Below are 72,089 nucleotides of genomic sequence, written 5' to 3'. Positions count from 1 at the left end.
TCCTGTTTGACCACTTCCAATTTCCCTTCATTCCTGGACCTAACATTCCAGGTTCCTATGCAATATTGCTCTTTATAGCATCGGACCTTGCTTCTATCAGCAGTCACATTCACAACTGGGTGTTGTTTTTGCTTTGGCTCTATCCCTTCATTCTTTCTGGAGTTATTTCTCCACTGATCTCCAGTAGTATACTGGGCACCTACTGACCTGGAGAGTTCAAGCTGGATTTAGAAAAGGCAGAGAACCAGAAATCAAATTGCCAACATCTGCTGAATCACTGAAAAAACAAGAGAGTTCCAGAAATAAATCTATTTCTGCTTTATTGACTATGCCAAATCCTTTGACTATATGGATCACAATAAACTGTGGAAAATTCTGAAAGAGATGGAGATACCAGACCACCTGACCTGCCTCTTGAGAAATCTGTATACAGGTCAGGAAGCAACAGTTAGAATTGAAAATGAAACAATAGACTGGTTCCAAATAGGAAAAGGAGTACATCAAGGCTGTATATTGTCACCTTGCTTATTTAACTTCTATGTAGAGCACATTATGAGACATGCTTTCTGGATGAAACAGAAGCTAGAATCAAGATTGCCAGCAGAAATATCAATAACCTCAGATATTCAGATAACACCACCCTTATGGCAGAAACTGAAGAACTAAAGAAGGGCCTCTTGATGAAAGGAAATGAGAAGAGTGGAAAAGTTGGCTTAAACCTCAACTTTCAGAAAACTAAGATCATGGCATCTGGTCCCACCATTTCATGGCAAATAGATGGGGAAATAGTGGAAACAGTGGCTGACTTTATTTTTTTGGTGGGGAGGGCTCCAAAATCACTGCAGATGGTGATTGCAGCCACGAAATTAAAAGATGCCTACTCTTTGGAAGAAAAGCTATGACCAACCTAGACAGCATATTAAAAAGCAGAGACATTACTTTGCTAGCAAAGGCCCATCTCATCAAGGCTATGGTTTTCCCAGTAGTCATGGATGGATATGAGAGTTGGACTGTAAAGAAAGCTGAGTGCTGAAGAATTGATGCTTTTGAACTGTGGTGTTGGAGAAGATTCTTGAGAGTCCGTTGGACAGCAAGAGATCCAACCAGTCCATCCAAAAGGAGATCAGTCCTGAGTGTTCATTCAAAGGACTGAACTCCAATACTTTGGCCACCTGATGTGAAGAGCTGACTCATTGGAAAATACCCTGATGCTGGAAAAGATTTAAGGCAGAAGGAGAAGGGGACGACAGAGGATGAGATGATTGGATGGCATCACTGACTCAAGGGAGATGAGTTTGAGTAGACTCCAGGAGTTGGTGATGGACAGGGAGGCCTGGCATGCTGTGATCCATGCAGTCATGAAGAGTCGGACATGACTGAGCAAATGAACTGAGCTGAACATTAAGTATTAAATTTACTCTAATTTAAGTGAATAGAATCATGTTTTACATACTTAATAATAAAGATGATAATAATAGTATTTGCCACTTACTGATTGCTTCTTAAATGTGAAAACCTTTTCTAAGCTTTGTCCATTAATCATTTTTACCTATATTTCAAGTAAAGAAAGCAAGGTTCTGAGAAGTGAATTTATTAAGGTGACACTGTGAGTTATGCTTCAGAACTAGGATACAACTGATCTATCTGCTCCAAAACTTAAGTTAATAAAAACTAGATGATATGGTTACCTTAATTATTCTTTTGGATTTAAAAAAACCCTGCTTTTTATAATAATACCTTTTGTTAAATGGTAGAATTATGCATCTAGTTGATCCTATGCGTTTTGTTAGCTAGCATGCCTTGTCTCCATGTACGTAGAACAGTCTCCAAAAGATGTCTCGTTAGTAATGACTGAATGACTGAAATGTTGCAATAATATTGATTCATTTTGCATTGTGCAAAACTGTGACTCATCTTTTACCTATCTTTACCCTTAGTGTTAAACAGAAAATCGCTTACATTTTTGAAAAGTATTTCTGGACTTTTGTCTGATTTTGACTGATTTGTCTACTTTCACTGATTTCAGAAAATGTTACTCCTACTCATTATCTTCTCCAATGTTAGAGTATGTTTTCACTGTTAGTGTTAGATTTTTAAAAAGAAAAAAATCTATTGTACATTATTTCAACAATTTTTGTATACATTCTAAAATGACTTTGGTCTTCATTTAGTGAGGCCATTTAACCTAATGTTTTTACTTTTCCAAAGTATTTCACATACTTTCATTCCATTGACAAATATATATGTTGTCAACTTCAATCACTTATTTGGTGACATTTTAATTTTAAGCTCTCCCTATTTTCAGTAACTAAAAGAGAATTCTAAGGAAAAATTTTTAGCTTAATCAGCCAACATTTATGAAAAGAAGAAAAACATACTTTGTATAATTTATTTGAAAGCTGAGCAGGCAATGTCATGGTAAATTTAGGCAATTGTTATGTTCAACAAAATGCATTTTTCACTTATAGGATAAGGCTGGCTCACCAATTGAATATTCGTGGTAAATGTCATTAATTCTTTTTAAATCATATAAAGATGGTTTGATGTCTTTAAGCAACTGCCTGCAATATAGGAGACTTGGGTTCAATCCCTCAGTTGGGAAGATCCCCTGGAGAAGGAAACGGCATCCCACTCCAGTACTCACCTGGAAAATTCCATGGAAGGAGTGGCCTTGTAGGCTATAGTCCATGGGGTCGCAGAGTCAGACACGACAGAGTGACTTCACTTGATGTCTTTTATTGAGAGAGTCAGGATAAAAATTGGAACACTTACTTTAGTTTAAAACAGTGGAGCACTGCATTGATAGGGAGCAGTATAACTAATCATTTTAAATTAACATGTATTTCAAGAAATTTTAGTGAGAAATTATGGCCTTCTGATTGCATCCTTTTTTTGTTTTTCTTGCCACATTAGTATTTAAAATTTTTCTCATTGCACTTTCACTTAGAATAACATTTCTAAGACAGAGCCTCTATGATGTATCTGAGTGAGTAATGAGGGTTGATGCCACATAGTTTCAAACAGCTATTTGCTTTTGGAAGTTGTAAAATCCTGGAAGAAGAGATTATCTGACCTCATAGAATATTCTTCTTTTCTCCTATTAACCGACTTGTTAAAGTGAGTCAAAAATATCATATGTATGTATAGAAGATAGAAGGAAAGGAATATTCTATTTTAATTCTGGCTATCTCATTGGCTAAAATAATTTATTTTTATTTTGCATATCATAATTCATCTTATAGTTTAATAAACATTTGGTAATATTTATTTTAAAACATTAATGATTTTTATGACTCAATACTTTATTCCTTGTAACCTGAAGAAATTTCTTAAATTATGTTAGACCTTAATAAGAATCTGTTCTCTTTGCTTCTATTGCAAATGTAACTGAAGATTCCTTTAAATTAAAGTTTAACTTTTAACACCATTAAAATTACTGTGGCACAGCTCACCATGTGAGAACTGGTTGCATGTCAGGGTCAAGAAAAAATAGAGTGGGAGATAAAGTGTCAATGGTTTAGCAAAACTAATGATTAAAGACTAAGACCTTGTTTTTATTTTTTAAATTAATTTGTTTGAATTGGAGGCTAATTACTTTACAATATTGTGATGGTTTTGGCCATACATCTACATGAATCAGACAAGGGTATACATGTGTGCCCCCATTCTAAACCCCCTTCCAACCTCCTTCCTCACCCTATCCCCCTGGATTATCCCAGAGCACCGGCTTTGAGTGATCTGCTTCATGCATTGAATTTACACTGGTCATCTATTTTACATATGGTAATATACATGTTTCAATGCTATTCTCTCAAATCATCCTACCCATGCCTTCTCCTACATAGTCCAAAAGTCTGTTCTTTACATCTATATTTCTTTTGCTGTCTTGCATATAAGGTCTGCATATAGGGTCGCCATTACTGTGTTTCTAAATTCCATATATATTTCTTAATACACAGTATTTGTGTTTCTCTTTCTGATTTACTTCTCTCTCTGTAATAGATTCCAGTTTCATCTATCTCATTAGAACTGATTCAGATGTGTTCTTTTCTTTTATTTTTTTTAATAGCTGAGTAATAGTTCATTGTGCGATATACCACTCTTCCTTATCCATTCATGTGCCAGTGGACCTCTAGGTCACTTCCATGTCCTAGAAGCTACAACATAGCTAGTTCAGGCTACAAAGCTAGGTCAGGCTACAAAATGGGTTCACTCCACAGCAGTAAACAGTGCTGCAATGAACATCAGGGTATGCGTGTCTCTTTCAATTCTGGTTCCCTTGGTGTGTATGCCCAGGAGTGGGATTGTTGGGTTGTATGGCAGTTCTGTTTCCAGTTTTTTAAGGAATCTCCAAGTTGTTCTCCTTAGTGTCTGTACTAGTTTGCATTCCCATCAACAGTGTAAGAGGGTTCCCTTTTCTCTGCACCGTCTCCAGCATTTATTGTTTTTAGACTTTTTGATGGCAGCCATTCTGACCTGTGTGAGACTGTGGTTTTGATTTGCATTTCTCTGATACTGAGTGATGTTGAGCATGTGTTAGCCATCTTCATGTCTTCTTTGGAGAAATGTCTGTTTAGTTCTTTAGCCCATTATTTTCCTGGTATTGAGCTGCATGAGCTGCTTGTATATTTTGGAGATTAATTCTTTGTCAGTTGTTTCATTTGTCATTGTTTTCTCCCATTCTGAAGGCTGCATTTTCACCTTTCCTTCGTTGTACAAAAGCATTTAAGTTTAATTAGATCTCATTTGTTTATTTTTTGCTTTTATTTACATTACTCTGGGAGGTGTGTCATATGTCAGAGTGTGTTCTGCCTATCTTTTCCTCTAAGGGTTGTATAGTTTCCGGTCCTATATTTAGATCTTCAATCCATTTTGGGTTTATTTTTGTGTATGGTGTTAGAAAGTGTTCTAGTTTCATTCTTTACAAGTGGTGGACCAGTTTTCCCAGCGCTACTTGTTAAAGAGATTGCCTTTTCTATATTGTATATTTTTGTTTCCTTTGTCAAAGATAAGGTGTCCTTAGGTGCATGGATTCATCTCTGGACTTTCTATTTTGTTCCTTTGACCTATATTTCTGTCTTTGTGCCAGTACCATACTGTCTTGATGGCTGTAGCTTTGTAGTATAGTCTGAGTTCAAGCAGGTTGATTCCTCCAATTACATTCTTCTTTCTCAAGATTTCTTTGGCTATTCAAGGTTTTGGGGTTTCCATACAGATTGTGAAATTACTCGTTCTAGTTCTGTGAAAAATTCTGTTGGTAACTTGATAGGGATTGCATTGAATCTACAGATTGCTTTGGGTAGTATACTCATTTTCACTATATTGATTCTTCCAATCCACAAACATGGTATATTTTTCCATCTATTTTTGTCATCTTTGATTTCTTTCATCAGTGTTTTAGTGTTTTCTGTATATAGGTCTTTTGTTTCTTGAGATAAATTTATTCCTAAGTATTTTATCATTTCCATTGCAATGGTATATGGGATTGTTTCCTTAATTTCTCTTTCTGTTTTTTCATGGTTAGTGTATAGGAATGCAAGGGATTCTATGTATTAATTTTATATCCTGAAACTTTACTATATTCATTGATTAGCTCTAGTGATTTTCTGGTGATGTCTTTAGGGTTTTCTATGTAGAGGATCATGTCATCTGCAAACAATGAGAGTTTTACTTCTTTTCTAATATGTATTCCTTTTATTTCCTTTTCTTCTCTGATTGCTGTGGCTAGGACTCCCAAAATTATGTTGAATAGTAGTGGTGAGAGTAGGCACCCTTGTCTTGCTCCTGATCTTAGAGGAAGTGCTTTCAATTTTCTGCCATTAAGGATAGTGCTTGCTGTGGGTTTGTCATATATGGCTTTTATTATGTTGAGATATGTTCCCTCTATGACTGCTTTCTGGAGTTTTGATCATAAATGGGTCTCAACTTTTGTCAAAGGCTTTCTCTGCAGCTATTGAAATAATTATATGGTTTTTACCTTTCAATTTGTGAATATTGTGTATCATATTGATTGATTTGTGAATATTGAAGAATCTTTGAATTCCTGGGATAAAGCCCACTTGTTTATGATGTACGATCTTTTTAATATGTTGTTGGATTCTGTTTGCAAGAATTTTGTTGAAGATTTTTGCATCAATTTTCAGCAGTGATATTGGCCTGTGGTTTTCTTTTTTTGTGGCATCTTTGTCTGGTTTTGGTATTAGGGTGATGCTGGCCTCATAGAATGACTTTGGGAGCTTAGCTTCCTCAGCAATTTTCTGGAAGAGTTGAATAGGATAGGTGTTAGCCCCTCTCTTAATTTTTGTTAGAACTCACCTGAAGTCATTTGTTCCTGGGCTTTTGTTTGTTGGAAGATTTTTTTATTACAGTTTTGATTTCTGTGCTTGTGATGGGTAAGACCTTGTTTTTAAAAGACCAAAGACTGATGAAGAACCATAGTTCAGGCTACAAAAATGGGGTGACTCCATAGCTTTTGGCAAAGCTGAACATTCACCACCACCATCCCCCCCCCCGCCCAAATGGAGCATCTGTAAATGGATTTAACAGGGTTCTAAATGGATTATAAAGCAATCTAGCTGCTAAGGACATTTTGCGGTCTGATCTTCTGCTAAGTATTCATTCATTTCATCAGACCAGTATTAAAGATCAAAATGCATTGTTACTTTCCATCCAGTTGGATTGCTTAAAATCTCTTTGTCCTTTAGTGGCTAGATTTTAATGGCACTTTTCATGTAATTTAGAAATTCTCTTTGTGTTTTCAATTACCCTCAAAGTCCAATTTTTAAAAAGGTTTTTAAAAAGCTATTTGCTTCCTAAAACATTCTTAGGTTAAGATGACTGGAAGTTGGTAATATATTTTTCATCTAATAGATGGCCAAGAAGAGAATAAATACTAGTACACAGACTTCCTAACACCTTTGGACAACACTTGAAGAATTTAGCCAACAGGCACGCACACTGGTTAGGTTCTACCCTCTGGTCTTTGTCTCCACTTGTTCCCCTATGTAATTGGGTAATCTCTGCCCGTGGGACTAGAGATCAGTATGCAAATGAGAGTAGAACTGCAAGGACTGATTTTACCATAAACTTTGAAGCTGAGTAGACATATTTTATGGTTTGAGGCCAAGGAGGGGGTTTAGAGAGAGATGAAGCAATGTGTAGGCAAAACTGAAGAAAATTTTTTGCTAAACTGAAACAGCAACTAGAAATTTACACTAACTTGGGGAACGTTTCCTCTGTAAAATTCCCATGCTCACTGAATTTAGGGTATACTTAAGTTGTTACTAATGGGGTGATACTATATTGAATAGATAAGGTTTCATTTACCATATTCTTTACTATCAGAGCTCTATCTTTCGTCCTAGGTTTATTTTCCTTGATTCCTATTGAAGTGAAGTGAAGTGTAAGTTGCTCAGTCGTGTCCAATTCTTTGACCCCATGGATCATATAGTTCATTTAATTCTCCAGGCCAGAATACTGGTGTGGGTAGCCTTTCCCTTCTCTGGGGTAACTTCCCAAGCCAGGGATCAAATTCAGGTCTCCAGCAACGCAGGTGGATTCTTTACCAGTTGAGCCACAAGGGAAGCCCAAGAATACTAGAGGGGGTAGCCTATCTTTTCTCCAGTGGATCTTCCCGACCTAGGAATCCAAACGGGTTCTCCTGCATTGCAGGCAGATTCTTTACCAACTGAATTATTACTGTGTTTATATTTCTTGAATTAAGATACGTGGCTTTTTTTTTTGCCAACCTCAAGATCTTCTTTTATCTCAAAATTATGCATGTAGCAAGAGAACTATCCCCTTTGTACTTTTTAAACCAGGAGAATTTGAACACATCAGGAAGTCTTTACATTTCTTTTTCAAAATAACATGTATTTCTTCATGATATTTTATTTCATGTAGGAAGATAGTCTCAAGATCAGAAAAGAAATAGCACATAGTTTTGAATGAACATGGACTTCATGGAGTATCAGTCTTCCTGTTTCCTCCTGAGAATTTGCAAGGCATTTACTTGTAGTTGTTTATTAAGCACTAATGAAATATATAAGTAGACATATTGGGTTGGCCAAAAACTTTGGGTTTTTCCGTAACATCTTATGGGAAAAGGCAATAGCCATATCATTATAGTCTTTATTGTTATGGCCCTTATACTTCTGGAGGAAAATTAATGCATACATGTGATAGTTATACATATGTATATGAATGTATACATGCATATATATATATGTATATATGCTGAATATTCTATTATTCCTAAAAGCTAATGGTTAGAAAGAAAAATAATTTTTATGAAATTATATACTTTGTGATGTGGTGTGAGCATGAAGGTCAAGGATGAACATGTTGGAAATAATTATTAAGAAATTATTAAACTTTAAACTCATTTGCTTATTTTTTTCTGATTGTTTTGTAATTAATATTGTACTACAACTAGTACTAAAATTATCAAAATATCACTGGTATTTCTGGTAATGCAGAGAAATACTGAAAAACACATTTGGTAATAATAATTAATTATAATTTTTTAAAAAACTTATAATTTTTTGTGGTTTCAGGCTTTTGTCTATCCTCCTTTCCTTTCAAGGAAAGGCCTTTCCTTTCCAAGCAAGAAAACCACTACTAGACAACAGACAACAGAGTTGGGAGTGTAAAATTAACTCAGTTTACAGCATTGCATGATTTTTATTTTAAGTTTTGACCACACCCCATGGCATGTGGGATTATAGCTCCCTGATCAGGGATCAAACCCATGTCCCCTACATTGGAAGGCAGAGTCTTAACCACAAGATCACTGGGGAAGTCCCAATTTATTTTATTAGAAAAAAATGTGTTGTATCAACAGTTACGATATTACATGTTTTTAGTTGTTTTATAATTTAGAGGAAGGTTGGGATTACTCAAGGAATTAGAAAAGTCAATAAAAGGACGAGTTGAAAAAGTCATGACTAATTTGAGATCTCGACATCACAACATATTAAAAACTGGATCAGTGAGCTTCTTTAAAGAGTTTAAAGAACATATATTTTTAAGTAATCAAAAAGGTAAAATGCTATATAATAACATTGTTTGTATTGGTAATATAATTTTAATTTAACATATTTAATGCCTCATAATCTACATTTGAATTTTGTAGTAATTTATTGTAAATCACTTCAGACCTTCAATATGATATATACCTACAGAGAACAAAGTAAACATTTAAAGATAAAAAGAAAATTAAATCACACCAAACATATCAAATTATCAAGGTAAATATAAAAGGTATACTTTCATTAGAAATAAATTGATGTGAAACTAAATTCTTGAAGCTAAAATTATATTGCTTCGTGAGAGATATTATTAATGTATTCTAACAGAGTTCTTCTGAACTCACAAAAAGATGAAAAATTATGAGTTTTACAGTTGTTTTTTGTTTTTACCTAGTTTTTTTCCAATTTTATAATATCTACACTTTTTCTGCTATGAAAAATGAGCAAATAAGCAACATACTTTTGCTTTACTTCGATCTCCCCACTTTTCTGCCAAATTTTATTTATATTTTTCATTTTACATTTTACATGTTTATAATTATGGTATACATTAGGGATGTTCATAAATATTTCTGGTTCTCTGCTTTCCAAGCATATGGTATAAGTGTATTTTTTATTGCTATCTTAGTCTGTTAGGGCTGCCATAACAAAATAACTTAAACCAGTGGTTTAAACAGCAGAAATTTATTTTCTCACAATTCTGGAGAATAGAAGTTTTGGATCAGGGGGACAGTCTTGTCAGGTTCTCTGAGAGCACTTTTTCTGGCTTGCACACATCTCCCCTCTGACTATGTCTTTACATAGCCATTCCTTGATATTGCACTGTTGAGAGACAGATACTCTTTCTTCTTCTTATGGTAAAGCCACCAGTCCTAATCCTCATGACCTCATTTAGTCTTAATCTCTAAAAGCTCCAGCTCCAAACACATCACATTAGGAGTTAAGATTTCAACATATGAATTTAGTTATTGTTGTGTAGTTGCTAAATCGTGTCTGACTCTTCTGAGACTCTATGCACTGTAGCCCACCACACTTCTCTGTCCATGGGATTTCCCAGACAAGTATACTGGAGTGGGTGGGTTGCCATATCCTTCTCCAGGGGATCTTCCTGACCCAGCAATTGAACCTGTGTCTCCTGCGTTGGCAGGTGGAGTCTTTACTGCTGAGCCAACAGGAAAGCCCATGTGAATTTGGGGGGTATATAATTCAGTCTGTAGAAATCTCCATTCAAAGTTAATGGAGGCTATAACATCTTTAGCTGAAAATATGTGAGTGGAAATTTAAAACAAACAAACAACAACAACAAAAATAAAACCCTGTATAATTTGCCAGGTTTCACTTTCACTGCTATAGTGAGGGTTGAAGTTTTCTTTGAGATAAAGCCTTTCCTCAGTCTGGTTATCTGAGGGACTGCCATTGACAGAGTCCCATTTCCAACCTGTATCTGTTATGGTATATGGTAGAATTCAAGATATTTGTTGTGCTAAGCCACTGAGATACTGAAGTGTATATTACTGCAGTATTCAGTTCAGTTCAGTTCAGTGGCTCAGTCGTGTCCGTCTCTTTGTGACCCCATGAATCGCAGCACGCCAGGCCTCCCTGTCCATCATCATCTCCCGGAGTTCACTCAGACTCACGTTCATTGAGTCCGTGATGCCATCCAGCCATCTCATCGTCTGTAGTCCCCTTCTCCTCCTGCCCCCAATTCCTCCCAGCATCAGAGTCTTTTCCAATGAGTCAACTCTTCTCATGAGGTGGCCAAAGTACTGGAGCTTCAGCTTTAGCATCATTCCTTCCAAAGAAATCCCAGGGTTGATCTCCTTCAGAATGGACTGGTTCGATCTCCTTGCAGTCCAAGGGACTGTCAAGTCTTCTCCAACACCACAGTTTAAAAGCATCAATTCTTTGGCGCTCAGCCTTCTTCACAGTCCAACTCTCACATCCATAGACGACCAATGGAAAAACCATACCTTGACTAGACGGACCTTAGTCGGCAAAGTAATGTCTCTGCTTTTGAATATACTATCTAGGTTGGTCATAACTTTTCTTCCAAGGAGTAAGCATCCTTTAATTTCATGGCTGCAGTCACCATCTGCAGTGATTTTGGAGCCCCAAAAAATAAAGTTTGACACTGTTTCTACTGTTTCCCCATCTATTTGCCATGAAGTGATGGAACCAGATGCCATGATCTCTGTTTTCTGAATGTTGAGCTTTAAGCCAACTTTTTCACTCTCCTCTTTCACTTTCATCAGGAGGCTTTTTAGCTCCTCTTCACTTTCTGCCATAAGGGTGGTGCCATCTGCATATCTGAGGTTATTGAGATTTCTCCCGGCAATCTTGATTCCAGCTTGTGTTTCTTCCGGCCCAGCGTTTCTCATGATATACTCTGCATATAAGTTAAATAAACAAAGTGACAATATACAGCCTTGACGTACTCCTTTTCCTATTTGGAACCAGTCTATTGTTCCATTTTCAATTCTAACTGTTGCTTACTGACCTTCATACAGATTTCTCAAGAGGCAGGTCAGGTGTTCTGGTATTCTCATCTCTTTCAGAATTTTCCACAGTTTATTGTGATCCACACAGTCAAAGGCTTTGGCATAGTCAATAATAGATGTTTCTCTGGAACTGTCTTGCTTTTTCCATGATCCAGCGAATGTTGGCAATTTGATCTCTGGTTCCTCTGCCTTTTCTAAAACCAGCTTGAACATCAGGAAGTTCACGGTTCACATATTGCTGAAGTCTGGCTTGGAGAATTTTGAGCATTATTTTACTAGCATGTGAGATGAGTGCAATTATAAGGTAGTTTGAGCATTCTTTTGCATTGCCTTTCTTTGGGATTGGAATGAAAACTGACCTTTTCCAGTCCTGTGGCCACTGCTGAGTTTTCCAAATTTGCTGGCATATTGAGTGCAGCACTTTCACAGCATCATCTTTCAGGATTTGAAACAGCTCAAGTGGAATTCCATCACCTCCACTAGCTTTGTTCATAGTTATGTGTTACTTAGCTCATTTGAATGCATATTATGAAGTGTACAATTTAATCTATACCTGCAGTTCCCTTAACTTTTCATTTTACAACTGCATTTATTTAACTTTTATTATCAATTTTTCAGTCACTTCAGTTCAGTTCAGTCGCTCAGTCATATCTGACACTGGAACCCCATGGACAGCAGCATACCAGGCTTCCCTGGCCATCACAAACTCCTGGAGCTTCCTCAGACTCATGTCCATTGAGTCAGTAATTCCATCCAACCATCTCATCCTCTGTCATGCCCATCTCTTCCTACCTGCAATCTTTCCCAGTATCAACATTTTTTCCAATGAAAAATGGAATTTTTAATATACTCTCTAACACCACAGATTAAAAGCCTCAGTTCTTTGGTGTTCAGCTATCTTTATAGTACAATTTTTCTAATGAGTCAGCTCTTCAAGTCAGGTGGCCAAAATATTGGAGTTTCAGCTTCAACATCAGTCCTTCCAGTGAACACCCAGGACTGATCTCCTTTAAGATGGACTGGTTGGATCTCCTTGAAGTCCGAGAGACTCTGAAGAGTCTTCCCTAACACCACAGATCAAAAGCATCAATTCTTTGGTGCTCAGATTTCTTTATAGTACAACTTGCACATTCATACATGACTACTGGAAAAACAGTTTTGACCGATGGACCTTTGTCAGCAAAGTAACGGCTCTGCTTTTTAATATACTCTCTAGGTTGGCCATAGCTTTTCTTCCAGGGAACAAGTGTATTTTAATTCCAAGGCTGCAATCACCATCTGCAGTGATTTTGGAGGCTAAGAAAATTAAGTTGCTCCATTTCCAATGTTTCCCCATCTACTTACCATGAAGTAATGAGACTGGATGCCATGATCTTCGTCTTTTGAATGTTGAGTTTTAAGCCAGCTTTTCCACTCTCCTCTTTCACTTTCATCAAGAGGCTCTTTAGTTGCTGTTTGGTTTATGCCATAATGGTGGTGTCATCTGCATATCTGAGGCTATTGATATTTCTCCCAGATATCTTGATTTCAGCTTGTGTTTCTTCCAGCCAAGTGTTTCTCATGATGTACTCTGCATCATTTCAGTTCAGTTCAGTCGCTCAGTCGTGTCCGACTCTTTGAGACCCCATGAATTGCAGCACACCAGGCTTCCCTGTCCATCACCAACTCCCGGAGTTCACTCAGACTCATGTCCATTGAGTCAGTGATGCCATGCAGCCATCTCATCCTCGGTCGTCCCCTTCTCCTCCTGCCCGCAATCCCTCCTAGCATCAGAGTCTTTTCCAGTGAGTGAATTCTTCACATGAGGTGGCCAAAGTACTGGAGTTTCAGCTTTAGCATCATTTCTTTCAAGGAACACCCAGGACTGATCTCCTTTAGAATGGATTGGTTGGATCTCCTTGCAGTCCAAGGGACTCTCAAGAGTCTTCTCCAATACCACAGTTCAAAAGCATCAATTCTTCAGTGCTAAGCTTTCTTCACAGTCCAACTCTCACATCCATACATGACTATTGGAAAACCATAGCCTTGACTAGATGGATCTTTGTTGGCAAAGTAATGTCTCTGCTTTTGAATATATTATCTAGGTTGGTCATAACTTTCCTTCCAAGGAGTAAGTGCGTTTTAATCTCATGGCTGCCATCACCATCTGCAGTGATTTTGGAGCCCCCAAAAATAAAGTCTGACACTGTTTCTTCATCTATTTCACATGAACTGATGGGACCAGATGCCATGATTTTAGTTTTCATAAAGTTGAGCTTTAAGCCTACTTTTTCACTCTTCTCTTTCACTTTCATCAAGAGGCTTTTTAGTTCCTCTTCACTTTCTGCCATATAAGCAGGGTGACAACATACAGCCTTGATATACTCCTTTCCCATTTTGGAACAAGTCTGTTGTTCCATACCATTTTTTAATTGTTGCTTTTTGACCTGCATACAGATTTCTCAGGAGGCAGGTAAAGCAGTCTGGTATTCTCACCTTTTAAAGAATTTTCCAGTTTGCTGTGATCCACAAAGTCAAGGCTTTGGTGTAGTCAATGAAGAAGAAGTAGATGTTTTTCTGGAATTCTCTTGGTTTTCTATGACTGAAAGGTATGTTGGCAGACTGATATCTGGTTCCACTGCCTTTTATAAATCCATCTTGAACAATGGAAGTTCTTGGTTCACGTACTTGGAATCCTAGCTTGGAGAATTTTGAGCATTACTTTGCTAGTGTGTGAAATGCGTGCTATCGTGTGGTAGTTTGAACATACTTTGGCATTGCCCTTATTTAGGATTGGCATAAAAACTGATCTTTAGTCACTTAAATTTATTCAATTTATGATCAAATCATATTGTTTAAAAATGTATTCAATGTATTTTTTCTTAGACATAGTTATTTTAAAAATAAATGTAGTAAATATAGTCATTAGGTTCATTTTATTTTTCTAAACTCTGAAAGTATCTCCAGTCTTTTTCATATTTGGGCTTTGCTGTAGAGAAGCCTGAGAAAACAGTCTGATGTTTTGCCTTTATATTATACATATTTATATACATGTAAGTATTTTGAAAAAAAATAATTTTATAGCTTTCAGCTACTCTATAACACCATGTGATGAGTTTCCCTGGTGACTCAGACAGTAAAGAATATGCTTGCAGATTCTTGGATTTTGGATCCAAGATCCTTGGTTCAAGAAGATGCCCTGGGAATGGGAATGGCAATGCAGTCCAGTATTCTTGCCTGGAGAATTCCATGGATGGAGGAGCCTGATGGGCTATAGTCTATGATATCCCTAAGATATTCCCTCATAGCTCAGTTGTTAAAGAATCTGCCTGCAATGCAGGAGATGCTTCTTCAATTTCTGCGTGAGGAGGATCCACTATAGAAGGGATAGGCTACCTACTCCAGTATTCTTAGGTTTCCCTTGTGGCTCAGCTGGTAAAGAATCCACTTGCAATGGAGGAGATCTGGGTTTGATCCCTGGATTGGGAAGATCCCCTGGAGAAGGGAAAGGCTACCACTCCAACATTCTGGGTGGAGAATTTCATGAACTGTATAGTCCATGGGGTTACAAAGAGTCGGACACGACTAAGCGACTCTCACTTTTAAGAGTTGAGTACAACTGAGTGACTAATAGTTTCATTTATTTTTCAAAGCACCTTGTACGCCATACTCTATATATCTTATATTCTATAATCTTATGGCAATATTTCACTCATTGTCATTGTCATATACTATTTCATTAGATTGCTATAGTATAACTTATGTTGTTTACTGCAAGTAAACATTTCAGTTGCTCTTAATTTGAACTGTTGTCTAGAACGAAGTGACTAGGATTCCTTTACACATATCCAGATGTAGAAATGCATATATTTCTTTGAGTTTTATACCTAGGAGTGAAATTGCTGAGTTAAAGGATATGTATTTAGCTAATATTACTAACTCAAACTGCCACACAATTGCACTCAACTCACAGGCTAGTAAAGTGATGCTTAAAATTCTCCAAGCCAGGCTTTAGCAATACATGAACCATGAACTTCCAGATGTACAAGCTGATTTTAGAAAAGACAGAGGAACCAGAGATCAAATTGCCAACGTCTGCTGGTTCATCAAAAAAGCAAGAGAGTTATAGAAAAACATCTATTTCTGCTTTATTGACTATGCCAAAGCCTTTGACTGTGTGTATCACAATAAACTGTGGAAATTTCTGAAAGTGATGGGCATACCAGACCTCCTGACCTGTCTTTTGAGAACCTGTATGCAGGTCAGGAAGCAAAATTAGAACTGGACATGGAACAACAGACTGGTTCCAAATAGGAAAAGGAGTACATCAAGGTTGTATATTATCACCCTGCTTATTTAACTGATATGCAGAGTACATCATGACACAGGCTGGGCTGGATGAAGCCCAAGCTGAAATCAGGATTGCTGGGAGAAATATCAATAACCACAGATATGCAGATGACACCACCCTTATGGCAGAAAGTGAAGAAGAACTAAAAAGCCTCTTGATGAAAGTGAAAAATGAGAGTGAAACTTTGGCTTAAAGCTCAACATTCAGAAAACTAAGATCATGGCATCTGGTCCCATCACTTCATGGCAAATAGATGGAGAAACAGTGGAAACAGTGGCTGACTTTATTTTTCTGGGCTCCAAAATCACTGCAGCTGATGATTGCAGACATGAAATTAAAAGACATGTACTCCTTGGAAGAAAAGTTATGGCCAGACTAGGCAGCATATTAAAAGGCAGACATCACATTTTCAACAAAGGCTCATCTAGTCAAGGCTATGGTTTTACCAGTGGTCATATATGGATGTGAGAGTTGGACTATAAAGAAAGCTGAGCGCTGAAGAATTGATGCTTTTGAACTGTGGCGTTGGAGAAGACTCTTGAGAGTCCCTTGGACTGCAAGGAGATCCAACCAGTCCATCCTAAAGGAGATTAGTCCCAGGTGTTCATTGGAAGGACTGATGTTGAAGCTAAAACTCCAGTACTTTGGCCACTTCATGCAAAGAGCTGACTCACTTGAAAAGACCTTGATGTTGGGAAAAATTGAGGGCAGGAGGAGAAGGGGACAACAGAGGATTAGATGGTTGGATGGCATCACTGACTCACTGGACATAGGTTTAGGTGGACTGCGGTGGTTGTTGATGGACAGGGAGGCCTGGCGTGCTGCAGTTCATGGGGCTGCAAAGAGTCAGACATGACTGAGCAACTGAACTGACTGAACATTATTAAATAATGACAAATTGCTTGCAAAATATAATCATTGATGGCATCGCCAACTCAATGGACATGAGTTTGAGCAAGCTCCAGGAGTTGGTTATGGACAGGTCGCAAACAGTCAGACATGACTGAGAGACTGAACTCATTGAACTGCAACTATCACCGGTGTGGCACGAGAGTCATATTACTCTAGATTCCCATCAATGTTCCTTGTTTTTAGACTTTTATTATTTTTTAACTTAAATTTATTTTAATTGGAGGCTAATTACAATATTGTATTGGTTTTGCTATATGTCAACATGAATCTGCCACAGGTGTACATATGTTCCCCATCCTGAACCCCCCTCCCACCTCCCTCCCCATACCATCCCTCTGGATCATCCCAATGCACCAGCCCCAAGTATCCTGTATTATGCATCAAACCTGGACTGGTGATTCATTTTTTATATGATATTATACATGTTTCAATGCCATTCTCCCAAATCATCCCACCCTCTCCCTCTCCCTCTCCCACAGAGTCCAAAAGAGTGTTCTATACATCTGCATCTCTTTAGCCACTACAGTGAATGGATATTGATATGTCATGATTTACCTGGAATTTCTCAGATGAATAATGATACTGAGTACCATTTGTGACTTTGTCAGTATGCTTTTTATGACTAAAATACATATTTTTACAGAATAATTTTACATTCTATAGAATTAATATTCAGTAAATAATATGAAAGGCAAAAAGAATGAAAAAAACACAGGTGAATTGCTGTGTTTCCATTGTTTTTAGGAAACAATGGCATATGGCTGCCATTAGTATATTTAGGTAGAACCGAGGAAATTATTAGTAGTCAGAGAGCTAAGGTGTTTTTCAACCTCAAAGGTAAATAGTTTTAAAATGAAATATTATAAGCACTATCAATATACTATTTTGGTTTATTAAATGTTACTTAACTCTAAGTATATTCAAGTCTTATACTGGAATCCTAGGGCTTAATAGATGAATAAGAGATGTTCCCTGTCCTCAAGGAGATTGCAACCTCTATATAAATATAAGGTGATACATTTAAAAATGTGGAGAATGACAGCATATAAACTGTTCAAAAGAGAGGCAGTGTTACATATTACCTGTTGGAACTTAGAGGAATCATGCCTCGGAGGGAAATGTGGATCTATATAATTGAAAATGAGTAGAAGATAATTCTCAATAGTAGTAAGAGGAGAGAAGTTGCAGAGATGGAGGTTTCAGAGGAAGTAAAGTGAGTAAATAGCCTAGATGAGCAATTTATGGAGGGGGTAGTACACAATGTAGGGAGGGGTTAATTATTAGAGTATGGATGATCATTAATGCCAATGCTAAGGGGTCTAAATATATTTTTTGGCTGTTGGATTCCATCAGAGAATTTAACATTATAGGGATAGTGTGGGGAAAGGTAATAAGAACAGTCACATTTTAGGAAGTTTAACTTGGCTATTATGTCCTAGAGAAACAACTGGAGCAAATAGGTAGAGGGAGGAAAATATAACCGGGAAGGGAGTTTATCAACTCTCTCTCAATGGAAAAAGAGAGAAGAAGAAAAAAAAAAAAAAGCTATTAGAAACTTATGTTAAACCAATCAGTTATTCTTCATTAAAATCTGGATAAATGGTAAGATTTAGAGGAAAATTAGGAATCACATCAGGCTTCCCTGGTGGCTCAGTGGTAAAGAATCTACCTGCCAATGCAGAAGGCATAGGTTCAATCCCTGGGTTGGGAAGATCCCCTGGAGAAGGGAATGGTAACACAATCCAATATTCTTGCCTGGAATATTCCATGGACAGAGGAGCCTGGTGGTTTACAGTCCAGGGGTTCAAAAGTGTCAGACACAACTTAGTGAATAAAGAATAACAGCTAAGAAATCACAAGAGCACTATATTCTTTTATAAGCTAGTATGGAAGCTTTCAATGTGTATATATTTCTTGCAGAAAATTTCTTTTGTGACAATTTGAATTATCCAGGCAAATATCACTACTAAACATAAAAAAGTGTGTAACTTTTATTTTTTATTAGGTGTATAATATGATACTTTTCCTTCTTATAAGAACAAGAAATATTTTCTCACATAATTCATCTAACAGCATGTTTTAAGAAAAAGTATAACTGCTTAAAAATGTTTTTCCTTGAAGGACCAACACCATATGCTCATAAACAATTAAATCTAAACAAATTTTCTATTTTTTTCTCAGTGGTTTATTTGTTGATTTTTTGGAAGCCTAAAATAGATTGTAATTACTAAAAGAAAATGGTTCTGAAAAATACCAATAGAAGTTGTCTGGCATATTGGTTTTTGCCTCATCATGAGCAAGTACCAGATTAATAGCGGAAAATATATTAAATCCTTCAGATATATTTGGGAATTGACACTATGATCCCAGAAATGATAGTACAGGGTTTAAAAGAGATGCTTAATATTTTCTCTGTAATTAAAATTTTGATTGTAGGTTTATATGTCACATAGATTCCTTATGGATCAACTCTTTCTGAAAGACATTTTTATTATGATAACAAACGAACACATTTTTTACAGTTCAACTTTTAGAAAATATTAGATTTCTTTTAAAGCAATCATTCAACAAGAAATCACAAAGTTTTTCCCCACGTTTACTACACTTAATGCCTTGAAATTTTTCTTTTTTCTCTGACCTTTACAAGAACACAAATTTAAAGCATTAAATAGTGAATGTCAGAGTGCTTTCCTGAAGGCATAAAGAGCTCACTCATAGTGTGGTTATTACACAACTCACATACCTTTATATAACTTCTGCTCTAGGAAATAAAAGGTTAAACACACTTTTTATAATCCAAAGCCAAACAGTGAAAAATGGAAGGGCTTGTTTTTCAACCTCTTTTTATTATCTGTAATGTTTAAGAAATGCTACAGTGAATAAAACATTTAAATAGAAAATTGTACTCAAAAGATTGTGATGGACTGTCATCTTATGTTCCAGAAGCACTGAAACAAATTTGGAATACACTCTAGCAGGTTAGGATCTTCACAATGGAATTGTAATTACAGGATAACATTTTAATGTTAAGGATTAATGGGAAATTTTAGATAGTCAAATTCAACGTTGACAAATAGAATCTCTAATGTCAGGCAAATAGAATGTATATCTTTTATACATATATTGCATTCATTTCAATATTCAGATTCTGTCTTCCATTTGAGGGCTAGCTGAATCCTTTCTTCCAACATTCATAGTTTTCAATTTAAAATAATTATCTTCAGAGTAAAATGTTTAGAATTTTTTCTACTCAACTCTTGTAGGTTTTTTTTTTTAAATTTCTTCTTTGTTTTCATCTCTTAGGAAAAACTCCCTTTGAAAGCAGCAGTTTTTAAAGACAAAATAGTGTTCACAGTGACTCAATAGTTCTGTTGTTTGGAGACTTTAGCAATGGTTTTAAGAATTTGGGATATCAGCTTGGAAAGTAAGTTTTTTACACTACTTGTGAAGAGTATGCAGAATCAAGTGTAAATCAATAAGGAAATTAAACTAGATCTGAGTTATTGATAGCTCCTCTGGGCTATCCATGACTTTAAAGGACATAGAGTGGTTGGTTTGTTGGAGTCAGGGACATTCAAATAGCATGATCTAAAATGTTAAACAAAAAAGCAGCAGGTCAGTCAAAGTAACAGAAACCATTATTGTTTCAGATCAGAGAATTCCAAGTTTGTATGTTATAATATGTAACTTCTTGGTACTAATGTTGCTGTGACACATAATAGTGCTTTACTGCCTATGAAGTGTAGACTTAGTTATGAATACCTAGAAAATGCATGCTAGATTTGAAAACTCAAAAAAAATTCTAGATACCTCATCATTAATTTTTAAAAAAATTTGTTTATTTATTTTTGGCTGCTCTGGGCCTTCAATGCTGCACAATTTTCTCTAGTTGCAGTGACTGGGGGCCATTCTGCACTTGTGCTGCACAGGCTTCTCATTGCGGTGGCTTTTCTTGTTGCAGAATATGGCTCTAAGGCATTCATGCTTCTGCAGTTGTCACTCCTGGGCTCTAGAGCACAGGCTCAGTAGCTGTAATGTGTGGGTTTATTGCTCCATGGCATGTGAAATCTTCCTGAACTAAGGATCAAACCCATGTCTCCTGTATTGCAGGCAGATTCTTTACCACTGAGCCATCAGGGAAGCCCTTGTCATTAATTTTTAAATTAATTCCACATTAATGTATTTCAAAGTGTTGTTGACACTCAGAGTTGTGTTAGTTGACACACAAGTTGACATTGTTGACACAAGAGCCGACTCTTTGTGAGCCCATTGACTGCAGCATGCCAGTCTCCCCTATCCTTCACTATCTACTGGAGTTTGCTCAAACCCATCCGACCATCTCACCTCTGTTGTCCCCTTCTCCTCCTGTCTTCAAACTTTCCCAGCATCAGGGTCTTTTCCAATGAGTCGCCTCTACATATCAGGAGGCCAAACTATTGGAGCTACAGCTTCAGCATCAGTCTTTCCAACGAATATTCAGGGTTGATTTCCTTTAGGATTGACTTGCTTGATCTCCTTGCAGTCCAAGGAGCTCTCAGGAGTCTTCTCCAACACCACAGTTCGAAAGCATCTGTTCTATAGAACTCAGCCTTCTTTATGGCCCAACTCTCTCATCCACACATGACTGCTGGAAAAACCATAGTTTTGACTAGATGGACGTCTGTTGGCAAAGTAATGCCTCTGCTTATTAATATGATATCTAGGTTTGTCATAGCTTTACTTTCCAGGAGCAAACATCTTATAATTTCATGGCTGCAATCACTGTCCACAGTGCTTTTGGAGCCTAAGAAAACATATTTCAAATACTAAAATTAATTTCACCTGTTTACTTTTGCCTTTGTAATTTATATATTGTTAGAAAAGTTTTAATTATATATGTGATTCACATTGTCAGTCAAATGTGACCCTGTGGTCTTCGAGAATCATTTTCATTTTCTATAAAAATTTGTGATTCCTAAGTTGGTCAAGAACTTTCATCTGATCTCTCTAGCAATGAACTTGACTTCAGAGGGTTCAGAAGACTGATTTATGGAGATCACATTCTCTTTGTATAAATAAGTTACATCTATATTTCCTTTGAGAAGGGTCTGCTTAATTTATTTTTGGGAGTCTTCATGCCAACATTTTAACATTTGTATAGAAGCGTATGTTGTATTTGAGGTTTTTCAAATTATTTAGGAACTAAATTAATTTATAAAGGACCTTGAGAGTTGTATAGTTTTAAATTTTAAAATTTCAATGTAGTTGTAGCTTTCTTTTTAAGGAAATAATTATTTCCATAGTAAAAGTTTTATATATTGATACTCTCAAGCATCTTCCTAGTTGTTTGTGAGATTTTATAAACAAAACAATTTGGTTACTCTTCTAAGCCTTCTGAAAATGTGCCATAATCACAATCTGTGTGTTTTATCTGAAAATTTTGTAAATACTACTGTATAATATTAAATAGATTTCATGTTTATCCATTTAGAAAATATAAATTTGGCTTTAAATATTCTAAAAACTCCTTTATGTTGGTAATTGGTGTTATCAGTTGGACTAGGTGGGTAGAAGAAAACATGAAAAAAATACAAACAACTCTTGTAAAACAATCTTCAGCTCTGTAAGTCTTTGGTCTTAAGTTAAATTTATAGAAGTTAAATATAATTTTACAAACACAGTAATTCATTTTCATATTTGGTTGTGATGCCTATAAATTATTGTGAAATGCAAGAAAAGATCCAGCCAACAAAGTGTTTTTCTTGATTTGGTCTTTTTTCTATAGTCAATTTCAGATTTTGTAGTAGTTCAGGGTTTATACGTTTTCTTATTTCATAATTGTTGAACACAGTTTTGCATTTGTAATGCTCTCCATTAATTGATTTTACCAATTTTAGTGAACTGGACGTGAATAATTAATTTATAAAATAGTAAATACAAATAAAATGTATTTAATATCTCCCACCTATCATTTATAATTATCATGTGATTTGAGAATTATATAACATAATTTTTATATTATTGTAGGGAATCAAAATTGTAGAAATGTGTGTGTATTATTTACATGTATTTTGAAGTTTTTGACCCCTAAGTTTCTTTATTTTTGATACAATGGCCAAATGAAATAATAGTAATGAATATTTGAATGTCATTGTATATGAGTAATCACATGAATATATGATAAACTGCTCACTTTAAATATTAAAATCTTCACCTGAAATCACCCACACAAAATTTATTTTCTTCTAGTAAACACTTTTAGAAGAAAGAGAGTTGTGGAATATCTGCTTTTTTTTCAATTCTGTTTTAATGTTTTAAGTAAGAAAATGAAACGATATTTGGATAAATATAGAATATGAACATTACTTTTGGTATTTCAATAGTTAAATCTAAGTTTTCTATTTTTTAATATACAAAGTTTATTTAAGGATACTATATACGCTTGCTCCTTTCCCCATCTTTAGCTTCTGAGATAAATGCATATATTATGTGGGTATAAAATTAATACACTTTCATTTCTATAACAACTACTTTTATTCAAAAATTTCAAAGTTTACAATGATTAACATTTTCAAATAAGCCATATATAGAATAAATATGGTAAGTCTATAGGTTACTTTGATATTTTTAATAAAATAAAAAATAGGGCAGTTTGTGTATAGTTTAATGAAAACAATATTTTTATCAAGTGAAATCTGTGCATGTATGGTTTACTACATAATCCTGCATATGAGTACAGAGATCGTATATAATGCACACTCCCGTACCGACATTTGTGAAAGCACACATGTGCATGTTTGTCTATTTATCATTCACTACTGAACTGAACTGAAAGGAAAACACGTGACTTAGTGACTAAACAAAGGAAAGCACATAGTGTATTAAATTGTTACTTAGAAGAGTAATATAAATTAGATATTGAACCATTTTAACTATTTTAATTAAGGAATTAGTAAGTACCATAGTGCTATTTAGAAGGGAGGGCATTCTTAAAAATGACTACCAAAAGATTTTTATCATCCATTGTAATAGTTTTTTAGCCAAACTACAGAGACTGTTTCAAAAAAAAGTGATACTAAGACAGTTTTTTTCTCGAGGCAAAACCTAACGTATATTTGTTTGCATTGGCACCCTGGCATGATATATGGACTTAGTGAAATTCAGACATGCCTATGAAATATAACCATGCTTTATTTACTAATAGGCGGTAGTAATTAGAAGAGAATGGCATTGAAACATGTATACAAGCATGTAAGAAATGGATCGCCAGTCTATGTTTGATGCAGGATACAGGATGCTTGGGGCTGGTGCACAGGGATGATCCAGAGAGATGGTATGGGGAGGGAAGTGGGAGGGGAGTTCATGTTTGGGAACTCATGTACACCCGTGGTGGATTCATGTCAATGTACGGCAAAACCAATACAGTATTGTAAAGTAAAATAAAGTAAAAACAAAACAAACAAACAAACAAACAAAAAAACAAAAAAACAAAAAAAATCCAGTTAGATCATATTTGCTAAGAGAAAAGAAGTTTTCCTTTTAATATTTTTTTATGAGGAGTGGTATTTACTTACATAGGTTATGCACAGATATGCTACTTGCTGCTGCTGCTGCTAAGTCGCTTCAGTCGTGCCCGACTCTGTGCGACCCCATAGATGGCAGCCCACCAGGCTCCCCCATCTCTGGGATTCTCCAGGCAAAAACACTGGAGTAGGTTGCCGTTTCCATCTCCAATGCATGAAAGTGAAAAGTGAAATTGAAGTCGCTCAGTCCTGTTCGACTCCTAGCGACCCCATGGACTGCAGCCTTCCAGGCTCCTCTGTCCATGGGATTTTCCAGGCAAGAGTACTGGAGTGGGTTGCCATTGCTACTTAAGTAACATTAAATTTTGTAAAAAGATAGAGCATGCATATATACATGAAAAAAATCTATTATGAATTATAACTTTTAAATCTAAAACTGACTTTAAATTTTAAGTTTGGGTTTATGATATATGAAGTTTTGTGCTAATACTAATTTAAAGATTGTTTTTAAATATCACATGAATTTAGCAAGCATGTTCAGATTTATTTTTACTTTTTTTTAGATTAAAGTATTTCTCTTTCTTGAATGTCAGGAGTAAGTTAGAAGTTGTACATACTGGGTCTGTATGTTGGCTTGTGCAATAAACAGATCAAAAATTGAATTTGGCTAGTTGATGGCTGTGGTAATAATTTCTGATTAGACAGGGTCTATAGAATTGTAAATAGGAAAAAGAGGCCTGGAAGTTACTGAAATATCAGCCTAAAATTGATAAGAGTTAAAAATTAAATATGTTCTTGTTTCATTTCATACTCATGTGGAATTATTTTATTAGTTCTTTTGTTGACAAATCCAAAAATAAGATTGTAGAAAAACAGAAAACATATATTACAAAACAATAAGTAAAAGTTTATAACATTTATGTATGATATATATATGATATTATAAAATACTAAAACAATATAAAATATTTTAGAACTAAAGATGAGCAGAAACAAGCTAATTACCAAAGAAAAACAAAGAAAGTGAACTTTTTGTTCAGATATAATCTTATATCTCATGTGCGTTCTATTTTGTGATACTAATTTGCTTTTACAGTACTTTAAACCAACACATACACACACACACAGAAATACATACATACATACATACATATATATATATATATATATGTATATATATATGTATATATATATATATATATATGGGCCTTCCTGGTGGCTCAGACTGAAACAATCTGCCTGCAATGCAGGAGACCTGGGTTCAAACCTTGGGTTGAGAAGATTCTGTGGAGAAGGGAATGACTACCCAGTACAGTATTCCATTGCCTGGAAAATGCTGTGGACAGAGGAGCCCGATGGGCTACAGTGCATGGGGTTGCAGAGAGTCAGATACAAATAGTGGTTCCTTTCAAAGTAAAAATTTTTAAATAACTTTCTATTTTAGAATAGTTTCAGACATAGAAAAATTACATAGATTGCACACATCAATTAATGAGTAAATATCAGTGCATATTAATAACTAGTCAATTCTTTCTTCATATTTCCTTAGATTTCACCTAATGTTCATTTTCTCTTCTAAGATTCCATTTAAGATGCCACAATATGTTTAATTGTCATGTCTCATTTGGCTTCGTTTGGTTGTGACGGTTTCTCAGATTTTTCTTTTTTTCTGAATATCTTGACAGTCCTGAGAACTATTGATCAGATATTTTGTAGAAAGTACCTCTATTGTCATTGCCTCATGTTTTTCTCATGATGAGACTAGGGGTATGGGTATTGCGTAAAAAAGAGGTAAGGTGCCTGTTACAGTTATCATGGGTATATACAGTTGACCTTTGAACACTGTGAAGATTAGGACTGCTGACCCTCCCAGCAGTCACAAATCTACACATACTTAGGGTCGCCCTGCAACCACTGTTCCTCTTTACAGTAGTTCTGCATCTGGGAACTCAACCACCATGGATCATGCAGTACTGTTGTATTTACTGCTGAAAAATATTCTCATGTAAGTGGACCAGAGCAGCTCACATCCATTGCTAGTCAAATGTTATTGATGCGATCAACATAGCTTATCACTGTTAATGCTGATCTTGATCACCTGGCTGAGGTGGTGTTTCTCAGGTCTCTGTATTGTAGTCTTACACTTTCCCCCCTTTCCATACTGTGTTCTTTCAAGGTCTCTATGCCCAGCTCACTTGCTGCTAAGTTGCTTCAGTCCCGACTCTGTGCAACCCCATAGATGGCAGCCCAGCAGGCTCCCTCATCCCTGAGATTCTCCAGGCAAGAACACTAGAATGGGTTGCCATTTCCTTCTCCAATGCATGAAAGTGAAACGTGAAAGTGAAGTTGCTCAGTCATGTCTGACTCTTAGCGACCCCATGGACTGCAGTCCACCAGGTTCCTCCATCCGTGGGATTTTCCAGGCAAGAGTACTGGAGTGGGGTGCCATTGCCTTCTCCTTAAGAGCTAGTAATTCTATTCCATCTTTTTAAGGGTGGAATACATTAAACTATTTAGAAATCCTCTACCTGGGAGTTTTATCTCTTCTTCCTCTTTTATTAATTTATTCAGCCATTCATTTGTATTAGTATGGACTCATGAATACTTACTTTATATATTGAGTTATAATTCAAGACTGTTTTGCTCAAATTGCTCTAGCTTTGACCATAGTTAGCTCTTTCAACTGGCTTCTGTGCTTTTGTGATATTGTGATTATTGTGTGTGCATGTGTGTGCATTTGCACATGTGTGCTTGAGCAGTTCCTTACATTGTGGTATTAATAGCTTCTCCAGGAACATCTTATATTTCCTCAACAGTGGTATAATCAGCCATTTCTTCAAGCAGTCCTGGTTCCTTCTATGGGAGAATAGTATTAAAACCCAAAATCTGGGTACTGAGTGTGTTTGTTGCCACTGGAGTGTTGTTGCTTCTAGGCCTCCTCAGCTGACACTGCAAGGAAATATATGTGTGCATACTAGTCTGTATGTGAACACACATCTATTATTTATATATATATATATATATATATATTCACTGTATCTATACTGTCCTAAACATAAGTGCATATTGATGTCTCCAGCACATTACTACAAGAGTCATTCTAGATGTCTTACCTTGCTTGTATGTAACTATTCCCTTAACAGTGAGAACTTGGCTCCCACAGACTGCCATTAATTTATATAATTGTTAAATTCCAGTATATAGTATAACTGTTAACTCACACCATCATGGGAAACATCAAGAACCAGAGTACAATATGCTTTCAAGAGAAAGGGGAAAAAAGAAGCAAGAAAAGTAGGAGAAAAGCTGTGTAAGAACCTAGTCTCAATTGGGTTTCGTGGTGACTCTGGTAAAGAATCTGCCTGTCAATGCAGGAAACGTGAGTTTGATCCCTGATCTAGGAAGATTCTACATGCCTCGGAGAAATTAAGCTTATATCAAGGCTATTGAGCCAGTGCTCTAGAATCTGGAAGCCACAGCTACTGAAACTATTGTGCTGCAACTACTGAAGCCTGCGCACTCTAGAGCCCATTCTCCACAACAAGTGAAGCCAACACAATGAGAAGCCCCCACACCACAATTAGAGAGTAGCCCTCACTGGCCACAACTAGAGAAAAGCCTATGCAGCAACAAAGACCCAGCACAGCCAAAAATAAATAATTTTTTTAAACTTATTCTCAGCTAGGGACAAGGTTCAGAATGATCCCATGGAAAAACTATTAAAGCCCAGATAACACCAGAATATTTGTTCTCTTTGAGGTCAAAGAACCAGCATTTGGTACCATCAGTGCACTGATGGACTTCTCAGGGAGGGAGCATGAAGCTTCTTCTATTTGGCAGAGGGCAGTGTTTTATGAGAAGGGAACAAAGGTGGGTTTTAGCTGCTAAAATATACAGCGTTTGAACACTGGGTATCCCAGCTGATAAAGAGTTTCTGGTGGGATCCAGTAGTGTCCTCTATACCAGCTTACCTAGCAGACCTTTTAATTGTTCTGGACAGGATTTCCCAAGGTTTGTTACTTGGGCTCAAAATCCTCAATAAATGCAATAGGCCCTGACAATTTCTTTTGTGATCAATATGTATACTAAAGACTATTCCTGTCTCAAGTCAGGACAATAGAAAGCGGTAAAAGTTAAAATGATTCTATAATTCTATTTTAAAATGGAAATATAAGACACTATTCTTAAGTTAAACTGGTTAAAAGAATCAAATTACATAGATGGGTTGTATATCTAACTACATGATATTAACTTATCATTATGTTTAAAATGTAAATGTAACTTTCTTTGAAAAGGTACCTACACAAGGAGTAACAACTAAAATAAAAAACAAATTTATCTCTATTCTATGATCAAATTCTGGGAGTCAGCACAGGAGATCCCACCCATAACAAGGTCATGCAGAGAGGCCTGATGGGCAAGGCAAGTCAGGTCTCAAGGGTTCCTCTGTCTGAGCATCTACCCTGAAACCAAAATCTGTCTGTTTACTGTCTGCTATACTATACTCTTCCGACATTACCACCTTTTCTCTGGAAAGAGTTAACTTAGGGCTTCAGTTAACAGTCTCCTCCATATAAAAAGAATGTCTCGGCTTAACCCTTTTGATGGCTTTCTAACTTATGTGCCCGGACTTTACAACCAACCTATGGATTGTTTACAGCCCCCAACTGTGAGAGGCATGAAGCTCAAAACATCTTAAAGATATAGACCCTTTTAGAGTTAAGAATTAGTTTGGTGAAGAGTTTGTTGAGTTAATGTTTGCCACCAGGCCTCCATATCCTTTATCTTTTAGGCACCTGGGAGGATACTAGTCAATGTAAATGGGATGCAGAAATAGGAATATAGTAGTCTTGATGTTAGCAATACTAGACTTTTGAGTTAATTACTTTTCTCTTTGTCACAAACCACTGTACTCCACTTTCTTGTTATAAAATGTTGTATCCTTGCTATGTAGGAATGTAACTTTATTTAGTGCTTTCTGAGAGTGGCACCAGACTTTGGGAAGAACAACACAAATAAATCTTCTGGTTGACAAACCCTTTTCAGAAAAGGTCCGTAAAATGTTAATTGGCCTTCTGGCCAGAAGATGATGTAAATCACCTAAAACTTATGTATACAACTAGGTATACAGAGAGAAAGCCTGGTCTCAATAAGAGTCAGGGCTGCTGATGCTGCATAATTTTATATTATCCATTAATCTCTGTGTACAAAAAAAGGTATAAAAGGCCTTTCTGGACAATAGAGGATGGGCCAGTCATTGGAAAGACTGGTTTCCCCCGTGTCTTCTTTATTCTATTTTCTGGCTGAACTCCCATCTGGAGCGGAGAGGCTCGCCACATCTACTTACTTGCTCTGGCTTTTAAGTTCCGTGAGAGAGGGAGCCCAAGGCGGGGCACCCTCCACTGTTCAAACAAGCGCCGGGGGCCTAAAGTAGATGGTGCAAACTTCTTGTCCTGAAGTTTTATTGGCTTTCCCCGTAAACCAAGTTATTCAGCCTCTTTTCTCCACTAAATTTTCCTACTATACTATTTCTTCCTAACCTCTCTTTATATTTCTAAACAATTAAATTTTCCTCGCCTATGCCGTCTCCCCTTCAAATTCCCTGGATCCACTGGCAATCAAAGTTGAATGTATCTCAACCTTTTGGTTTTAGATAGACAAGATAATTTCCTGTAAGAAAGGGTGTGATACAAAACAGTCTCTATTTCTCTCATGTTTCTGACTCATTATCTAATTTTCATTGTTTTATTGATATACTTAAATAGAGTTTAAATCTCCAGCTTTTGCATTCTTTTAATGAGGTCACGAAGAAAGAGCACTATGTACTATTCTTTCTTGTAACTGTTGAACTTGGTTAGGCAAACCTTGTATTTCTTGGATACTGTACAGATGCAAGATAAATAATCAAAACTCACATAGTCCATACAAATTAAACAAAGTTTTCTGCCGCACTATGAAGCAGTTGCTTTTAAAACCATTGGAAGGATAATTTTTGACATTAAAAAGTGTTGGTAAATTTATAGTTTTTACAAAGCAGGAGTTCTCAGTCATGTCCGATTGTGTGTGACCCCATGAACTGCAGACCACCAGGCTTCTCTTCCATGGAATATTCTAAGCAAGAATGTTCCTGGAGTGGGTTGCCATTTCCTACTCCAGGAGATTTTCCTGACCCAGGGATGGAACCTGCATCTCCTGCATTGGCAGGTGGATTCTTTACCACTCACCCATTTGGGAAGTCCTTTATAGTTTTTATAGTACTTAAGGGTATAGTTGAGAGAATTCATCCTTTATAGGACACCATTGGACTTCTTCAAAACATCTTATGAATTCCCTTTTGGATTTAAACTACTCCCATTACTCTTTTTATTGAAAGTTACCCTCCCTCCAGTCTCCCCAAAATAAAAGAAAGCATAAGACAATAGATTTATTTCTTCTAAAGAACAGTAATCTTAAATTGACCATATACATTTGACATTTTTATTTTGCTATGTATGACTATGTACAGGAAAATAATAAGCAAAGCTACGAATGTAAATTGTATCTCCTGCTGTTTAAGCCCTTTGCCATGTGATTTTGCAATTCCTTCTGATAAAGTTTTTTTTTTTTTTCTCCAGAGCTATTATGTTGGGCTTAGCTGAGGGATGCTAATAGGCAAGAGGTGAGCAAAGCCTCCATATATTTCTTGAAGTTCACTTACCTTATTACATTTCTGTTAACATTATGAGAATTTTCAATAATCAAACAAATTTATGTTGAGTACAACATGAGAAATGTTGGGCTGAAAGAAGCACAAGCTGGAATCAAGATTGCCAGGAGAAATACCAATAACCTCAGATATGCAGATGACACCACCCTTATGGCAGAAAGTGAAGAGGAACTAAAAAGTCTTTTGATGAAAGTGAAAGAGGAGAGTGAAAAATTGGCTTAAAGCTCAACATTCAGAAAACTAAGATCATGGCATCTGGTCCCATTACTTCATGGGAAATAGATGGGGAAACAGTGGAAACAGTGTCAGACTTTTTTTTTTTGGGGGGGGGGGGCTCCAAAATCACTGCAGATGGTGACTGCAGCCATGAAATCAAAAGACGCTTACTCCTTGGAAGGAAAGTTATGACAACCTAGACAGCATATTCAAAAGCAGAGACATTACTTTTCCAGCAAAGGTCCATCTAGTCAAGGATATGTTTTTTTCAGTAGTCATGTATGGATGTGAGAGTTGGACTGTGAAGAAAACTGAGCACCGAAGAACTAATGCTTCTGAACTGTGGTGTTGGAGAAGACTCGTGAGAGTCCCTTGGGCTGCAAGGAGATCCAACCAGTTCTTCCTAAAGGAGACCAAATCTGGGTGTTCATTGGAACGACTGATGCTGAAGTTGAAACTCCAATACTTTGGCCACCTCATGCGAAGAGTTGGCTCATTGGAAAAGACTCTGATGCTGGGAAGGATTGTGGGCAGGAGGCGGAGGGACGACAGAGAATGAGATGGCTGGATGGCATCACTGACCCAATGGACACGAGTTTGGGTATACTCTGGGAGTTGATGATGAACAGAGAGGCCTGGTGTGCTGCGATTCATGGGCTCAGAAAGAGTCGGACCCAACTGAGTGACTGAAATGAACTGAAGATGCCATTTATAAATTTCAGAGTTAGATAAAGCTTGATCAACTATATACTGCTTACAAATAAACACATATGTAAAAAAAACACACAATGAAAAACACAATTCTAAAGTTCTTTTAAATTGAGGAAATAGAAAAGGTGATACTATCAAGGAAAAGGGAGCACGGGGCTGAAATCATGGGTAATATTCTGTGTCTTAATATGGAATTTTGCACATGGAGATTTATTATTTTTTATAAATATAATTTTTGATGTAAATTTTTTCTTGCATAAGATTGTCTTCATAAAACTGCATAATACTTTTTCTGAAAGTTTGTTTTTCTCAATTACTTTTGAGAAAATTGCATAGCTCATGGTGAATCATGGTAGAGCTAGGATTCAAACTTCCGTATGTCTCAGTTCAGTTCAATCGCTCATTCGTGTCTGACTCTTCACAACCCCATGAACTGCAGCACAACAGGCCTCCGTGTCCACCACCAACTCCTGGAGTTTACACAAACTCATGTTCATTGAGTCGGTGATGCCATCTAACCATCTTATCCTCTGTCGTCCCCTTCTCCACCTGCCTTCAATCTTTCCCAGCATCATGATATTTTCAAATGAGTCAGCTCTACACATCAGGTGGCCAAAACAGAGTTTCAGCTTCAACATCAGTCCTTCCAATGAACACCCAGGACCGATTTCCCTTAGGATGGGCTGGTTGGATCTCGTTGCAGTCCAAGGGACTCTCAAGAGTCTTCTCCAATACCACAATTCAAAACCATCAATTCTTCTGTGCTCAGCCATCTTAATAGTCCAACTCTCACATCCATACATGATCACTTGAAAAACCATAGCCTTGACTATACGGACCTTAATTAACCAAGTAATGTCTCTGCTTTTTAATATACCGTCTAGGTTTGTCATAACTTTCCTTCCAAGGAGTAACCTTTAATTGCACGCTGCAATCACCATCTGCAGTGATTTTGGAGCACCAAAACTAAAGTTAGCCACCGATTCCCCATTTATTTGCCATGAAGTGATGGAACTGGATGCCATGATCTTCGTTTTCTGAATGTTGAGCTTTAAGCCAACTTTTTCACTCTCTTCTTTCACTTTCATCAGGATGCTCTTTAGTTCTTCTTCACTTTTTGCCAAAAGGGTGGTGTTATCTGCATATCTGAGGTTGTTGATATTTCTCCTGGCAATCTTGATTCCAGCTTGTGCTTCTTCCAGCCCAGCATTTCTCATGATGTACACTGCATAGACGTTAAATAAGCAGGGTGACAATATACAGCCTTGACATACTCCTTTTCCTATTTGGAACCAGTCTGTTGTTCAATGTCCAATTCTGACTGTTGCTTCCTGACCTGCAGGTCAGGTGGTCTGGTACTCCCACCTCTTTCAGAATTTTCCAGAGTTTATTGTGATCCACATAGTCAAAGGTTTTGGCATAGTCAAGAAAGCAGAAATAGATGTTTTTCTGGAACTCTCTTCCTTTTTTGATGATCCAGCAGATGTTGGCAATTTGATCTCTGGTTCCTCTGCCTTTTCTAAAACCAGCTTGAACACCTGGAATTTCACAGTTCATGTATTCCTGAAGCCTGGCTTGGAGAATTTTGAGCATTACTTTACTAGCATGTGAGATGAGTGCAATTGTGCGGTAGTTTGAGCATTCTTTGGCATTGCCTTTCTTTGGGATTGGAATGAAAATTGACCTTTTCCAGTCCTGTGGCCACTGCTGAATTTTCCAAATTTGCTAGCATATTGAGTTCAGCACTTTCACAGTATCATCTTTTAGGATTTGAAACAGCTCAACTGGAATTCCATCACCACCACCAGCTTTTTTCGAAATGATACTTCCTAAGGCCCACTTAACTTCACATTCCAGGGTGTCTGGCTCTAGGTGAGTGATCACACCGTCGTGATTATCTGGGTTGTGAAGATCTATTTTGTATAGTTCTGTGTATTCTTGCCACCTCTTCTTAATATCTTCTTCTTCTGTTAGGTCCATACCATTTCTATCCTTTATTGAGCCCATTTTTGCATGAAATGTTCCCTTCGTATATTTAATTTTCTTGAGATCTGGTCTTTCCCATTCTTTTGTTTTCCTCTTTTTCTTTTCATTGATCACTGAAGAAGGCTTTCTTATCTCTCCTTGCTATACTTTGAAACTCTGTATTCAAATGGGTATATCTTTCTGTTTCTCCTTTGCTTTTCACTTCTCTTCTTTTCACAGCTATTTGTAAGGCCTCCTCAGATAGCCATTTTGCTTTTTTGCATTTCTTTTTCTTTGAGATGGTCTTGATCCCTGTCTCCTGTACAATGTCATGAACCTCCCCGTCCATAGTTCATCAGGCACTCTGTCTATCAGATCTAGTCCCTTAAGTCTATTTCTTACTTCCACTGTGTAATCACAAGGGATTTGATTTAGGTCACACCTGAATGGTGTAGTGGTTTTCCCCACTTTCTTCAATTTAAGTCTGAATTTGACGATAAGGAGTTCATGATCTGAACCACAGTCAGCTCCCAGTCTTTTGTTTGCTGACTGTATAGAGCTTCTCCATCTTTGGCCGCAAAAATATAATCAATCTGATTTTGCTGTTGACCTTCTGGTGATGTCCATGTGTAGAGTCTTCTCTTGTGTTGTTGGAAGAGGATGTTTGCTATGACCAATGCATTCTCTTGGCAGAAGTCTATTAGCCTCTGCCCTGCTTCATTCTGTATTCCAAGGCCAAATTTGCCTGTTACTCGAGGTATCTCTTGATTTCCCTTTTTGCATTCCAGTTGCCTTTAATGAAAAGGACATCTTTTTTTGCCTATTCATCAGAATTTATTGTGGTTAATTATTTTTATTATTTTTAGTTTAAAATCTTTATGGGCAATTACATTGTCATATTTAATGTTTAGGCTTAAAGCACTGAACACAATGACTGGAAATTAATAGACACTAAATAAATGCATATTGAATTGAATTACAAAAGACAGCCAATTGGAAGGAGAATTTTAGTACAATCCAAACCCATACTCAGATGGCTCAAATGGTAAAGAATTGGCATGCAATGTAGGAGACCTGGTTTTGATCCCTGGATCAGGAAGATACCCTGGAGAAGGGAATGACTGGCTACCCACTCCAATATTTTTGCCTAGAAAATTATAGAGACAGAGAAGTCTGGTGGGCTTCAGTCCATGGGGTTGCAGAGAGCAGTACACAACTGCATGACTAACACTTTGTCTTTTCACACAAACTCAGATACATAAGCCTCCCTTACCGACACCATTAACCATGACATTATGAAAAGGGAGAGAGTACAGAATAGTGTTACTGGTATATAGGGTCTTACTCCTGCAACAGAAATGTGAAATCTAATGATAAGAGCATCTTTTCACATGTGCTCTGCTGTGCTTAGTCACTCAGTCATATCAGGACTCTTCACAACCTCATGGACTGTAGCTGCCAGGCTCCTCTTGTCCATGGGGATTCTCCAGGCAAGAATACTGGAGTGGGTTGCCATGCCCTCCTCCAGGGGATCTTCCCAACACAGGGATCAAACCGAGGTCACCCACATAGCAGGCAGATTCTTTACCATCTTAGCCACCAGAGAAGCCCAAGAATACTGCAGTGGGTAGCCTATCACTTCTCCAGGTGATCTTCCTGACCCAGGAATCAAACCAAGGTCTTCTGCATTGCAGGCAGATTATTTACCAGTTGAGCTATCTTTCCATAACAAGTGATCAGAAAATATTTGCGAGAAGGCAGAATTTAGAGTTAAGAAAACGGCGGGAGAGAGGCTGCATGTCCTATGTGTGCTCATTAAAAGTTATTACTTGCTTGATTGATCTGAAAAATGTTTCGGGGAATCTTGATCAAATTAGTTTCTAGTATAAGTTGCTGATACTGGACTTTGCCATTTCATATGTTAATACAGAACAAAATTCTATTGTTAATCTTATTCAGTAAATTTTGTTTCTTCATAGAGTAGATAGATCCCTTTGAAATGGCCACGCATTGCTGTCATGCCAATTAAAAGTCATTAGTGACTTCCTGGTTTTCAGCAGTGAGTAGTGACTAAATTCTATAATTCTTAATACATACCTCTTCTTTTGGCAATTTTGGCAATTTATATTGTACTAGAAAGTCTGCATTACCTCTAGCTTTTAGTATTTATTGTCTATGTAGCACTTACTTTTCATATCTTCTACGGAAATGGCTGTATTTCATTTCTTATCCTCAGTGGCATATATTCTTTTTTAATCTTTTCCCCCTAAGTTAGGATTTCTAAGCATTTATGAATGTTGTTTATTTTTTTTATTTTTTATTTTTTATTTTTTTAAGGATTATAAATCTATATAGTTTTATTAAGACAAAAAACTGACAGTGTTGATATGAAGTTTACATTTAAACAAAAGTTTTCACAAAAACCTAACACATGCCTAAAAATTACAATGGAGTTCTAGATGCAGATCAAGACGATGTCAACAACTGATGGATCTCACGACTCAAGACAGCGTTTTGGATTTTAGTTAATTCTTAGGATTAAAAAAATTGTTTTGTTTTAAAGTGAACCACTGCCCCAGTATGAAAATTTATCTTCTGAGACCAGGGCTTTTGAAATCACTCAACTCTTGAACTTGTGCTGTCAGTGACTGAACCCTGCCACCAATGGTTTCAAAGTTCAAAAAACAGAGGCTCCAAGAGTTTTCCACCCTATGAGCACCGGCCCTTGTCTTTCCCTACTCACTTACCTCCTATACCACTCTCTGCCCTTCCCTAAATACTTCACCAGTGGCTTGGATGGAGAAGCTTGGATATTTGTAACTTCACAATAGGAAAAGAAAGGGTCTTCTTGTCAGTTTCATGAGTAGTACCTCTAAGACAGAATGATCTGCCTGTGTATACACTCCAATAAGACTTTTCCTCCTCAACCAGTTTCCATCTCCCAAATGGCAGCTTTGGTAGCTTCTTATTCCTTTGTTGGGAACAGCATTAAGCTCAGGCAGGGGAATACCTTGGCTTCTAAGTTTCAGGCATTCACAGCTTTTAAACAGTCTCTCACAGTCCTCATTTAGGTTGCCAATGACATTTTTTGAAAGGATACAATATTCTGGACACTGAACCCAATCATCATTAGTTGTTCTTTCCTTTGTTTCACCGTTTCCCCAAATTTTAACAAAAATGATCCTAACCCATCTCCCTTCTTTCCCACCCCACCCCACCCACCCCAAATAATACACCAGTAATAGCCAAAAACTACACACATGCTACGCTGTAAAAATGCAGAGTTAACACTATCAGGAAGAAGGCTGTGTGGGTTGTGGAGATGCTCTTTGAAGATCTACAGTATCTCTTGCTCTCCCACATCCCATTCTACGTTTTGTCCTTCATGGAAGGCCCTTTGCTTTTTTTTTCCAGCAAAGTTCAGAACGGGTTGCCTTGAAACACTGACCCTCCTTCCCCTTCACCGGGATGGGTGTGCAAACTGTACAGCATGGAGCGGCTTTGAAGGCCTGGGCTGCTGTAGGGCACAGAAAATATACTGGCTCTTCAAAGGACATCTTCTCAAGCCACCTTCATGGTGTCAAGACAAGGAGAACTCCTTCTTTCCCCACTTGAAACCCACAGTCAGATGTGACAGGGGCTGGTATTCAAGAAAGTTAATTCTTATCATCTTTTTTGTCATCATCCTCTGAGGGGTAAGAATGCCACGTCAGCCTTTCCTCATAGAAGGATATGACAACCTGAAGGCACTTGACATTGGCTTCCTTGGCAGGGACCAGATCAGCCTCATCAGAATTCTTCCATTTCATTAGGAACATGAGTTCTCCACTGGAGTCCGTAGCTCCAATAATCCGCTCTGGTTCCAAACCCCGGGCAAAGCCTCGTGGCTTTTCTGACTCTTCTTTCTTCTTCTTTGGTTTGCTCTCCTCCCCCTTATCTTCCGAATCAGAATCAGCTTTGCGCTTGCCTCCCTCTGATTAATCTGTCTCGTGTGCTGTTTTCTGTGACTGCAGAAACTCAGCAATGAGATCAGGGCAATCCAGGTTCTCTTCTGGTTCCCATGTGTTATCCTCATCTGAGAAGCCCTTCCACTTTAGGAGATACTCCACTTTGCCCTTTACCACTCGACGGTCTAGAACTTTTTCCACCACATATTCTTCTTCCTCTTCTTCCAGCACCTCCTCCACTTTCTTCTCGTTTTGTTTTTTCCCCATAGTGCCCGCCAGCTTTCTGGTATAAAGGATGACGCCGCTCAGAGCAGCGCCCACAAGCCCGAGAGGAATCGGTGCCGCGCTACTGGCGGGTCTTGTCCGGCCGGCCGGGGGAGTGGCGACCAGAAAAGCAACAAGCCGGGTGACCACTGTCGAGCCCCCTCACTGAAGCGGCGTACCGCAGGCCCCTGCCAACGGCCCTCCCCTGTTGTTTATTTTTTAATGAGGTCAATGTTTATGTTTTTATTCTACTCTTTTCCCTTATATTTCATTAATTTAAACTTTAATAACTCTATTCTGTTTTCTTTGGTTGCATTTTGTGGCTCCTTTTCTAAGTTTAATACTTCAGTCACTTTCATTCCTTCTGTTGTAGATATTTGAAGCAACTGAGTAAAATATTATCCAGGTACATTTTATTGTAACAGCATTTAGGTTTTGGCATTGAATAGTCTCTCTTTTGTGTTAATTCATTTTTACTTTGAAATTTTAAATTTCCTTTCCCACTTTAACATATAACTCATTTAAAAATTCTCTTTTAATTTTCAGCTTTTATTTATTTTTACACTTCCCTTCCTTACTTTTAATTTTATTGAGAAACTATGGCTTAATTATCAATAAAGTAATTAATATAAAATATATCAGTAAAAGGTTAACTTATAGATGTGTCTATTTATCTGTCTACATATATAATATTCCCTAATCCTCACTTTAGGTAAAACCTATAAGTTAAAATTTTAAAAATACTGAGTTTTGCATTAGAAATAAAGCGATGCTTATCAGCAACACATTCTCATAACTGAACCACAATGCATTTTAAGACTATTAAAGGGAACGGCTGGTTTAGGTATATATTCATGCACTTAAACAAACAGAAATGACCAACATTTTTCTTACAATCAGTTTTCTTTGCCTGCTGCTTATGCCAGTTCTACAGAAACTAATATGTTTTCAGAAATTGTGAAAAAAAAAAAGGAAAGGCTCAAAATAAAACAATAGAGGCTTATATAGTAATTGTTCCTTAAAACAGCCAAAAATAAAAAATGAAAAAAAAAGTTAAATTTCCAATAAGACAACAAATCTGAGGTAAGAAAAGAAAGATTAGAATGTTGCCCCATGAGAGGTCCAACAGAATGGAATTTGTATCCCTATTTCCCAGGATTGTCTGTGGACTTGAACTTCTCCCTTAACCTTCCTTCTTCCCATTTGCTTCTATTCAGGTCATTTTTTTCTTTTTAGAAAAATGTGCCATGATTATTACCTTCTTCATTTTTGATGCTACAGCCTGTTAAACTATCTCTAACTTGTTATCAGGATCTTAAATTCTCTGATCTAACTCTCATTAGTGGGCTATTTTTGCCACTAGTTTAAATAAATGCAGTGTTACCAATTATCACAATTAATACTCTCTGCATCAGTATTTAAAAATTGTCTTCATGTATATGACAATTTCTCATGTGAAATATAGTAATGGGCATTTTATGAAAACCATGAAGGTTAGAAAAGCTATAGTTTTAAAATTGAGTGAAAGAGGATCAGAACTATATACAAAAATAATTTGCTGATTATAAAACTTGCTTATGCTCCAAGGGAGGAAAGTTAATTACCTTCCCTGAAAGTTTTAAAAAATGATACATTTAAATTTTTCTGGGATGTTTTATATAGAGTCAAGCCTTAGAGGTAGGAAAATGAATGAAGTCTTTCTAGGTCTATGATTTTATGAGATTAAAATATATTTTTATACTAGAAGTACTCCTTTTTCAGAGTTAACCTCATTATCTGCATTAAAATAATGAAATCAGTTTTGCAGATTTGGTCTAAGAATTAAATAAAGTTGATCTTGTTACATGCCTGGCAAAGTAACTGTCCCATAATACAGACTCAGTGAATGTTGTCTATCATTACCTCTTTTCAAAAATATATGTTAAATACAACTCAGAAAATAATTTTATTTTATATCTAAACAATGATAGGCACTGCATTTTTTTAAAAAAATCCTTTTCCTCCCACTGATGTATGGCAGGTACCATAAAATTAGAAATACTCAACAAAATTTTGGTCAAACCAGGGAGTTAATATAGTAAACCTTTTTTATACATTCTTCTCTGTGTTCCCTCATGGAAATTTCTAATTTTCATTTCTATGCTAATGACTATTGTTGTGAGTCACTCAGTCATATCACACTCTTTGCAACCCCTTGAACAACAGCATGCCAGCTTTTCCTATTCTTCACTATCTCCCTGAATTTGCTCAAATTCATGTCCATCAAGTCTGTGATGCCATCCAGTCATCTCAACCTCTGTTGTCCCCTTCTCCTTTAGCCTTCAATCTTTCCCAGCATTAGGATCTTTTCTAATGAATCAGCTCCTCACATCATGGGGCCAAAGGATTGGAGCTTCAGCTTCAGAATCAGTCCTCCGAATGAATATTCAAGGTTGATCTCCTTTAGGATTGACTGTTTGATCTCCTTGCTGTCCAAGGGACTCAAAAGTCTTCTTCAGCACCACAGTTTGAAAGCATCAATTCTTTGGTGCTCAACCTTTTTTTGGTCCAATGTCATATTTGTACATGACTATTGGAAAAACCATAGCTTTGACTATACAGACTTTTGTCAGTAAAGTGATGTCTCTGCTTTTTAATACACTGTCTATATTTGTCGTTGCTTTTCTTCTAAGGAGTAAGCGTCCTTTGTTAAAATATAAATTTGTTTATTTTAATTGGAGGCTAATTACTTTACAATATTGTATTTGTTTTGCCATACATCAACATGAGACACAGATGTATAGCACAGTCTTTTGGACTCTGTGGGAGAGGGAGAAGGTGGATTGATTTGGGAGAATGGCATGGAAACATGTATACTATCGTATATGAAGCGTCTTTTAACTTAACAGATGCAGTCACTGTCTGCAGTGATTTTGGAGCCCAAGAAAATAAAGTCTGTCACTGTTTCCATTCTTTCCCCATCTATTTGCCATGAAGTGATGGGACTGGATGCAATGATCTTAGTTTTTCAAATGTTGAGTTTTAAGTCAGTTTTTTCACTTTCCTCTTTCACCTTCATCAAGAGGCTCTTTAGTTCCTCTTTGCATTCTGCCATTAGGGTGGTATCATCTGCATTTCTGAGATTACTGGTATTTCTCCTGGCAATCTTAATTCCATCTGTGCTTCATCCAGCCCAGCATTTTGCATTATGTACACTTCAGAGAAGTTAAATAAGTATGGTGACAATTTACAGCCTTGATGCAGTTCTTTCCCAAGTTTGAACCAGTCCATTGTTCCATGTCCAGTTCTAACTGTTGCTTCTTGACTTGCATACATGTTTCTCACATACAGGAGGCATGTAAAGTAGTGTGGTGCTTATAATGACTATAGAGGATCATTTTTTAATCCAACACTGGAAGGAATTAAATTACAATGCAAAAGTTGAAAAGAAATTTCTTTTTCCTATGGGAAATCATCAAAATTCATAATCTATATATTTAATTATAAACTTGTTTTATGATTTGTAAAGTAAGGCATAGAGTAGTTAAAAGACTCATCAAGTTCATTTAGTATGTTCTGAAAACTCTGAATAAAGAGTTGGTATCTCTGCTTTGCAAGCCAATATTATATCTACTGTCACACAGTTAACACAGAATAAACATTGTTAAACAGAATATAGCAGGTTAAAATATGGACTCTTCCATCTGATAGTAAGATCTGTGCCAGGATGATAAAATGTTGGTTTGGCAAATGCATGCACACACACACACACATATCACATATACATACAAAAAATACATTTTGCATGCCTGTCCAAGAGTATTTATATGGCTATAGTCATTTTAATCATGCATCACACACTTACACACATATTTGGACTAAATGTTCAGAAATGTAATGATAATGCACGATAATCTGTAGTATTATTCAACAGCAAACATTTTGCTAAATAATGTTCCAGAATGGTTATACTAAAAGGTAGATTGGCTCTTGATGATATAAAAGGCTATTTTCCTTCAATTTAAAACATGCAATATACAGTTTCTTGATTTTTTGTGTTAGTAAGTATGCTAGGACTCACATCCAGCATTATTTTAATTCTATTCTAGTAACCCATCACTCCATGTTAGATAGTGAGTCATCACACCAATTAATAGCAGGTTGCCCAACTGCAAAATTAATGCATATCATTTAACTTTGATTTTTACTACTACCCACTGCATTTATTAAGATAAAAAGTTGTAATTTGAGAAATCAAAGAAGAAGCAAACAGAACATAAAAGTTTTACTAATATACATAAGTTTCATTTTTTGAATTGATTTGAGAATATATATATATATGCATGTATTGATTTCCTAATTGAATTATATTTTAAAACAGATATTTTTCCCATATATATTTTTTCATTGAAAACTTTTCCTCCTAAGTGTATTATATAATGAAAAATAATTCCCATTTGATAAATGAACTGTCCAGTTATTACTATCAGATCTTGTTGAGTTAATGAATTATCTCCAAACAACATGATTTTAGCCATTACATTGATTGAAATCCTATAAATGAAGTAGTTATTTTAATAAGCATATTCTTTTCTATACAATGAAAGTTAGGTTAAAAAAAAGAAAAGTGCTTTTAAACAAGTCTTTAGAAAATCATCTGGCTATCCATTCTAATTGTGCTTGTCAAAATAGTGAAGAAAACTTTACAAGATAATACTTTTCACAAATTACAATAAATCAGATTGTTCACACTAGTAGACAGTTGATAGGCTGAAGACAAGTGGAACAGAAATTTGAAAGAAATTTCAAGGAAAGAAGATATACTAAGTATGATGGAAGGAAGGCTGAGCACAATGAAATGGTGATAAGGCGGTGGGTTCATTTTAAAGAACAGATCTCAAGCAGTTTCATATTCTACTAAAATTCTTTGACTTTTGAGAAAAGCTTCTGAGTTTTTAGTAAAAGGAAAACAAAGTACAGGTTATCCAACCCTCTTACTTTGACAGATATTGTCACAAAATGGCACTGACAGTTGGCATTTGGTCTGGCAGTAAGCATCACTTATTAAATATACAGAGTGTGGCTCTGATGAGTGCTTAGATATCTCAGGAACAAAATAGGACAACTATGTTTAAAATTAAAGTGACCTTTGGGTTTAAAAGTCTTACACACACACTGTAAATATGTAATGTACATCCACTTCAAAGGTAATCAGTAATATACGTTTGTAAAAAGAAGTTTGAGTGCTATGTTTGTACTTTAAAAACCACCAACTTGTACATAGAGTGCTAAATTATGTTATAGTCCTCTTAAAATAATCTGTCCTTTCCTTTACTATCACATCTCTCAATTTAGTTCTTATACAAAAAAAAATCTGCAGATTATCCACTAAAATATTGTTAATTTGACTATATCCTGAGTGCTATAATTATGTAATAGTATAACCCAACTTCCTTGGTAGCTTTCTTGTAGCTCAGACGGTAAAGTGTCTGCCTGCAACGTGGGAGACTCAGGTTCAATCCCTGGGTTGGGAAGATCCTCTGGAAAAGGAAATGGCAACCCATTCCAGTACTCTTGCCTGGAAAATCCAATGGATGGAGGAGCCTCATAGGCTACAGTCCATGGGGTTGCAAGGTGTTGGACACAACTGAACGACTTCACTTCATAGTCTAACCAGTCAGAAATATTAGTCTAAATACCCTCTCTTCTTTGATTGCAAAGACTCATTTTATTTTTTCATAAAACATTAGACAGAAAATATTTACTTTTATGGTTTTAATTTTAAGATTTATTGCCTTGAAATATTGTTGCTTGTAGTACCTGAAGTACCACAGTACTATTTCTAGATGCTAATCTATTCTTGGTCTTCCCTAGTGGCTCAGTGGTAAAGAATCTGTCTGCCAATGCAGATGTGGGTTTGATTCCTGGGTTGGGAAGATCCCCTAGAGAAGGAAATGGCAACCCACCCCAGTATTCTTGTTTGGAAAACTCCATGGACAGAGGAGTCAGGTGGGCTACAGTCCATGGGGTAGCAAAAGAGTCAGACTAAACAAGAATATCAACTACAACAACAATCTACTCTTGCCAAAAAAATTGCACAGAAAAAAGTCTTCATTCAGGTATCTATCAATTCCCTTTAGTTTGTTTACAATTTGATTATATTGTATTTTAAAAAGTTTAAACACATAAATCCAATATACTCATTAAAATGGATAAGATTTTTTAATTAATAATGTTGATTATGATATGTAGATATATTGCCTTTAATATAAAATTATTAAACTTCCTTGAAGGAAAAAAGAAAACTTTCTTTTCCACTACACATCGAGAATCTCATTAAAGTACAGAATGTATAGAACTTTATCTACTCTTTTCTCAAAACTTCCAAAGGTGAAGAGATCATTCTAGAATTTTGAACATAGCTGAGAGCTTGCAAGAGCAGCTAAATCAAAACAGGCAATATGAACTATTTAGAGGGGAAATTGACTTGAAGAATGAGAATTTGAGAAACATTATATCCATCCCTTCTAGTGGGCACATAAAATTAAATATGGACTATTCAGTCCATGTTTGGGTCAAATGAGAAGTATTGGGTTTCAAATGGCATAAATGTATACGGATGAAGGACAGATTGTAGAAATCATGTCTTAATATTTTGCAGTTGTTCATTTGCTGTCGTGTTCAATACTTTGTGACCCCATAAACTGAAGCATGCCAGACTTCCCTGTCCTCCACTATCGGCCAGAGTTTGCTCAAGTTCATGTCCACTGAGTTGGTGATCCTATCTAACCATCTCATCCTATGCCATCCTCTTCTTTTGGTTTCAATTTTTCCCAGCATCAGGGTTTTTTCCAATGAGTCTACTTTTCATCAGGTGGCCAAAATATTGGAACTTCAGCATCAGCCTTTCCAATGAATATTCAGGGTTGATTCCCTTTAGGATTGACTGGCTTGATCTTGCTGTCCAAGGGACTCTTAAGAGTCTTCTCCAGCACCACAATTTGAAAACATCAATTCTTCAGTGCTCAGCCTTTTTTATGGTCCAACTCTAACATCTGTACATGACTACTGAAAAACCATAGCTTTGACTATATCAACTTTGGTGGCAAAGTGATGTCTTTGATTTTAATATGCCATCTAGGTTTTTCATAGCTTTCCTTCCAAGAAATAAGCATATTCTAATTTCCAGGCTGCAATCACCATCTGCAGTGATTTTGGAGTCCAAGAAAAGAAAATCTGTCACTGCTTCTACTTTTTCACCTTCTATTTGCCATAAAGTGTTGGGATTGGATACCATGATCTTAGTTTTTTGAATGTTGAGTTTTAAGCCAACTTTTTCATGCTCTTCTTTCACTTTCATCAAGAAGCTCTTTAGTTCCTCCTCACTTTCTGCCATTAGAGTGGTATCAACTGCATATCTGAGGTTGTTGCTATTTCTCCTAGCAATCTTGATTAAAGCTTGTGATTCATCCAGCCCAACATTTTGCATGATATATACTCTGCATATAATTTAAATAAGCAGGATGTCAATTTACAGCCTTGTCATACTCCTTTACCAATTTTGAACCAGTCAGTTGGTCCATGTAAGGTTCTAACTCTCCTAATATGATCCTAATATGGTCAGACCTTAATTTGACCACTCATCCAAGTTTTCCCAGGACAGGCCTGATTCATGCTTCTTTTTACAGTTTATTTCATACTAGGTTTCCATTTCACTCTTTGAAATGTCCTTGTTTGGGTAATCAATTAGATGTATACTTTGTCAAACCAAATACAACAGTCAAATCGACCCCCTCAGAGAAGTGGCTTAGGTAGGAAAATAGAAACCAAGTTATATAGTCAAAGCAATGTGGTGGAGATATCAGGAAATCTCAGACAGAAAGATAAGCTAAAAGAAGATGATGGTTCAGCATCTTTCTATTACTACAGAGTGAGTATTTCCAACAATGTTTTGTGAAATTTCATCTCAGATTGTGTTGGTTTTGACTAAAATATGTGTGTGATTGAACAGGAAAAATGGAAGGAAATGAATCTAGAGAATATGTTTATGTCTATCTTTGATAGAAATGCAATCATCAGTGCAAAAGATAATAATTATACCTCTATAAAAATATGTACATAAATTTCTATCAAGTAGTGTATTGGATATAAAGTAGAATTACCATACTATGCACACTCTGAGTGGTGTTATATCTCACAATAGAATACTTTAAATAATGCTTGTGTTCATGGTAGCTCAATGAAAGCTACCAAAGCCAGTTATGATAAATAGGTGAAAGAATATATATATACATTTCAGTTTAAATGTGTCTCCTGATCATAATAATAAAATATCCATAACAAATATTAATATTAAATGTTAATTTTAAATTCTTTTAGAAAATGTGCATTGTGGAAATATAGCAAACAACACAATGGATTTGTAAGAATAATTTTTCTGTTTATCATCAGGTAGTTTACTCAGTAGACTCCAACCAGAACACTTATGGCATAGAAAATTTTTAGGAACAGGTTTGATGCCTCAGAGGATATGAAGACTGATTGTAAAAGTGAAATAAATGAAGAAATAGTGTTTACTTAGCCAGGAAGCATAATAATTCACAAAGAATATGCATTTTCCAGTTGACAAATCATTCTATATGTAAAAAAATATTTGAGTATATACTTGCTTAAAACATATTACGTTATTCAAGCTCTTGACAAAATGATTAAACTTTTATGGTATACATTCTCAAGTATTTTATTTTTCTTGGATGTAAAACAGACATTGGACTGTTTACTTTTACTTATGTTCATCTTATGTTGACAAATATGAAAATATGTTGCTTTCCAGAAACTCATACATGAATTGTTTCCTCTTAAAACTAGCAGGATTTTACTGTTATAGAAAGATTAAAAATAAGCAAACTTTTATTTGTGTTTCATTAAATTATGTAGTAGCCAATATGCAGGGTATTGATGCAGTGTGGTTTGAAATGTGAACAGATGGGATTTTATTTTTAGCTCACATTAGCACACCCCATCAAACACTCGTTTGCCTGATATACCAGCATAATAAAGCTTACAACTGTAAAGTATAGCTTTGCCAGCTATGTAAAATTTAAATAATAAAGGAGATATATGGAATAAATATTCAGTTATAACTCTGATGGCCACTGAGTTGCTACAGGTATTTATTGCAAATAAATGGTAAAAGGAAAACATCATTCATATTGTTGGAATAAATATCCAGCTCTAAGCAATGAAAAAGTAGAAAGAGCTTTTTCATTAAATTTTTTTTCAACCAATAGAGAAAAGGAAAAAAAAATACGGGTATATAAGTTGAAGTCAATTAATGAAACAGTTCTCTGTATTTCAAGATTATAAAATTCTGTTCCTACTTTGCTTGAGGCATTATTTCTTCTTCAGAATAAACTATCAGTTTAAAAGTATTCAAAATGTTTAATACAGATGTTAATGAATAAAACCAATTATTTTTGTCTATACAAATTTTATGCATTATTCTATATTGAATATTTATCCCAAAAGTTTAAATATCAGTTTCCCTTACTTCACCACTTCAAAAAAATTAATTGTATTCCTCACTCAATACTTTAGATATTGGGCCAGTTTCTCATTTGGATACCTAGAGTAGAGGAGTTGTGGTTAATTTTTAAATTTCACTTTGATGATTCTGACAACCTACTGTGTAACCCACTTAACTCTAGCCCATGTATTCTCAGTAGGAGTAATGCCCCTGAGCAAGAGAAAATGAGTTCTCAGGGAGAAAACAAAAATCTTTATCATATTATATATGAAGCATAACTATATGAAAAATATACAAATAGACGTATCTATAATATTAAAACTTCATATATAGAGGTAGATTAGGAAAAAAGTATTCAAAAATCTACTTAAGGAGGGAATAATGAGAAAAGTTTGAGAAACACTGTCCTAGTCTCCCTTTCATGTTTCCCCCTTTTGAAATGAAAGTACATTTCATGTAACCTAGCTTATTGATCTTAATCATGGATTTGAATGGGGTTGGCAGATGTTAGTATCTAAAGCAAAAAAAAAAAAAAAAAATCCATCGTATCAGTCCAATTTTTGTTGATACATTCACAGAGTTATATGATTACTTGTTTTTCAAATTTAATTTCTATCACTATCATCTTGCCTGTTCTTGAGCTTTGTATCAATAGAATAATACGGTATCTAATCTTTAATTCCTTTATTTCTACATGGTTTCCATGAAGAATACATGGTATGAATATGGTATAATTTTTTTTAATCCTTTCTTCTGCTATTTAAGTTGTTTTCAGTCTTTGGCTATGTCTTCAGTGCAGTTCAGTTCAGTTCAGATGCTCAATTGTGTCCGACTCTTCCTACCCCATGGACTGCAGTATGCCAGGCTTCCCTGTCCAACATCAACTCCTGGAGCTCACTAAAACTCATGTCCATTGACTTGGTGATGCCATCTAACCATCTCATCCTCTGTCGTCCCCTTTTCCTCCTGCCTTCAATCATCCCCAAATCAGGATCTTTCAAATGAGTCAGTTCTTCGAATCAGGTAGCCAAAGTATTGGAGTTTTAGCTTCAACATCAGTCCTCCCAAAGAATATTTCAGACTGATTTCATCTAGGATGGACTGGTTGGATCTCCTTGCTGTCCAAGGGACTCTCAGTAGTCTTCTCCAACACCACAGTTCAAAGCATCAATTTTTGGCACTCAGCTTTCTTTAGAGTTCAACTCACATACATACAAGACTATTGGAAAAAACAAAGCTGTGAGTAGATGGAACTTGTTGGCAAATTAATGTCTTTGCTGTTTAACATGCTGTCTAGGTTGGCCATAACTTTTCTTCCAAGGAGCAAGCATCTTTTATTTCATGGCTGCAATCACCATCTGCAGTGATTTTGGAGCCCAAAAATAAAATCTGTCACTGTTTCCACTTTTCCCCCATCTATTTCCCATGAAGAGATGGGACCAGATGCCATGATCTTAGTTTTCTGAATGTTGAGCTTTAAGCCAACTTTTTCACTCTCCTCCTTCACTTTCATCAAGAGGCTCTTTAGTTCTTGGCTTTCTGGCAAAAGTGTGGTGTCATCTGCATATCTGAGGTTATTGATATTTCTCCTGGAAATCTTGATTCCAGCTTGTGCGTCATCTAGTCCAGCATTTCTAACGATGTACTCTGCATAGAAGTTAAATCAGCAAGGTGACAATATGCAGCCTTGACGTACACCTTTTCCTATTTGGAACCAGTCTGTTGTTCCATGTCCAGTTCTACCTGTTTTTTCTTGACCTGTGTACAAATTTCTCAGGAAGCAGGTCAGGTAATCTGATAGTCCCATCTCTTTCAAAATTTGCCACAGTTTGTTGTGATCCACACAATCAAAGGCTTTAGCATAGTTAATAAAGCAAATTTTTTTTTTTCTGGAATGCTCACTTTTTTGATGATCCAATGGATGTTGGCAATTTGATCTCTAGTTCTTCTGCCTTTTCTAAAACCAGCTTGAACATCTGGAAGTTCACAGTTCACATACTGTTGAAGCCTGGCTTGGAGAATTTTGAGCACTAATTTGCTAGCGTGTGAGATGACTGCAATTGTGTGGTTATTTGAGCATTCCTTGGCATTACCTTTCTTTGGGATTGGAATGAAAACTGACCTTTTCCAGTCCTGTAGCCACTACTGAGTGTTCCAAATTTGCTGACGTATTGAGTGCAGCACTTTCACAGCATTACCATTTAGGATTTGAAATAGCTCAACTGGAATTCCATCACTTCCACTAGCTTTATTTGTAATGATGCTTCCTAAGACTCACTTGACTTTTCATACCAGGATGTCTGGCTGTATATGAATGATCTCACCATAGTGATTAAATGGGCTGTGAAGATCTTTTTCCATAGCTCTTCTATGTATTTTGCCACCTCTTAATATCTTCTCTTCTGTGAGGTCCATACCTTTCTGTCCTTTATTGTGCCCATCTTTGCATGAAATATTCCCTTGGTATCTCTAATTTTAAGAAATCTTTAGTTTTTCCCATTCTGTTGTTTTCCTCTGTTTCTTTGCATTGATCACTGAATAAGTTCTTACTGTTTGTTTGTTTGTTTATTTATTTATTTATTTATTTATTTGTGGCTGTTCCAGGTCTTTGTTGCTGCACACAATGATTATCTCTAGTGGTGGTGAGTCAGGGCTACTATTTTTTTTTTTTTTTTTTTTTTTTGCAATGTTGGACTTCTCATTGCAGTGGCTTCTCTTGTCACCGAGCATGGGCTTTAGGGTGCCTGAGTTTTAGTTGTGGCACATGGGCCTAGTAGTTGCCACTTGAGGGCTCCAGAGTGCAAGCTCAGTAGTTGAAGCATACAGGCTTAATTGCTCCATCACATGTGGGATCTTCTTGGACCAGGAATTGAACCGTATCCCTTGCATTGCCAGTCATAATCTTTACCACTCAGCCAACAGAGAAGTCCAGTCTTTGGCTATCAATATAGCTGCTGTGAGCACCAGTAAGTCTTTTTGTAAAACTAGGTTTTCATTTTTCTTGGTATACACCAGGATGAGTCTGCGATTGCTTGGTCATGGTTTAAGTGTATGTTTAACTTCATTCAAAACTGTTAAGTTGTCCAAAATGATTATAAAATTTAATATTTTAACTGACAACTTATGAAAGTTCTAATTGCTTTATACTCTTGAAAACACTTGGTATTGCTAGTCTTCTAAAATTTCGTACATTCCAATAGATACCTCACTGTGGCCCAGACAATGTCTTATCTTTTATTCAAACTTTTGATATGTTTTTATTATTATTTTTTAATTTTTAAAAATGTTTCATCAAAATATCATTTATCTTAATTGCTATTTTTTTTAATCACTCCCTTACATTTTGTTGTGGATGAATGCCTCATCTGACTTTAGCCTGGCTCTTTAACTTGCAATATTTCAGTGAATAATGAAAAAACTTCTGCACATGCTTACATCTTATCCATGAAACATGTATTCAAAAGGCAGGGTTCTTATTATTAACCTCTACTTATTAACTGCAGTTTAGCTATTTTCTGAATAACATTCTAATGTCAAATATTTTCAGCTTTTTATATTTCCCATTGTTAATATGGTAAGACTAGGAGGCTTCTCTCCCATATCTGATTTCCTTCTTTAGAAGTTAATCCATTAGTGTATCAATTCTGGCATCTCTTTTTTCTCTCTTTCAATCATCCTGAGGAGAAGGAAACATTTATTTTAGTGGTAATTTTCAAAGAAAAAAATAAAAGAGAGAAAGCCTGTTATGTTGATCCAGTCCTTTCTTTGTGGGATAAAGTCAATAGTGCTAGAAGTTTTAAAGCCATCTGCTCTGTGGGGGAGTCAATATGGTGTTGTCATTGACTATGTGGGATAGTGTACCTAAGTCATGACATTAGTATAATGAAGCTAAAATGTCTACATAAACAAGTAAAACTACTAACCAAGGGGAAGGAAAGAAGTTTTGGATTTCATATGTTGACCTAGTTGTTTTACTTAACATTGGATATGATGCCAAGTGAAGAAGTGAGTGTGTGTATGTGTGAGTGTGTACAACATTGTAGTACAGCAACACTGAAAAAGAAACAGAGAAAGTAGAAGAAATAAAAGGATGAAATTTTTAATTTCAGAGGAAAATGTTATAAAAATTTAAGACAATAAGTCATAAGCCTTATATCCAAGTTATATAACAGTTCATGTTTATATAAAAATTAAATTAGTTTCAAATTAGAGGAGTTTTGAATAGAAACATATTAAACATGTCAAATATATAAAAATGTGGAAAGTAGTGATTTCAGAGGAAAAAAAGTCATCAGAAAAATCAGACAATATTCTTTATCTTCCCCCTTTAGGCATATGCTTCCAATATTAAATAATGTCTAGACTTATAACAGTCAAGCAAATGGTACACACTTGATTTTTCTTCCATGTTGCACAAAGTTGATTAGAAAATAAATAGGTTACAAAGAATTGTGGAAGTTTTTCTTCAGATATTTCATCTCTGACTTATACTTGCAGATCTGAGAAATAAAGTATCCATTAAAACACTGTTTTCTTCACTAGCTTTTATTATTAGTGCTGATACAAAAAAATTAGAAATATTTTATCATAATGCAAAAATGTAAATTACATATGCAATTTAAGTTAATTTAGCAAAGTTAAAATTTAACAAATGTTTGCTCATTGTATAAAACAATATGCTAATCCAACTGACGAAACAAATCACAGAGGTTGGGAGTATTGTTTCATAAGGATTATTTCTCCTATTTTCAGTAAAGTTTTTTCAAATTACTGCTATAAAATCTATCTGAGAATGCATCATAGTTGGGGATACTGGAAAACATTTTTGAATGCCATAGTTATTACTGTGTACTAAATTTACCTCTCAGAAGCATCAATCTTAATTTTTTTTCTACTTCATCTCTGTTTCATAGTTAATACTTTTTATGTTTTACACTTAAAAATAGATAATGTTTAACCACTTACATTATCATTATATTACATTATCATTACAGTGATAGCATTTGAAATAAAAATAAGAAAGTGATATTAGTTTTCAACCACTTATCTCTGAAGAATACTTAGCAATACACTAGTGCAAGCTGTAAAGTGCAGCTATATTCTACATCTGTACAGTCATCAATCATTTCAGAGTCTCTTAAAACTGGCTATCACTGTCAGACAAATGGTACCATTGACAGTATATAAAATAATGTTATTTACTGGGGAAAGGTTAAATTTTATCAAATTATTAATGTTTTACATTGCATTAGTGCAAACTTTAAGCAACACATTATGCAACAGAATGTAATATCTAAACCTTAGACATGATAGGGATTTCTTATGCCCAACACCTACACATGATCGATTATATTATAAATTGTAACTTCATCAAAACTCTTCAAAAGTCATGTTAGGAGAAAGAAATATAAAGCCACAGATTGAGAGAAATATTTTAAATCCTATTTCTGTAAAGGACTTATATCAAGAATATATAAAGAATTCTCAAAATTCAATAAACAGCAAACAAACTAATACTAATTAAAAATAAGCAAAAGTTTCATACAGGTAAGTGACCAACTAGTACAGTCTAAAGGCATATAAGTACATGAAAAGACGTTCATCATTATTCACTTGTAAAATTCAAATTAATATCGTACTAAAATATGACTACTAGAATGGTGGTATTTTAAAAAGAATATTAAGAAAACAGACAATACAAAGTTTGGTGGCGCAATTGAAGTCCTATTTGGGTGGGAATGGAAGCTGGCACAGTCATGTGACTTGAAAGATTATGTTCCAGTATGCTTCCTAAGAAATTATGTAGTTCTTAAACCTTTAGATAGCAAATTCATGCTAAATATACAGTATTTTAAGCATAAACATTTTATTACTCTTTTATCATTAGAGAATGCAGTTTTTCCTCAACTACTCTCAATGATCATTGAACCAATTAATAAGAGGCACCTAATTATCAGTCAGCCTAGAATAGTCACCAACCTTAGCAATTATATAGATTTAGATATTATGACCTTTCAAGCTCTCTAACACCCATGACACTTACTGAAGTGGCAGAGATTCAGGAGAAACTCTTTAGGGAGTAGAAAATGAGGGTTTTGCGTCATGTCACAGAAAGCCTCGGCCACACATTAAGAAAAATTATGTTAGGGGATTCTTTATTTTTCATCCAGTTTTATTTAGATATAGAGGAAAACAGCAGAATGGGAAAGACTAGAAATCTCTTCAAGAAAATTAGAGATACCAAGGGAACATCTCATGCAAAGATGGGCTCAATAAAGAATAGAAATGGTATGGACCTAAGAAGCAGAAGATATTAAGACGTGGTGGCAAGAATACACAGAACTGTACAAAAAAGATCTTCATAACCAAGATAATCACGATGGTGTGATCACTCACCTAGGGCCAGACATCCTAGAATGTGAAGTCAAGTGGGCCTTAGAAAGCAACACTATGAACAAAGCTAGTGGAGGTGATGGAATTCCAGTTGAGCTATTTCAAATCCTGAAAGATGATGCTGTGAAAGTGCTGCACTCAACATGCCAGCAAATTTGGAAAACTCAGCAGTGGCCACGGCACTGGAAAAGTCCCTTTTCATTCCAATCCCAAAGAAAGGCAATACCAAAGAGTGCTCAAACCACCGCACAATTGCACTCATCTCACACGCTAGTAAAGCTCAAAATTCTCCAAGCCAGGCTTCAGCAATCTGTGAACTGTGAACTTCCAGATGTTCAAGCTGGCTTTAGAAAAGATAGAGGAACCAGAGATCAAATTGCCAACATCTGCTGGATCACTGAAAAAACAAGAGAGTTGCCAGGAGCCAGCATGAGGAATCCCAACCATGACAAGCTCATGCTGCAGAGATCTGATGGGCAAGGTCGAGTCAGATCTCAGGTTTTCCCCCTGGCATTTCCTGAGCATGTACCCCCCCCCCCCAAATAAGAATCTGCTTGCTTTTCCACTCTTCTGACATCCCCTGGAAAAAGTTAATTCAGGACTCTAGTCTTCTGCATTTGAAAGAGTGTTTCAATCCAAAAACCCCTCTGATGGCTTTCTAGCCTGCCTGCAGGACTTGTACAGCTGCGCATGTGATTGTTTGAGGCCTCCTGACTGCAGGAGGCACAGGAAGCTTAAAACATCCTGGGAATGTAGGGGCTTCCAAAGAGTCAAAATCATTAGAATAGGACTGATGAAAGGTTTCATTTGTTGAGCCAATACTTGCTGCCAAATTTTCATATATTTTATTTTTAGATATAGTTGGTATATAGAAAAACAGGTAGTAGACCTGGTATTAGCAACATTAGATCTTTGAGTTAAGTACTTTCTTTGTTATAACCCACTGCACCTTTGTTCTACAGGAATGTAACTTTATTTAGTACTTTGAGGGTGATGCAGAGTAAAGAAGAAACACTTCTAGGGAAAAGGAGTTTTCTGGTTGATAGACAATTATCCAGGAAGAGAGCCATAAAAACGTTAACAAGCCTCTTGGCCAGAAGATAATGTAAACCACCTGAGACCTTTTGCTTATGGGAGGATATGCAAAAAGAAAGCCTTGTCTCAATGAGGGTCAGGACTGCTGCCCCTGCATAACTCTATTATTTCTTTATGTACAACTTGGGGTATATAAGCTGATTTTGAAAAATAGTTTTTGGAGTCTTGCACCGATGCTGGGCTTCCCCATGTCGTTCTTTTTTTTTTTTTTTTTTTTCTGGCTGAATTCCCATCTGGGGCGTGGAGGCGGACCATGTCTACTTTCTTGTCCCGGCTTCTAAGATCCGTAAGAGAGAGAGCCCAAGGTGGGACACTCTCCCATATTCAAAAGGGCGCTGGAGGCCTAACGTAGATGGTGCAAGTTCCTTGTCTGGAACTTTATTGGCTTTCCACTTATACCAAGTTAATCAGCCTCTTTTCTCCACTTAATTTTCCTACTATACTATTTCTTCCTAATCTAATTTTATATTAATAAATAAATAAGTTTTTCCCTCGCCAACACCGTCCCCGCTTTGAATTCCCTGGATCCACCAGGGCTGGACCCCAGCAAGAGTTCCAGAAAAACATCTGTTTCTGCTTTATTGACTATGCCAAAGCCTTTGACTGTGTAGATCACAGTAAACTGTGGAAAATTCTGAAAGAGATGGGAATACCAGACCACCTGACCTGCCTCTTGAGAAACCTGTATGCAGGTCAGGAAGCAACAGTTAGAACTGGACATGAAACAACAGACTGGTTCCAAATAGGGAAAGGAGTACGTCAAGGCTGTATGTTGTCACCCTGCCTATTTAACTTCTATGTAGACTACATCATGAGAAACACTGAGATGGAAGAAACACAAGCTGAAATCAAGATTTCTGGGAGAAATATCAATAACCTCAGATAAGCAGATGACACCACCCTTATGGCAGAAAGTGAAGAGGAACTAAAAAGCCTCTTGATGAAAATGAAAGAAGAGAGTGAAAAAGTTGGCTTAATGCTCAATATTCAGAAAACGAAGATCATGGCATCCATTCCCATCACTTCATAGCAAATAGATGGGGAAATGGTGGAAACAGTGGCTGACTTTATTTTTCTGGGCTCCAAAATCACTGCAGATGGTGATTGCAGCCATGAAATTAAAAGACGCTTACTACTTGGAAGAAAAGTTATGGCCAACATAGATAGAATATTGAAAAGCAGAGACATTACTTTGCCAACAAATGTCCGTCTAGTCAAGGCTATGGTTTGTCCAGTGGTCATGTATGGATGTGAGAGTTGGACTGTGAAGAAAGCTGAGCACCGAAGAATTGATGCTTCTGAACTGTGGTGTTGGAGAAGATTCTTGAGAGTCCTTTGGACTGCAAGGAGATCCAACCAGTCCATCCTAAAGGAGATCAGTCCTGGGTGTTCATTGGAAGGACTGATACTGAAGCTGAAACTCTAATACTTTGGCCGCCTCATACAAAGAGTTGACTCATTGGAAAAGACCCTGATGTTGGGAGGGGTTGGGGGCAGAAGAAGGGAACGACAGAAGATGAGATGCCTGGATGGCATCATTGACACAACGGATATGAGTTTGAGTGAAGTCTGAGAGTTGGTGATAGACAGGGAGGCCTGGCGTGCTGTGATTCATAGGGTCGCAAAGTGTCGGACATGAGTTAGTGACTGAAATGAACTGAACTGAACTGAACATACAGCACTGTATAAGTTTGTGTGTACAGCATAATGAATTTATTTACATATATCATGAAATTATAATAATAATAAATTTAGTAAACGTCATCTCATATAGATACAAAAGAAAACAAAGTTTTCTTTGTGATGAGAACTTTTAGAATTTACTCTCTTAACAACTTTCATTTGTAAAATAAGCACTGTTAGTTATATTAAATACATTGTACATTGTGTGTGTTCAGTTGCTCAGTTATATCTGACTGTTTGTGGCCCCATGGCCTATAGCCCACCTGGCTTTGCTGTCCATGGAATTTTCTAGTCAGAATACTGGAGTGGGTTGCCATTTCCTACTCAGGGGATCTTTCCACCCCAGGAACTGAATCCTCATCTCTTGCATTTCCTGTATCCACAGGCAGATTCTTTACCACTCTTTCACCTGTGGAGCCCATGTTGTACATTACATTTCTTATTTATCTTATAACTGAAATGATACCTTTTGACTGCTTTCTTACAGTTCCTTGTCCTCATCTCTGACTCTCGTCAACATGAATATGATCTCTTTTTCTATGAATTTATTTAAGTATAATCTATTTCTGCTTTATTGACTATGCCAAAGCCTTTGACAGTGTGGATCACAATAAACGGTGGAAAATTCTGAAAAAGATGGGCATACCAGACCACTTGACCTGCCTCTTGAAGAAACCTGTATGCTGGTTAGGAAGCAACAGTTAGTACTGGACATGGAACAATGGACTGGTTCCTAACAGAAAGAAGAGTACATCAAGGCTATATGCTGTCACCCTGCTTATTTAACTTATATGCAGAGTACATCATGAGAAATGCTGGACTGGAAAAAACACAAGCTGGAATCAAGATTGCCGGGAGGAATATCAATAACCTCAGATATGCAGATGACACCACCCTTATGGTGGAAAGTGAAGAAGAACTTAAGAACCTGTGGATGAAAGTGAAAGAGGAGAGTGGAAATGTTGGCTTAAAGTTCAACATTCAGAAAACTAAGATCATGTCATCCGGTCCCATCACTTTATGGTGAATGGATGGAAAAACAGTGGAAAGAGTGGCTGACTTTATTTTGGGGGGCTCCAAAATCACTGCAGATGGTGATTCCAGCCATGAAATTAAAAGACTCTTACTCCTTGGAATAAGAGTTATAACCAACCTAGACAGCATATTGAAAAGCAGAGACATTACTTTGCCAACAAAAGTCCATCTGGTCAAGGCTATGGTTTTTCCGGTAGTTGTGTATGGATGTGAGAGTTGGCTTATAAGGAAAGCTGAGTGCTGAAGAATTGATGCTTTTAAACTGTGGTATTGGAGAAGGCTCTTGAGAATCCCTTGGACTGTAAGGAATTCCTACCAGTCCATCCTAAAGGAGATCAGTCCTGAGTATTCATTGGAAGGACTGATGCTGAAGCTGAAACTCTAATACTTTGGCTACCTAATGTGAAGGGCTGACTCATTTGAAAAGACCCTGATGCTGAGATAGATTGACGGCAGGAGGAGAAGGGAATGACAGATTGTGATATGGTTGGATGGCATCACAGACTCAATGGACATGAGTTTGAGTAAACTCTGAGAGTTGGTGATGGACAGGGAGGCCTGGCGTGCTGTGGTCCATGGGGTCGCAAAGAGTTGGACATGACTGAATGACTGAACTGGGAAGATTCTGGGAAGATTCTTCAGTCAGATCCTTATTATCAATAATTCAATCTTAGAGGCATGTTTTCTGTTATTTGGACTTTTTTTTTCTTCTTAAATTTTGGCAATTATATTTAATTTCCAGCACCTCCGATTATTTTGTTTTTTCAACTTTTTTTAAAAATTAAGATTTTTTTTTAACATCAAAACATTTTGTATCAGGATATAGCCAATGAACAATGTTGTAATAGTTTCAGGTGAACAGCAAAGGGATGCAGCCATACATATACAGGTATCCATTCTCCCCCAAACCCCTCTCCCATCCAGGCTGCCACATAACACTGAGCAGAGTTCCCTGTGCTATACAATAGGCTTCTGTTGGCTATCCATTGACTATCTCTTTTTTGTACAGCAGCATTTTGGGAGAAATGTAATCTCTATAGATGGGTATTATATATTGTTTTATATGTTCTTCAATGTCTTATTAGTGCTTCAATAATTGTCTTCACATAGGATTGGTGCCCTTCTTCAGCAGTTAGATTCTTTTATATACAATCTATCTTTGATTTTCTATTAGTGTTTCTTTCTGAAAAACTCAGAAAAATGTCACCTGTACTTATATTTTATTTCTGTAGCCAAAGTAAGTGCTTTCCAGGTGGTGCAGTGGTAAAGAATCCACCTGTCAATGAAGGAGACCCAAGAGATGCAGGTTCAATCCCTGAATCAGGAAAATCCTCTGGAGAAAGAAATGGAAACCCTCTCCAGTATTCTTGCCTGGAAAATTCCACGGGCAGAAGAGCCTGGCAGGCTAGAGCCCATGGAGTCACAGAGAGTTGGACACAACTGAACCCAAACACACACACACATAACTACATACATACACACAGTCAAAGTAAGCATCTCTTGTCTCTTGCAGTGAATGGCAGTTTTGTTTAGAGCAGCTCTGCCTCTAAAATTTGAGTAAGGCTGTGGGTGGGATTGTGGGAGTGTGGAGAAGGGTAATGATGTTTCTTGGCAAGGATTAATACTGGGTGAGCTACATGCTGTCAGACTACACCTTGTCCTAACCAACCAGTTTGTTTTCTGCATATGTTGAGAGGGTCCACATATTTCAGGTGAGCTCTGAGTTGGCAGGGACATGATCTTTTATTTTGATCTAGTACACATTTGGCAGGTTTTTGTTTCTGTCCTCCTGCCATAAAGGTATATAGTTATATCACCAATTTTAGGTTTATAATCCACCATGTATCAGTAAGCTCAGAAGGCTGTGCAACTATAATTACAAACAAGTTTCTGAATAGTTAAATCATCCTCAGAAAAGTGTTCTACCAACACTTTACAGTCAATATCCATTTCCAGCACCAAATAAAAGCACTGATTTGTTGAACTTCTTCTAGAAATTTCATATAAATGGAATGATATTAATATGTAGTGCTCAATTTAAGGTGCAAATATCAGAGTCATTTGCCATAAATGAGGAGGAATAACCCAGATGGTTTATTTTTCTTTCATCAATTATTTGCCAAAAGAAAATAGTCTTCATTTATCTTCCATTACCTCTCAGCTTGAAATAATTATTTGATTCCATTGGGAAAACTCACTTGGAGTTCTTATCACTTGCCTCCCAGAATTGATGTAAGAATTAAGTATAATAACATTATGGGGATTATCTTATAAATACAAAATAAATATTTTTGTTGTTGTAGATATAGTTTGTGGCTATTATGTATAAATATAGGCCTCAGAGAAATACTTACTTTGTATATTAATGTAACTCAGTCTTCTTTCAGTAAACTAGAGGGCAAGGACTTAAAATGTACCTTCAAATGGCACAATAGTTTCCAGATACTGAGACAGAAATGATCTAACTTTGGTAAATAAGATTGTATTAAGCTGGGCTTAAACACATTTGCTTTTTGTATAAAAAACTTAACAAGAATTGATACACTTATATTGTATGGCAGCAGCAGCACCCTAAATTTTTGTTTTGAAATGGGGATAAAGAAGCAATCTTGAGAGTTTTTATTTAGTATTCATTCTTTTTATTATTAAAAATAACTTCCATTTTGGGAGATTCAGCATTTAACTCTGTTCCCACAAACAGTGTTTTAAGTCTTCACGTAAAAAAAAGATGTAGATTGTAGGAAAGTGTCTCTTTTTCCTTCAGGCACTCTATAATGTTTTGTTATTGGTGTAAGATTCATATTATTATTATTATTTTTACTGGAGACAGATGCAATAACCAAAAAGGGGTTAGAGAAAAGAATTCAGTTTAGTCTCTATTTTTAGTTTAAATGCAGCTGTAGTGGAAAAAAAAAAAAAAAGCCTTAGAAAGAAATGTAACTTGCAAGCATTAATGACTAAGTTTCTGAATCTATTTTATTCGCAAGTAATTTTAGTTAATTGAGTTGACTTTTCCGTTAACATAAGTGCACATATGAGGTGAGAGAGACTCTAAATTAACCCCTCCAATTATTATGATTTTACTAGTTTTATTTCCTCTTATGTGAAAGATTAGTAAAATTAAATGATTGTTTCAAATAGTATATGTAAATAACCTAACAACCACTCTTTTATATCCCCTTAACTTTTTTTTTTACAAGGTGAATGAAGTGTAATTTACATTCAACTAAAAGAAATCAGCAATTTTAAGTTTATAGTCCAATGAGTTTCAGTATATCCATAACATTATGCAATTACAATCACAACCCAGTTTCCCATTAGTTACATCATCCCTCCAAATCTCTGCTCCTGTGACCTGCTCCAAGTTAAAGCACTGATATGCTATTTTTCTAGAAATTTCATTTAAATGGAATTATACAATATATAGTTGTCCCTTGCTTTTTTCTGTTAACATGATTTTTGTAAGTCATTCTTACTGGTGCATCTATCAATACTTTGTCCTTTACGCTAAGTAGTATTTCATAGTTTGTCATATTCCAAGTCCTAGTTTATCTCTTTGGCATTGGATGAATCTCTGGGTCATTTCTATTTTGGGGTCAATCTGGATACTGTTTCTGTGAACGTTGTGTACAAGGTTTTGCAGATATATGAATTCTTTTGTGTTAGGCAAATGTTTGGGAGTGAAACTGTTGGAGAGTATTATAAGCATTATGTTTAACTCAAAATATTCCAAGTGCTTTTCAAAACGGTCTTACTACTGTAAATTTTACCAGATATGTATGAAGATCACAGTTGTTTCACATCCTTACCAGTACACCATATTGTCAATATATTTTGTATTGTCTATTTTAGGCAATGTGTACTGTTATTTCATTGTAGTTCTAATTTGCATAGCCTAATAACTAATGCTATTAAACATGTTTTCATGTGTTTATTTTCTATCCATGTAAAGTATTGATATGCAAACTAATTTACCCATTTAATGGCTAATGTCCACTTTTATTTATTAAGATATCAACTACTTTTCCATTTGTAAATTTTTTAATATATATTCTGTATAAAAATCTATATATCTATCTTCCCTTCTTTTTCTTCCCCTCCCCTCCCTTTTCTTACATTCCCCTAAACTGGAGCTTCTCTTTTTATTTTCATTACAATGTCTTTGAAGGGCAGAAGTTTTTAGCTTAGATGAAGTTGCATTTTTCAAATATTTCTTTTATCATGTTTTGGGGTCATATTAAAAAATAGAGACATATTTTCACAAAGGTTTTCTCCTACATATTCTTCTACATGTTTTTCAGTTTTAACAACAACATTTAGATTTGGCCCATTTTTAGTTAACTGATGTTTATAGTAGGGGAAGTCTGAAATTTTTGCCTAATAGATATATAATTGCTTCCATTCATTTGTGGAAAGGCTATCCTTTCCTGGTTGCATTATCATTATTCCTTTGTGAAAAATCAGTTGATGGTGAGGTCTGTTTCTGAAATTTATATTTTGTTACAGTAATATTATACTGTCCTGATTTTTATTTAGATTTTAAATTTTTGAAGTCAAGAAATTTTAATCATCATGCTTTGTTCTTCTTTATAACTGTTCTTGTTTGTTTACTACAAATCCTTTGTATTTCCACATAAATCTTAGGGAATCATTTTAATATCTGTTAAAAAAACTACTAGGCATCTGATAGATGTTACCTTGAATCTTTAAGTCATTTTAGCAGTATTTGGACTCCCAAATAATTAACAGAGCATATCTTTCTACCGAGGTCTTCTTTATTTTATCTGACAATATTTTGTTGTTATAAATGTATATGTCTTACACTTATTTTGTAAAACATATTCTTAAATATTTCTTTCTTTTTTGTAGTATTATAAATGAAAGTTATTTTTTTAAGTTTCATTTTTGGATTACTTATTTTAGTGTACAGAGGTTTAATTTCCAAAGTTTATTTCCTCTGTATCTAGATAATATGGCTAACTTTGCTTTATAGTTATAATAGCTCTTTTTTGTGTGTTTGTGGATACCTTAGGATTACCCACTTTTAAGATCTTGCTATCTCCTAGTAATGATTGCTTTAATTCTTTCTTTCCAATTTTTGTTCCTTTAATTTTTTTTCTTGTTTTACTAAACTGTGGTTGCTAATTTTGATAAAATTGATGAAAATGTATATCTCTGCCTTATTCCAATATTAAAATGTTATATTTTACCACTACCTATAGTATCATTTTTTGAAGAGCTTTATCTGGTAGAGAAAGTATGCTTTCATTACTTAGTGCTAAGACCTTTTATCATGAGTCAATGTTAGTTTTTGTAAAATTCTTTTTTCTGCCTCTGTCAGGATTATCATATGATTTCTGCTATTATATTCACTTCTTTATCAAAGTTAGTCTAAACCCCATTTCTAGGATATATCTCACTTATTTCTGATGTGTAATCCCGTTTACATATAGTTGAATATTGCTGTCTAGTATTTTATTTATAGCTTTTATATCATATTGACGAGGAAATTTATTCTTCAGGGTTTTTTTTTGGGGGGGGGGGTAATATTTTTATCAGGCTTTGGTATCTGAGTAATGCTGTGCCATAAAAGGAGTTGGGCAGTTTTCTACCTCTCTATTTTCTGAAATAAACAGCTATGTGTGTGGATAAGTATTATGTCTTTCTTAAGTGTTTCATAAATAGCACTGGTGAAACCTCATGTGCCAGGCCTTGACTTTATAGTAACACATACAACATTCAGTTAATTTTACCACATGATAAATATATATATGTATATACATTTTGCACTTATCTTGAGTCAGTTTTGAGTTTTTGATATCTTTCTGTGGTACATATACACAATGGAGTACTACTCAGCCGTTAAAAAGAATTCATTTGAATCAGTTCTGATGAGATGGATGAAACTGGAGCCGATTATACAGAGTGAAGTAAGCCAGAAAGAAAAACATCAATACAGTATACTAACACATATATATGGAATTTAGAAAGATGGCAATGACGACCCTGTATGCAAGACAGGAAAAAAGACACAGATGTGTATAATGGACTTTTGGACTCAGAGGGAGAGGGAGAGGGTGGGATGATTTGGGAGAATGGCATTCTAACATGTATACTATCATGTAAGAATTGAATCGCCAGTCTATGTCTGACGCAGGATACAGCATGCTTGGGGCTGGTGCATGGGGATGACCCAGAGAGATGTTATGGGGAGGGAGGTGGGAGGGGGGATTCATGTTTGGGAATGCATGTAAGAATTAAAGATTTTAAAATTAAAAAAATAAAAAAAAAAAAAAGGTAAAGCAATATAAAAATAAAAAATAAATAAAATAAAAAAAACTTTGAGAAAAAAAAAAAGAAAGAATTCATTCATTTTAACGAAGTTATTATATTTGGTTTTAGAAAAAGGCAGAGGAACCAGAGATAAAATTGCCAACATCCACTGGATCATTGAAAAAGCAAAAGAGTTCCAGAAAATCATCTATTTCTGCTTTATTGACCATGCCAAAGCCTTTGACTGTGTGGATCACAATAAACTGTGGAAATTTCTGTAAGAGATGGGAATACCAGACCACCTAACCTGCCTCTTGAGAAATCTGTATGCAGGTCAGGAAGCAACAGTTAGAACTGGACATGGAACAACAGACTGGTTCCAAATAGGAAAAGGAGTACGTGAAGGCTGTATATTGCCACCCTGCTTATTTAATTTATATGCAGAGTACATCATGAGAAATGCTGGACTGGAAGAGACACAAGCTGGAATCAAGATTGCCGGGAGAAATATCAATCACCTCAGATATGCAGATGACACCACCCTTATGGCAGAAAGTGAAGAGGAACTAAAAAGCCTCTTGATGAAAGTGAAAGAGGAGAGTGGAAAAAAAAAAAAAAGTTGGATGCTCAAAATTCAGAAAACTAAGATCATGGCATCTGGTCCCATCACTTCATGGCAAATAGATGGGGAGATGGTGGAAACAGTGGCTGGCTTTAGTTTTTTGGGGGCTCCAAAATCACTGCAGATGGTGATTGCAGCCATGAAATTAAAAGATGCTTACTGCTTGGAAAGAAAGTTATGACCAACCTAGATAGCATATTCAAAAGCAGAGACATTACTTTCCCAACAAAGGTCCACCTAGTCAAGGCTATGGTTTTCCAGTAGTCATGTATGAATGTGAGATTTGGACTATAAAGAAAGCTGAACACAGAAGAATTGATGCTTTTGAACTGTGTTGTTGGAGAAGACTCTTGAGAGTCCCTTGGACTGCAAGGAAATCCAACCAGCCCATCCTAAAGGAGATCAGTCCTGGGTGTTCATTGAAAGGACTGATGTTGAAGCTAAAACTCCAATACTTTGGCCACCTGATGAGAAGAGCTGACTCATTTGAAAAGACCCTGATGCTGCGAAAGGTTGAAGGTGGGAGGAGAAAGGGATGACAGAGGATGAGATGGATGGATGGCATCACTGACTCAATGGACATGAGTTTGGGTAAACTCTGGGAGTTGGTGATGGACAAGGAAGCCTGGTGTGCTGGGGTTCATGGGGTCGCAAAGAGGCACACATGACTGAACAACTGACCTGTACTGATATGTTAGCATAATTTTTTGTTAGCTCATAATTTTCCCTTATGGTTATTTTAATACATGTAAAATCTGTAATGACATTCTTTCTTTCATTTCTGATTATTAAGTTGATAACTTACTTTTTTGACTAGATATGTATCTATTTGTAAAAATACAATGTTTTGTGATTTGTTTTTGTTTTCTCTCATTGAATTTTTAATTATTTACTACTTTACACTTTCTATGTTTGACTATTCTTTTTATAATTTCTTACATTTAGCATAGATTACTGACTATAGTGTTTTCCTTCTTAATATATGCTTTAATCTATAACTTCCCCTTTAAATCTTGCCTTAGCTGTATCATGTATTTAGAGTTGCATTTTAATTATTTCCAAGCTTCTTTCAAAATTCCCCTTATAGTTTCTTCTTTGACACAGGGACACTTAGAAGTTTCCTACTTAATTTTCACATTTCTGATTTCCATATTGGGCTGATTTCTAGCTTAATTCCATTGTGCTCAGAGAAAATATTTTGTTTAATTTTAATTCTTTAAAGACTTATTGAAAGTTTTTGTGAAAGCTTGTTAAATGATTCTTCCTGGGGAATGTTCTAAATGCACTTGAAAAGAATGTATTTTCTGTATTGTTCTTTGGAGTGTTTGATATAGATCAATTCAGTCAACTTAATTAATAATGTTTAAGTTTCCTATGTTCCTACTGGTTTCTATCTTAATAATTCTATCATACTCACTGCCTTATTTTGGGTTTCTGTTTTCTTGTCATTATGAAATATTTCTCTTTATATAGAGATACATTCTTTGCTTTAAAGTTATATTATCTGTTATTAATCCATTCATTAATCCATTCATCTATTCAGCAGGATTTTTACCAACTGCATTGTATTTCTTTTCTTTGCCTCAACTTTCAACTTATTTGTGACTCTGAAATTAAGTTGCTTCTGTATTAGATAGCCTATAGTTTTATATTCACTTTTTTGTTCAATCTCACAATTTCTGCTTTTCTTTGGAGTACTTAGTACATTTACAGTCGAAATAATTATATTTTTTGTAATAAGATTTGCCAATTTTTATTGTTTTATATCCTTTTGATTCCTAATTTTGTTCCTTTTACTGCTTTATGTTAAACAAATATTTTTAGTATACCATTTTATTTTCTCTTGAAAGTTTAACTATATCTTCTGGAAATTTTAGTAGTTGATCTAAGGACCACAATATATATATATATATTTTAACTTATTTATGGTTCATTTTAGGTTAATGTACTCTTAAATCTTGTAAATTATATAAACTATGTTTAACATAGTTGTGTTTTGCCCTATTTGTTTGCACTATTACTATTTTACACATTTCATCTAAATATGTTAAAAACCCAACAGTGTGGTGCTATAAGCTTTGCTTTAAACAATCATCTGTTGTTTAAAGAAGATTTTAAGAAATGGAGAAAGTGTGTACCTGCTTTTGGGGGTTCTTGCATGTTTAATAATTTTGAGTTGACAGTTGGTATTTTAGATAATACATTGCAGCAGCTTTGGAGTCTGTTTTATTTTTCTGAGAGTAGCCTGGCTTAAACTGTATATAATCTATCTCCCTCAAAATATCCTGTCACTGACTTCTTTACTCAATTTTTTTTAACATTTTTATTTTTATTTTTAGTACTCTTTCCCACAGGGTGACAGTTGCATCTTACACAGACACAACTTTAGTGGTAAACCAGTGGATTGGAAAGATTTTGATAAGACATCTCATCTGTCTTAGTCAGCTTGAGCTGCTATAACAAATACCATAGATTGTGTGACTTAAATAATGGAAATTTATTTTTCACAGTTCTGGAGGCTGGAAACCTTCTTATTGTATTCTCACATGGTAGTGAGAGAGAGAGAGAACACTCTGTTATCCTCCTCTTATAGTGGCACCAATCCCATTATGGGAGCTTCACCCTCACAGCCTCATCTAACCTGATTACCTCTGAAAGGTCCCACCTCCAAATACCATTGCCCTGAGGGATTGCAGCTTCACCGTATGAATTTAGGTGGGGCACACTTACCCTATAATATTACACTTCTAAGGCTTTTGTCCTCTGTCAACTCAACTGTATGTGTGTATACATTTTTTAAAACTTTATGCAGCCCCTTATAAATATAAGGAAAGATTTTTAGTGTTGTTCAAATTGTGTGAGTTTAGAACATTTTGTGAGTTTCACGTAAAATCAAAAAATTTAAAAACCATAGAATTTTAGAGGAGGGATGGCTCAGGGATATGAATTATAAAAAGATTTTGAAGCAAAAAAGAAAATTAAGACATTTTGGTCTTGGTCTTAGCATTTCTCTGAGTTAGTACAACAGTGGAAAAACGAAATAGAAAGAGGTATGTGTCTTATTATTGAAGGAAAAGTGGAAGAAGATCAGAGAAATGTCATTTCTTAGATAAATAATGTAAAAGTCAGCTAACTAAAAATACTCAATTTGTCCAATGATTAAAACTTTCTAGAATGAGCAGGCTAAGTCACCTTAAAAAAAAAATTATATTGAGAGTGGGCTCCCTAGAGTGGTTTGTCTGATCTTTTAAAGCACCACAGCATACTTTGTGAAACTGTAAGAGAATTCTGCAGCCAAGCTTTTTACAGTTAAGATAGACATAAAATTGTTTTGTTGATAATCACAATTTGAAGTTATGCTAAACTAACCTAATTGTTTTCTGTGAGATCATAAAAGCATAAACTTCTCAAAGGAGAAGAGTAATGTTTCATCAAATGCTGGTTGGGACTAAACATGTGAACAATGAAATGAGTAAAACTAGCTGGCTCTTGTATGTTCTGTTAAATGGGATCCATGGTTACAGTGCAAGTAATCAAAATTAATACCATTACTCAAAAATATTTTAAGAGTGTACTATGGGCTGATTGGGACAAGAAACAACCAGAAATAAGCCACAGGTCTAATTTGCAATAGCATTTTTTTCTTTTTCTTTTTTTTTTTTTAACAATTTATTGAATCTTATTACATCTTATTTCTGTAATCTACAACATGTCAATAGCTATATTTACCTTCTGGAAATATGATATTAACTATCACTAAATATATGTAAGGATTCAATAAATGTTAGTTTATGTCTTCATCCTTTACCACTAAAGACTCTAGCACTATGAAAAGGATAATCACATGTGTAATGAAGTACAGTAATTTCAGCAGTTAGAAATGCTCAAATAAGACAAAACTAGAGTGATTAGCAGAGTTTGCAAAAGGTGCCTGGAATTATAGAAAATTTACTTATACAAAACTACTTAAACCAAAATAGAGTTAAGGTGATTGAAGTTTTGTGAGTAACTATGTGATCTTGATGCAGGTAGGAACATATCAATCATGTTGTTGGTTATATCAGCACACGCTTGTACTCAACAGCTTTAATTTAAGATTGATTTTACTTATTGATCAAATGGTGGTGTTCTTTATTTGCTCTTGAATAATTTAGGGTAACAGCAAAAAATACGTTGTTATTATTTTTTTTAATGCTTGGATAGCATCACTGACTCAATAGATGTAGTTTGAGCAAATTCTGGGAGATGGTGAAAGATAAGGGAACCTGGTGTGCTGCAATCCATGGGTTTGCAAAGAGTCTAACATGACTGAATAGCAACAAAAACCAAAGGGTTTTTAAAAAGGATATATTTGCAATATATGAGGAAGATGTGTAGCACACACACAAAAATTGCAATTCAATGCATTTTAGTTCTTTCAGACTCCTTAGGGAACTTTAAAAAATGCCTATCACCATTTCTCTGTCATGAAAATGTGAAGTGTGATAGAAAACAGCTCAGTCTCTCAAAGTTATCACAGACAATTCCAATTTATAGTGGCATAATCTGTTACCTTCTGTAGTCTCAGACTAAAATAAACTTACTGTTCCCATTAAGCTTCAAACATTATGCACACACACACACAAATACACAGTAACATACACAAACAGACACACATACACACAGATGTGTAATGCTAGTTTTGATCTTGTCTTCCAGTGGAAATGTTTGACCATATGTTTAGTTCAGTTCAGTTCAGTTCGGTTCATTTCAGTTCAGTCGTTCAGTAGTCTCCAACTCTTTGCAAAGCCATGGATGGCAGTACACCAGGCCTCCCTGTCCATCACCAACTCCTGGACCTTACTCAAACTGATGTCCATTGAGTCAGTGATGCCATCCAGCCATCTCATCCTCTGTCGTCCCCTTCTCCTCCTGCCCCCAATCCCTCCCAGCATCAGGGTCCTTTCAAATGAGTTAGCTCTTCAAATCAGGTGGCCAAAGTATTGGAGTTTCAGCTTCAACATCAGTCCTTTCAACGAACATTCAGGACTGATCTCCTTTAGGATGGACTGGTTGGATCTCCTTGCAGTCCAAGGGACTCTCAAGAGTCTTCTCCAACACCACAGTTCAAAAGCATCAATTCTTCAGTGCTCAGCCTTCTTCATAGTCCAACTCTCACATCCATACAAGACTACTGGAAAAACCATAGCCTTGACTAGATGGATCTTTGCTGGCAAAGTAATGTCTCTGCTTTTGAATATGCTATCTAGGTTGGTCATAACTTTCCTTCCAAGGAGCAAGCATGTTTTAATTTCATGGCTGAAATCACCATCTGCAGGGATTTGGGAGCCCCCCAAAATAAAGTCTCTCACTGTTTCCATTGCTTCCCCATCTATTTGCCATGAAGTGATGGGACCAGATGCCATGATCTTAGTTTTCTGAATGTTGAGCTTTAAGCCAAGTTTTTCACTCTCCTCTTTCACTTTCACCAAGAGGCTCTCTAGTTCTTCTTCACTTTCTGCTATAAGGGTGGTGTCATCTGGATATCTGAGGTTATTGATATTTCTCCTGGCAATCTTGATTCCAGCTTGTGTTTCCTCCAGCCCAGCGTTTCTCATGATGTACTCTGCATATAAGTTAAATAAGCAGGGTGGCAATATACAGCCTTGATGTACTCCTTTTCCTATTTGGAATCAATTGTTGTTCCATGCCCAGTTCTAACTGTTGCTTCCTGATCTGCAAACAGATTTCTCAAGAGGCAGGTCAGGTGGTCTGGTTTACCCATCTCTTTAAGAATATTCCAGAGTTTGTTGTGGTCCACACAGTCAAAGGCTTTAGCATCATCATTAAAGCAGAAATAGATGGGTTGTTTTTTTTTTCTGGAATTCTCTTGCTGTTTTGATGATCCAACAGATCTTGGCAATTTGATCTCTGGTTATTCTGTCTTTTCTAAATCCAGCTTGACCATCTGAAAATTCACAGCTCATGTACTACTGAAGCCTGGCTTGGAGAATTTTGAGCATTACTTCACTAGTGTTTGAGATGAGCAAAATTGTGTGATAGTTTGAGTGTTCTTTGTCATTGCCTTTATTTGGGATTGGAATGAAAACTGACCTTTTCCAGTCCTGCGGCCACTGTGGAGTTTTCCAAATTTGCTGACATATTGTGTGCAGCACTTTCACAGCATCATCTTCCATGATTTGAAATAGCTCAACTGGATTTCCACCACCTCCACTAGCTTTGTTTGTACTGCTACTTCCTAAGATCCACTTGACTTCCCATTCCAGGATGTCTGGCACTAGGTTGCTGATCACATCATCGTGATTATCTGAGTCATGAAGATCTTTTTTGTACAGTTCCTCTGTGTATTCTTGCCACCTCTTCTTAATATCTTCTGCTTCTCTTAGTTCTATACCATTTCTGTCTTTATCAAGCCCATCTTTGCATGAAATGTTCCCTTGATATCTCTAATTTTTTTGAAGAGATCTTGTAGAGATGAACATATGTAGACAACATTAAATGTATCTGTAAAATGAAGTAGAGAGTTGTTGATTAGTCTGTTAATCTGATAAATACAAAGGCCCAAACCCAGTAACATAATGATTTAGGAAAATAAAATGTCTGAGGGAAGTAAAGTTGAAATATTTCTTTTTCCATATGGCAGTATGAAATAATTCACACATGTTTGTCTAACCAGAGTAAGAAATAATCATTGAATGTAATTTTCTCCCAACAGTGTTTGATTATTCATCTATAAACACAAGTATGCAAAGGTGTTTGTAAAGAGCTTTCAAAGTAGTTTTCAAATTTGAACATGTTTTATACAAACATAAATTTTATGGCCACAAGCTATTTGAAAATAGCAACAAATAGGCAGACATACTTATGTTTTAGAACTAATAGATAAAACATATTATTGTGCAGACACTTCCAGCACTATCAGTCAACCTGGAGAAATGTATTTGAAAATAGAAGGTTATAATGTAAAATATGAAAACTCTGAGTAACCATATATTTTTTGAAACAAAATAATCTTTTTGTTCTTTGTTCTTCCATGTAACAACTTAGTTACTTAACTGCAAATAATACTAATCTAATCCATAAGCATTTTCAATTAATATGTTTATGATTCTTTTAAATAAACATTCTTAATAAAAAAGTTGGAGAGATCAATATAAATATTGATTCAATATCTTGATTTAATGAGATTTCTTTCTCATTAGTTGCTATTCACTTGGCATTTAATTAATTTTTCTTCATCACATGTTCTCCCATTTGTTTTCTTATTCCTTAAACCTCTTCCCCAAAACAAGTATTATAAACAGGTCTTTAAGCTGAGGAAAAAAATAATACTGTAGAATTGTTCTGATGTTAAAAAAAGGTAGCAAAGTGTTTAATTCCTGTCTTAGTCAATTACTATCTAT

General features: G+C 35.9%; 1 pseudogene; it reads right to left on the bottom strand.

Moving 5' to 3' along the window:
* Positions 1-36,899: 36,899 nt before the first annotated feature.
* Positions 36,900-38,270, bottom strand: LOC101106038 (chromobox protein homolog 1-like; annotated as a pseudogene).
* Between the last annotated feature and the right edge of the window lie 33,819 nt (positions 38,271-72,089).

The sequence above is a fragment of the Ovis aries genome, chromosome 2 (genome assembly GCF_016772045.2).
Source record: "Ovis aries strain OAR_USU_Benz2616 breed Rambouillet chromosome 2, ARS-UI_Ramb_v3.0, whole genome shotgun sequence".
Taxonomy (NCBI): Eukaryota; Metazoa; Chordata; class Mammalia; order Artiodactyla; family Bovidae; genus Ovis; species Ovis aries.
Note: the sequence above shows the minus strand (reverse complement) of the source record. Positions and strands in the feature narration are given on the sequence as shown.